The sequence below is a fragment of the Alosa pseudoharengus genome, unplaced genomic scaffold (assembly GCF_046254945.1).
Source record: "Alosa pseudoharengus isolate Yale_2024_CS ecotype anadromous, Long Island Sound unplaced genomic scaffold, YU_APseudo_1.1 YU_APseudo_1.1_scf_1, whole genome shotgun sequence".
NCBI classification, from domain to species: domain Eukaryota; kingdom Metazoa; phylum Chordata; class Actinopteri; order Clupeiformes; family Clupeidae; genus Alosa; species Alosa pseudoharengus.
The window spans coordinates 3,718,579-3,790,667 of NW_027468564.1; the positions used below are offsets into that span (position 1 = coordinate 3,718,579).

The window sequence follows — 72,089 nt, forward strand, 5'->3', positions numbered from 1 at the left end:
CATGTTATAAGGATTCCATTTCACCCCCCTTTTACATATGCACAACTTATTGTTTTCACAGCCACACAGTTTTAATTATATTGGTGTAGAAAAAATATAGCATTCTAATGTGTATTTTCGATTTAAATGTCTTATTTAATTATTTTCTAAATTTACTTTCCCTTTGGTAACACAATACAGTTTTAAATGAATAATTTTTAAACTTTTTTATTGAAAAAGTAATGAATATGTTCTGACTTTTATTTTGAATGATTCGCGAATGGCGGCCATATTGGAATTTTCTTTACTGTCGCTAGTTTCACACTACTCAAGCCACAGATATTTTCTGATATATAAGTGTTGTTAGCGATGTTGGTTCAAGAATGCTCAGTTTTGTGAAGATAAACACGGTTTCACATCTTATTCGACATAACATCAGACCAACTACCTCCGTGTGTGGAGCAGCGGACTTGCTTTAGGTAGGTTCGTTTAATGTCTAACTAACTTGGCGACATTGTTAGACCCAATAACAGTTGTCGTTACTCGAAGTGATTGATTCAAGTAGCCTAAGCCAAGTAGCCATAAGCAATACGAAACAGGTAATGTTGTTTTCGTGTATTTTATGTAAAGCGAAACATTATCTTTAATGGAAACCTTTTTTACTGTCTTACCGTTTTTGTGGTGTTCTGACTATAGAAAACTTTGAATAGGATCCTTTGGTCCGTTGGGAACATGGATTTCGGACTTTCGTTTAGTTCTGGCTGTAACGTTACTGACACGCGGCAGCTTGAGCAACTGGGCGTGATGGTGAAAGAAGAAGATATAAAAGAGGAGGAATATGGTCATATGATTTTATGTCCAGATGAAGATGAAAAGCCCTTTGCAGAAGTTCACTGTAAAACTGAAACGGACGTCACAGAGTCCAACGTTACTTACAATGAAACACAACAGACAACAGCGGAGATCGAAGTGAAGATTGAAGATGATGAACAAGAACACGATTATCTGCTGGGAAGTAAGTCCTTTCAGATCCTCCTTCTGGATGTGAATCCCTTGTAACCATGTTTATAAAAACAGTATATTAATGATGACCATAGCAACCACAGGAAAGATTGTTGTGTAACCTGAATCAAAGTTTCATTTCTCAATATCAGCTCATTAGTAAAAGGCAGTCGTGGGTTCAAAGACCTCAACCAATTAGTAGGCTATGCTGTTAAAGGAAAATTCCTGCTTTTCCCCCCTTCACACCGTAAAATCCTCAAATTATGGCTTCATTTTTCAGTTTGGGATTTAATTTATTTTTGGGTCATTCTGTGTGAAATCACCCAATTTCAGCAAAATGTGGCAGGTGACCCTCTCTGAAAAAATTCACAGGTGTTTGTAGGCCAAATCTATGCATAGATCTTAAATAGTATATCTGCATCACTAATCGTTGAAAAACTATAGCCCTTTGAAACTTCAAGTCATTTTAAGCATTGTGGTGAACAATCCTTTTTGTTCAACTTCCAACATTATAGGCTCTTTTGGCATTTCACACACATTAGTGAAAAGTAGAAGAACATTTTCCTGTTGAATTAAAAAATCCAATCGGATCAGACGTATCTTGTGTAATTTTCCCTCTGCAAAGCTCTGAAAATGGCTATAAATTAATTATGTGAAAAGACATCACCTTTGAGGTGATGTGACACAAATTCATCAGATTCCCCCCCCCCCCCCCCCACTTATATATGGATCATAAGGTCATGTCCATGCATTAACTTTGGTTGTTATCATTATCACATTGTCAGAGCATTTTTGTTTTTAATTGGGCTTGATTTCCAAAAAGCCCGTTTTTATTTTCTCATTACACCACGTGGACAGCTGATTTGTAAAAACATTTTTTTTTACTATATATCATTCTGTATGTGAGGATCATCTGTCCAAAATGTGGGCTTGTTGAGTGTCTTTATCGAGAAGATTTTTAAAAAATATTGTCTATAAGGGACTGTTCAGTATTTTTGGAATGGACCACCGGAGGAAAATAGGGGAGGGTCATGTCTTTTTATTCTTTGTTGGGGGGAGGGTCACCCAACTTTTTTTTAGTCTAGGAGGGAGGGTCACCCAACTTTTGTTTTCATGAAAACAGCAAAATTTGGCCCAGGGCCATGGCCTCGCGTCTGATGGACCTCGGACCTGGCCAAAGATGACAATAAGCGTGTATTCTTCATTAACGCCTATATCCTAAGCAAAAAGCTTAATGTAGCTTAATGTCCTAAAACAACGATCAGTGATCACCCAATTTCTCTCATATTGTTCCTCATAATCACTAAGAACCTTCAAAAAATTTAGCATGAAATCATATTAGGCCTATGAACTTTCTAGCTGACGTGACGGCATGTTTCTTCAATCTCACTCACTCATTCACGGACGCCAATAGAAAAGGCTTAACGTCCCAAAACAACGATCAATGATCAAATTTCTCTCTCATATTGCTCCTCATAACCATCTATAAAAATCTAGCAAGTTTTTTTTTCTTTTTGAGCACGTCCGAAAACATAGCCTATGCACTGGACCTCATAATAATTCCAAAGGAGATGGGCTACTGCACTTAAATAACTTTCAGTGTCCCGCCGGCGGGACGGTTACCCCCCTCCCCCACCTCCCCCCAACATTCTAAATCAATTGTATGCACCATATTGCTATGTAGCATAGTAATGTTATACACCATTTCAAAGCTTTGACTCTTGGGAATCCAAAAATGACAACTTTTTTCATGTACAATCTGTATAGTGCTTTACATTCTCAGATTAATCTTATTATGTCTCAATTAAATTTGATCCAAAATGCCCCCCTCCGCTTTTGGTGCTACCCTGACTTCTGGCTGCAGTGTAGCTGCAGCACAATAAGTAGATGCAACATATTGGGTACTGAAATATTCACAAGAATCCATAGAAATGGAATCTTCATGTTGTGTTATCCAATATTAGTTGTACAGATGTATAGTCTATCTTATACACACTCATTGAACCAACAAAGTAAATGCAAAAATAGAGACATTTTTGTAATCATTCCATATTTAGTGTAGTCATTCCATATCAGAACCCCTGAAGTATAATCCAAATACAAGCATGAAACCTCAAAGTGTTACCTTTCATTTGAGACCAGGATTATGCTTCTACACAAAGGGGTTCATGTGCAGTAAGCATTTGATTGTCAGTATGCATTTTGGATAACAAAAAGTCCTATGGGGAGTATCCATAGGCATTTTACAAAACGCATGGGCATACCTTGGCAAATAATAGTCTAAAGCACTCATATTTTCATTCTATATTGATCTACTTTTGCGCACAACTTCACAAGACCTGGTGCTAGGGCTCAGTTGTGTTTCTAAGGGATATCAAGAGACCTAGAGGGCTGAAATGTCAGGGGTCCAGACTAACATTTTGCATTGGTTGCACTGGTGCGCCTAACTTTTTTATTTAGGTGCACCAGCACAAAATTTAGGTGCACCCAAATTTTTCATCGCGACACATTAACGTCACAATTTCAAGGTCCCCTTTTTATTGCTCTCCATATACATTCCGTGTCTGAGCTGTTGTCAGAGCATGGACCAGGAATGACAGTATTCATTTGATTTGGAGCCTCCACCACTTTGACGACATCAGTAATATTGAATACTGTGATCAGTGGCGATCCTAGTCTCTGCTCGACCCTCCACACACACATGGAAAATGATGGCTTGTCATATGTTTCTATTTCATATTTTGGAATTCATAAACATTTTATATTTTGTTAATAATGTATTATATTGTATGATCTGCATAATTACTAAAAGCTAAAAATATTTAGTAATTTGAATACTTCATATTGATTTTTTTAAACTATTACAGTTGTCTTCAATGTTATTATAGTGGTGGTGTGTAGGTCTAATTGAGTGCCTGTCACTTTAAAAAGAACGTCAAAGTAATTAGCTTTCATTCTCATGGTTTTAGGCTAGAGGAAAATAGTCGCACATCGTCCAAGGATATATGGATGCAATTCATTATGTTTTTTGAAAATATTTATGGGATCATAAAAGAGATAAGTGTCTTGCAATGTTAATATCTATGATTTTGTTGAAATCATCACTACATTAATGATGACATGACACGTGAGCTAACAGTTACCTAGAAGGAACTCTCTCAAGATGTAAAAGTTTGCCAATAGGTTGTGTAGCTTATTTCGGAAAACTCTGACAGTAGGCCTAAATGAAAATTCCATAGTCTAGGTAGGTTAGCAACACAAACTTGAGAGGGGCAAGTCAGCAAATCAACATCACTACTCGCTCGGATCACGACAGCTGCATAGCTGCGTGCGTGTGAGGAGAAAAGACACATAGGCTACGGGAAGCGCACGACTGTCATTCTTAAAAGTAGGCTATATCGATATAATACAATTAGGTATTGTGAGGTTTCTAATATCAGGGTAGTGCGATACCTTTGCAGTATTGGTACACCACTAGTCAAAGGAGAACAAACGCTTAGTTCATGGAGAGACAGCAGATACGAGGAAAGTCTAGGCGCTCAACCTTATGACATTAGGTGCACCAGTGCGACACATGAAAAATTTTAGTCGCACCCTTAACAATTTTGGTCGCATTTGCGACCAAATTGGTCGCACTCTGGAGCCCTGAACGTGGTCAGTTCAGAGATGCTTGTAATCCGGCAGAAAGAAAAAACTATATTCTAGCCTCTGTAACTCTTAGTGAGTACATAACACATTTATTTTGACTGTTTCCTACAAAAACTAGAGGTTCTCAGCTTTCTATAGAGGTCCAACATTTGATGGAGGCCCCAGAAGAGGTGGGAACAATGCCCTTGTAAATAGGCACAGTGTAATTTCAGGCAAAAACTTGAAATTCTTTTTGAGAGTTAAGCAGTTCAAACTTAAAAAGATTGAACGAACTTTCCCGAACTTTGAAATTGCGATCAGTAACTGGTGAACGAAGTCGAATAGGCTATTTGCGCACCTCCATGTCACAGGTGCGCAAATGTGGGCTCGCCCTTCTATGAAATCAAAAAGACGTAGGCTACCTGCAAGCTGGCCTATGATTTCATTGCTGAGTTTGCGGTCTGAGTCAGGATATGGCGAGTCAATGTCATTTATTTGTCCAATGTTAGCCTACAGACCAGTTTCCATAGTGCACATCTTATCAATAGTTTGAATGTCGTGTGTGTTTCTGCTCATTGACAAGTAGCGTTCAGCACAATTATTCATGCCCAGTTAATTCCCCCTGTTAAAGTGTTCGCCTTTGTTACACTAGTTTGGTTTCGTGATGTAGCCTATGATAAACGGCTTATGACCAAATTAGTCTAGGTCAATTTTGAAAATAAATTAACCCTGAAGGCAAATCATGTTAATTTTTGGCATACAACACTTTTAGGGGTTTTGAAGGGTGCTGAATTCAAATCTTCTGTATGCCAGGCTCAAAAATGTCCCATAATGCCTCAAAAAGGAGAAATCCAATATGGCCGCCACCGCCAGGTCAAAATCTAATTAATCACTTATCTTTAGGACTGTACAAGGTAAAAACCTGAATGTAATGTGCTTTTATAGGTTTTCACATATAGGGAATTCAATGCCATGCTCAGATTTAAGATCAAGACTAGAGAAAATGCTTGAAATTAATGTACATGGTTAAAATTGTTGTCTAGGATAACGAATAATTCATGAAAAAAGAGGACAATGAAACAGGTTGATGGCTTTCTGAAGAATTTACTTGAAACATGTTTTTTATTTTTATATTTTAACTATCTATTTATATTATTTATCTGTATTTTAACTATTTATTTAGTATTTGAAGAAAATGCTTGAAACTCTTAAGCTATTACTACTAGATTTGCCTACTATTGAAATATTGTACCTGAGCCTATTGTTTTGATGTCAGTGTGCTATGATGACATGTTTGCCCATCCCACCCCTACCCGTACCCCTACACACACAAATACCCATATGTAACCCTGAATGAGGCCACACCCTCTACCTATACACTGACGAGGCACTTTTTAGCAATTATGTCGCTCCTCTCACATGATGCTCAGCAGTAACAGGTAAACTATAACATAATATCACAACAATTTGTTTAGGACCATGTAATACATCTATAATAGCATGTGAATATTGTTATGTGAGGATTATGTATAGGCTAACTGAATAATTAATATATCGGAAGAAACTAAAAAAACGTTAGCTAGTTAGCCTTTGTGAATAGGAAGAAGCTAACTAGAGCCTCGACTCTCCGGTATGTGGGCCTCCTCGACAAGATGTTGGCCGCAGCATACAAGGCCCCCGGCACATGAACTGCTCTGAGAGAGCTGAACAGGGGATGAGCCCAGAGCCACAGGTCTGTCGACAGGCTGCAAAGACCTGGAGACCCCAAGCCCCCCTGTCTGTTGATGTAGGCCGCAGTCACCGTGCTGTCGGTCCTCACCATCACATCTTAGCCACGGTAGATAGTGTCGGAGGGCGAGGAGAGCAGCCCTCAGCTCCAGGACATTGATGTGCTGGGATAGCCAAGGGTCCGTCCAGAGACCATTGATGCCCTGACCATCGAGAACGGCGCCCCAGCCTACTGGGGATGCGTCTGTAAATACGACCCAGTCACGAATCTCTGGTTCCATGGCACTCTCCTTCTCGGTGTTGGCGGGATCTCTCCACCAGTATAAGGCCCTGTGAAGCCTGCGGGACACAGTCACCTTGGCCTGGGAGGGCCTTTGGGGGCACAGACCAAGGCTCAACAGGCACCTCTGGACTGGGCGCATGTGAAGGGCCATAAGGCCCAAGAGGCGAAGGCAGAGTTTCCACTCCACCTGGGCGTGCAACGTGAAGCAACATTGAGACGGTTGCCCTCCTGGAGTCCAGGACCATGCCCAGGAAGGTGGTGACCTGGGAAGGCTGGAGCCTGCTTTCCTTGGGATTGGGGCGCAAGCCAAAGTCCTGAATGTGCTTCAACAGCAAGGCCACGTGTAGGCGGCATTGCACTTCTGAGGTTGCACAGATGAGCCAGTCGTCTAGATAGTTTAATATCCTCAGCCCCCTCTGCCTCCATGCACCTGGTGAAGGTTCGGGGGGCCAGAGAGATTCCAAATGGGGGGACTTGGAACTCGAAGACCTGACCCTCGAACGCAAACCTCAGGAACTGCCAATGCCCTGGCCATGGGTATCTGAAAATAAGCATCCTGTAGGTCGATGGTAGCAAACCAGTCCCCTGCATTGATGGCCTGCCGCACCCTCGGAACTGTGATGAACCTGCACCTCAGAGACCGGTGTACGTTGAGAGCCCTGAGGTCTAAAATAGGACGAAGGTCCTCTGTGTGCTTGGGTACAGGAAAATAACGGGAGAAGAACCCCGCTTGGGGGTCTGAACTCCTCACTTCCCTTATCGCCCTTTTGTCCAGGAGGGTGGACAGCTCTGCACATAAGGTCTAAACGTGGGTCATGGTGGAGAGCACCCATGGATCTGCTCCAGCCAAGCCTTAATGCATCGAGCTGAGAGGTGAGGCTGGCTGGCCCGGAGATTGTCAGGAATGACGAGAGCACCTGGAGAGGCCACGGCTAGTAGCACGCTGGCCCCCTGGCCAGCTTGTGGGCGACCACCCCGCCCCTGGGATGCCTGAAGCCGCTGCCTGAGATCAGTCGGCCCCCAAGACGGATGCCGCAAGGTAGGTGTTGGCTGAGGCGTGAATGCTCTAGGGCGCCTAGCACCCCTGGTACGCCTGCCAAGAGACCCTCTCACCTCTTCTGCACAGGGCCAGCTGTCACACGCCTGCTGTGGGCCGAACATGGACCCAGGCTCCACCAGCACTCTCAAAAGACGTTCTCTGTCTGCCTGCTGGAGCTGAGATTAAGGCAGCCAGAGATGGCGTCTAGCTACTTAGAACTGAGGCAAGGAGCGGCCCGATGCCACTGCCTGCTCGTTAGACACTGCAGTGAGGTACACAGAGGCTGACTGGAGCTCTATCAAAAGAGTGGGATCACCGGCACTGCTTTGCAAGAGACCAGAGAGGTGTCGAACATACAGGGACAGAATGGCCGCTGTGTTAGCCAGGCGGCCTTGCATCACTATGGGCCTATGCAGCTTACCCAGCAGAGCCTCCATAGTCCTGCCATTGGCACTGAGGAAGGAGGGACCACCAAAGAGGGAGTTGGGGGAGTTGAAGAGGGGCTCCAAAGCTTGATCCACTGGGGGGAGCGAGCCACAACCTATCAGCCCTTCACCGTGCATGTTGGAAAGCACCTTAGCCTGGCCAGACCACCTATGAAAAGTAGTTGGGGAGGAAATCTGGCGACAGACCAATCGCTAAAGTCTGGTAGGAGGGGAATAAGCGCCGCCACTGGGCGCACAGTCATGTCTGTGTGGAACCTAGACGCAGAGGCAAGAGGCTTCTCTGGAAGGGGAATATCAAGAGCCCTGGATGCCCTGCCAAGGACCTCCTCAAACAGACGGGCCAGCTCGCCTCCCACGGGGCTGGCTACACAGGGCAGTGCACAAGGTAGCTCCTCTCCCTCAGACGCAAGAACCGTCTCAACGTCCACAATGGCCTCCTCATCTTCCTCCTCCAGCTCATGCGGACTGGTAGAAGGAGCAGGTTGGGGAACTGCAGGCCTTGTGCTACACTCTAAGAAATGGAAGTACCAGTGTGTACCTAAGTCGGTACAAATGCTTGTCGCTGGGGCAGTACCCTTTTGAGGTACAATACTGTACCTATGAATGCAGGTACATTTGTGTACCCTAGCCATCTGTACCCATCAAGGTACACTTTTGTACCTGCAATGACTAAAATGTACCTGTATATATCATTATCACATAGTACCCTTAAAAGGTACTATTCTGTACTTCAAGGGTACAACCCCAGTGAAAATTTAAGGTGGTATAACTAAAATATATGCACAACCAGTAAGTACATTTAAATGTTTATTCTGGGGGGATATTACACACAATACTTCACATGAATACAGGTACAATAAATGTTAACATGTTCATATTAAAAACACATTCATATCAAAACATCAAAATATCTTATATCCATATCAATATACATATTCACGTAAAACATGTTATGACTCTTAATGTAAGTGTAAATAATAAAACACTTTGGTTTACAATATTTTGCCTGAATAGCCACATTGTGTTTATACGCAGAAGGAAAAAAATATATTAATTTGCACGATAGCACTAATAACACCTTTATATGATCTATAAAATACCAATATTTGAGCTAGTAATTACTCCAACAAACCTTGTATGCTTTCAAGTTCATGTTAATACTCGTGTATGTGACAGTGATGAAAATACAGTATCTGCTTGCCATAACCATTACACGTTGCAAAATTAACAAAGTCCTTGCAGTAACTTAGTAGCTATGATCTTAGATCTCATTCACAGTGCATACACCATAGAATTGAGTGAACGATATGTGTGATGTAATGAGTCATATAGCGACATTTTAGAGTAGTATCTCAGAAAACAATGTGCAAGCCTTTGGGAAATATTAGCAAGCCTGTAAAAATGTACAATATATTGTTACAATGTTCATTACCTCACCAATAAATCAATCAATCAGAAAACACACTCCAATCCTTCCAATCATGAGGCGAGCCACTAAAAAGGCAAGAGTCTCAAAAGGCACCAAAGTTCAATTTCAAAAACTGGCAGAAATCCAACATATTCTTCAGGAGAGTGTGCTAAGTAAAGGTCAACAGCAGTAGAGGCTGCTGTTTTCCCCCTCTTCAACTTCTGTTCCTCTGCATATATCCACTTTGACTTACTGGAACCTTACTTGATCTACAGGAAGTTCACATATTTTCAATAGCAGTGGTAGCCTCACCAATGACAGCAGAGGTTTTACATCTGTTGGAAGCAAAATGCAAACACAAACCTCAGAATAAGATTTTTTTCAACCACACAAATAAATAGCCTCAGACAGATTGTGTAAAATACCTTGTCTAATACATGTATGTAACTATATGAATCTGCTCACCTGGCATAGATCAGCGTTGATTCATTACAAGTTCCATGGACCGGCTGACTCTCCCAAACTTCTCCTTACTCCTTTTCACCGTATCTTCATGAACAAAAGCTGCCTGCTCCACTATGTGTTTGAGAGACAAATGCCATGCAATAGAATAATATAATTAAACAAAATGACACAACAATGAAATAGCACAAAGATAATCTTAACCAATATATAAATTGCTATTGGACAAAAAAAAAATCAAAAAGTTGTCTGTATTATTATAATTTGCATAATTTATTATGCAATACTTTTCTATATGTATTTAACATCAATAAGAAAAATACCATTACAAAAAAAACACCAAGTTGGGTAACTTACGTAGCCATTAGATCCTTTAGGAAAGGTAAGCTTACTTCCAAGTGGCCATGTTCTGCCTTGGTGGGTATCTGTGAGAAGGATTAACGTTAGATTTACTTTAGACCATTATCAAGCTCTGAGTAACTTTATAACATTATAGAATGGTTCTGAGTTGCTCCCTCTAGCTTCTAACTAGATAAGCAATGACAACCAGGATGTTCTGGTGAACATAGGCAACTCAACTAATTAATTTTCACCTAAACAAAATGACAGTGTTGAGAGTGATCATGCTTACTGCATGTATGCACTTACCAGGCTTCTTTCACCTGCACTACCGTTGATATTAAACCAGCCTTTCAGGGAAGTTAGCAAGTATGTATGGCTAACAGTGCTAGGATATGCTCATATATCTATGGGCTAAGCTAGTTAGGATAATGATTGCTAGTGAAAGTTGGCTTTAATGGCTTCCACAAAAACTTAACATTGACATGGGAAATAGTAGATAAAACACACACACAAATCATTTCCTTACCATTTATCACGATAGTCATGCATTATTGAAGGAGTTTGAACTCCATTTAAAAATATCTGAATTCATAGCTAACCTAGGCTAAGTTGCTAGCGAATGCTAATGTTAGCCTTTAAGCCAACAATCTGACTCCATTACTGTAACAGTAGGCTATTTACAATGTACAAACCAAATTTCGATAAATTGCAACTACACCTTACCTCTGAATAGCTTTGCCTCCTCTTCCACAAAGATTATTCCATCCTGCACATGTGTTTTCTCACACCAAGCTCCTCACTGAAAGTTGCTCCATTTCTTGGTGAGTGAGATGAACAAAGTTGAGGGGGAAAATAACGGTTGCTCCCGTCCCGAATCTCCTCCCCCAACAACTTTTGAGTGACAGGCCATGTACTTTTTGTACCCTTAGGTACAAATATGGTCCCTTTGCGAAAAGGTACATTAATGATCCAGGAACGGTACATATTAGTACTTTAGGGGCTCAATTTTGTTCCCTTTAAGGTACAGGGTTAAAAGTTGTACCTAAAAGAACAAAAATGTACCCCAACCGTACCCCAATTTTTGAGAGTGTAAGAGAAAAAAGTGAGGCTTGTAAGGCTGCAGAGGACTCCCCAAGCGCCCTGGCTACTCTTGCCATCTTCCTTAACGGAACCTCGGAAACAGGAGAACCCGCACGTTTACCAGAGAAAAAACGACAAAGGGCTTCCCTTGTGTGCGTAGGCATAATTAAACAATTCATGCACGACTGGGGGGCGTCCCTTGCCAAGAAAGCATGTTGGTGGCCCAAACACAACACACACTTATCAGGCCATCCAAATGTGCATTATCAGTTAGTGCCACAGCTACTATCTCTCACCAATTCCAAAAGCTTGTAAGGAGATCACCACCTGTGGTTGCGTCAAGGGATGTCTAAGCCAGCGCTACAGTTGCAGGAAAAGTTGCATGTTATGCATGGAGTCATGCAGTTGCAGCAGCACCTGTCAGAACACTGCTGGAGAGGAGGAGGATGAGGATGATTAGGATAGCCTAAGTGTGTAGCCTACCTCTTCATACCAAGAAGTTTAAAGAATTGATTAGAACAGAATGGATTAATTACTATCTAAATAGGTAAATATGCATTATTAAATAAATAGTTAAAATACAGATAAATAGATAAATACAGATAAATAATATAAATATATAATTGAAATATGGTAATCAACCTTGCTTCTAAACATGTTTCAAGTAAATTCTTCAGAAAGCCATCAACCTGTTTCATGGTCCTCTTTTTTCATGAATTATTCATTATCCGAGACAACAATTTTAACCATGTACATTAATTTCAAGCATTTTCTCTAGTATTGATCTTAAATCTGAGCATGACATTGAATTCCCTATATGTGAAAACCTATAAAAGCACATTACATTCAGGTTTTTACCCTGTACAGTCTAAAAGATAAGTGATTAATTAGATTTTGACCTGGCGGCGGCGGCCATATTGGATTTCTCCATTTTGAGGCATTATGGGACATTTTTGAGCCTGGCATACAGAAGATTTGAATTCAGCACCCTTCAAAACCCCTAAAAATGTTGTATGCCAAAAATTAACATGATTTGCCTTCGGGACTTTAAATAAGCACATTTTCCAAAATCCTGCCTAGTCTAAATGACTCAGCTAATGTTATAAGCTATACAATTTCCCCTCTTAAAGACAAGCTGGTGTAGCCTTTAGCCTACTATTAAAATGCACCGTCAGTAGGCTACCGCATGATTTCATGCAAGTAAGTGAAAAGGGCCTCGCACAGGGCCTCGCACCCCCTTGCAACGGCCCTGCAGCTCCTCCTAAGACGGGGGAAAAAAGTTAAAATACAGTATGTGAAAAGGTAGGCTATGTTTCGGTCCAGTTGATTATTTATGAAATTGTGCAAACGACAGCCTTTTCAAGGCATTTTAAGGAAAGAGTGGAAGCATGCAAGCTCCCAAATTGACCCAGTACAGAAGGCATCAATAAATTGAAGGGGAGGGTCATGCGTTTTTTCTCAATCACTTTGGAGGGTCACAGAAAAATTTCTTGCTGGTGAGGGAGGTTCACGTCTTTTTTGACTAATGCTCCCAAAACTCCTCCGGTAACCCCTTAAATAAATAACGAACAGTCCCTAAATCCACTGAATTTGTACTGGATCTGCAGTACCACTTTGCACCACATGTGGTGCTCTTTTAATACAATGGAAGCAGTGTTTCCCATACATTGACTTATTTGTGGCAGCCCACCACAATATCAACACTGACCACCACACAATGATTTTCCAGGTTGTACTACATTGTGCTTAAATCTGGTTAGCATCATAACCACGCTGCGCTAATTTGTTAAAAAACTGTTGCATTCAAGTTAATTCTGCAAACCTACCACCACAAATAGAATTCAATTCTGTGGGAAACACTGGGAAGTCAATGTAAGAGTTAGGGCTGTCACTTTACGTTCGAAAATCGACTGCACAATCGATTGGACCAAACAACACAAGTTTCGAAAACTAAAATAGGGAATCGATTTTAACCAAATATGTACACTATTAATTTTAAACGAATTGAACAAATAAAAAAATAGATGTAACAAAATTCACAAACAAGAATATAAGAATATAAAAGAATTCCGAAGTGCAGTAAGCATTGCGAAAACTAAAAAGAAAATTCCCACCAATTTTACGCACCGGAAACAGCTGTTTCAATCAGCTGCTGTGTTGCTCTTGTTTTGCCAAAAATGGAGGACAACGCGATCAACCTGTGTGACATGAGAGAGACTAGTGATAGGCCTAATAACTTGAGGAGTTCGATGTGGAAGTACTTCGGATTTTTGGTATATCAAACTATGGAGAAGAACAAAGCGGTAGGCTATGCAAACTGTGCAATCGACATTTCTAATCGTAAACACAGCTACGTTGAAGCCTGCAGTAATGTTTGTCACTGATGTAATGGCAGTATACTCGGCTTATTGTTTTTCGAGAATGTTGCACTCCTGTTTGTCATTGTGCACGAAACTTCACGCCAATAAATCATCAGAAATATTGCTGGCTTGCGTCTACAAGCGCCCTCTTTACATTCGTCCTAATGCCTGTTATTTTTTGTGGATATTTGCCGTTGAAAATGGAAACGTCTTTAGACATGAAAAATCGATTTTACAATCGATTCAATGAACACTTATGTCTCAAAAATCGAACAGGATTTTTTCACAAAAGTGACAGCCCTAGTAAGAGTGAAAGAGTCACTTGTTTTCTGCACATATCCAAGTAAATATATATATATATATATATATATATATATATGTGTGTATATATATATGTATAATCCGAGGCCCGGCTATGAATAGAATCCTTGAGAGCGACATGTTGGATACCTATGGTGTAGGGCCAGGGGCGCCTTAATACCACCCGAGGCCCCTGGGCTATATGTTTTGTAAGCCCCCCCCCCCAACCGCAAATATAAATTATGATTAAATGATACCCGGCCCGCGATCTGCCCCGCCTATTTACATAGCGTGCGCTTTTGGTTAATAACATGCAGTGTAGCCTATCATTATTGAGCCTATGTAAAACCTTTACATAAACAGGAACAGAAAGTCCTCGAATCATGTCAGCCAACCCATGACATCGCTTATCAAAAAGCTAGCCTACTGCACGAAAACAAGCGTTGAACTTTTACAACACTGGCTGTAGGCTTAAAAGTTAAGGCTTAAACACATATGGACGTTTAAAAGCTTTTCAAAAGTGCATGTGTTTGTCGTGTTGGGGGGTTCCCCAGGAGTTTTTTTTTAATTCTGTCTACTAAACACACCAGTTTAACGCAGTTTGGGAGGGACAGAAATACTAGCCTACAGAACAAGCTGGCTCATGTGACGTGAACATGAATTATCACTACAGTACATGACATATCTCCCGTTAACAATGGAGAAAACATAACATACAAACTTGGTGAACGGAGATGCAGATCACTAATTCATTTCTTTGCGCCACACCCCATGTTCTGTGTTCACTCCAATGAGACACGTGAAATACATGTTTTTAAAGCCGTTTCATTTCCAGGCTATTTGCTACGATATTTAGGCTACCTGCTATGCCTTCTGTTTTCATGGACAGTTACAGGAATCCACGTCATTCATTTGTCGTTGCTTCAATCCTACCCACGTTATCTCCAGAGTTTGTATTATAAGTTTGTCAGTCTGTTTCAGACTCTCCTCTAGCTCCTCTACACCCGTTGGGATTTATTGCGTTTTGTTACATGTTGTTACACTTTAGAATTGGAGAAGACAAAGGGGGCCTCTGCATGGATGTAGCCTAATTGTAGAGCAGTACGATAGAGCAGCTCAATTATTTAGGCTAGCTCCAGAGTAGGCTAATGACGCCGCGAATACAGACACGCCGTTTATTATTGATTATCATTATTATTATTAGGAGGCCCCTCATTGGTCGAGGCCCCTGGGCTGAAGCCCAGGTAAGCCCCTGCATTAAGGCGCCAGTGTGTAGGGCAATTACTTTTTATTGGCAACAGTATTAAACCAACCAACAACATAAAATATTAAGAAGAGCTCTTTTATTTCCGGCTTGTATTTTTGGGACCAGCCCTTATTTGTCCGAATCGACCACGCCCCTGACTATGAATAGAATCCCAGCCGTAATTTGAGGATTTACGGTAGACACTGAGCAGTTAGTGTTTTTTAAAAAAAATTTTTAGTATAAATAGACTTACTTAGCACTCTCTCGTAAGATCATTTTGACTTAATTTAATAAGAGAGTTTTGAGGAGCCCTGTCAAGACTAATTTGCTCAATGTGCTGGCAGACAAATTTCCTTATGTTCATGATGAAATGTCTGAAGTTTGACTCATTTTAAGTCAAATGATCTCATGAGAAAGGTAAGTCTCTTTATACTGAAAACAATACTAAATATAGCTGCAAGCAGCAATGTGGGGGCCAAGCAGTTGAGCAGGAGTTGTCATGGCAACCCAATGTTGCTACATTATACACACACCCAATTAACCACCCGTCCCACACACACACATATACAAAGATAAACTTCCTCTCCCACACACCCCAATAACCCCCCATACATATGCATACCTCAAACATCACCAAATGTATTGTGCATAGTCAGGTTGTAGTCACAAGTCCACATACCAAGTTTGGTGTCGATACGAGAAAGTGTTGATAATTATAGCACCCCTAGTGGTCAAAAGTCACCACATTTATTGTGCGTCCTCAGGTTGTAGTCACGAGTCCATATACCAAGTTTGGTGTTGATACGAGAAAGTGTTGCAAATTATAGCACCCCTAGTGGTCAAAGGTCGCTAAAATTATTGTATGTCCTCAGGATGTGGTCCCGAGTCAATGAGCCAAGTTTGGTTTCGATACGTGAAAGCATTGCAGAAATATGAGCCCACTTCCTGTGATTATAGCGCCACATAGTGGTCAAAATTTACCACATTTCTTGAGTGTCCTCCTGATTGAGTCCTGAACCTATATACCTAGTTTGGTTTTGATATGTGAAAGCATTGCTGAGATATCACTTCACTTCCTGTTTGGCGGCTTCGCCGCCAAACTTGATTGGTTGTCACGGGCAACAGGTTTTGAATATGGTTCCAGAAAGCAATGCATTTATGAGACATGGTCTGACGATCATCTGCGTCAAGTGTCGTGAAAATCGGAGAAACTTTGTGACCTTTGATGCCTTTTAAGTGTTTTTGATGACATCCAATATGGCGGTTGGATCATTTATGTTGACGTCACATGTTGGCATGTGGCGGCCTAAGGACCTCTCAAGGTATTAACAGATATCACTAATATGCTTTAATTCCAAACACATGACCCGTTACAGGCTAAAACGTAATTTTGGTAATTATAGCGCCACCTATAGGTCAAAAGTCACCAAATTTATTGAGCCTCCTCCTAATTGGGTCCTGAGACCCTGTACTGAGTTTGGTGTTGATACGCGAAAGCCTTGCTGAGATCACTTCAATTCCTGTTTGGCGGCTTCGCCGCCAAACTTGATTGGTCACGACGGGCGATGGGTTTTGAATATGGCTCCGAAAAGCAATAACATTTGTGAGTCATAGTCTGAAGATCATCTGCGTCAAGTTTCGTGAAAATCGGACAAACTTTGCGAACTTTGATGCCTTTTAGGTGTTTTTGATTAAATCCAATATGGCAGCCTGATCAATTACGTTTACCCCATAAATTGACATCTGCGTTGAGTTCGGTCTCATCCAAGGATTCCAAATATACCTTAATGTTCAAAATGTGGTGTACCATTCAAACGTTATGTGCATAGATGTAATAAAAAATTTGAAATGTTGGTGGCGCTAGAGCACTCAAAGTGCAGACTTGAAACTTTGATAAATTAAAGATATGACTGAACCGAATCAATGTGCCGAATATCCCAACTTTTTACTGTATGGTTTAATGGCAAATTAGCGTTTCGTTATAATAATAATAATAATAAGAATACGTAGAATCACTATGGGTTGCCTCGCAGCTTCGCTGCTTGGCCCCCAACTAGATTTTTTTAGATAAGCAGTTTTCACAGTGTGTACCAGATAATTGAATCACTAGGTGTAGAGCATATTAGGGCTGCACGATATATCTAAAATCTATCTAACCGCAAAGATTACTTAATTTTCGATAAATTTCGATACATTTTCTGCACCGTGCGCATTGCTGTCTATGGTGTATTCACATTCTGAATGTCAACATATTTTACCAAACCAATGCTGTCATGCTGCCCGAGAAGCCCGTCGATCCCCTACCAGTTTAGGTGCGTGTGTTTTTAGGTGTTGAGGTGGGAGCTAAGTCCTGATGGCTGAAGATAGTGAGTCGAGCGAGGTAGGCGAAGAGGAATTGGTGACTAAAAGGAAAAGCACGTCTGTTATATGGAAATATTTTGGTTTTATGAAGGATGACGTGTTACAAACACAACACCAAATGAGTCCTTCTCCACCGTGTTAAAATAAACAATTTCTTTCGTTATCGTTATAGGATCAGAATATATCTGTCCTTCACTGTAAGGCTTGTATTTCATGATTTGCATTTAGCAAAAGCCCCAGACAGCAGCAGAGAGCTAATCAGGATTTGTTATTTGTAAAAGTTGTTTAACCTATTTCGTTGGACTGTGTGATCGCAACCCCTTACTTTCATTTCCCACTGCTGCCCTCGTAGTTGGCATGCCGGTAGCCTAATAACGTGGGATGCACAGCGTATGAGGTTACAGGCTGGGCTACTTAAGATTTTAGATGAGTGACCGCCGCGATATAGGTTTAAGTAGCTTTTTTGCTAGGCCCAGCGAAGGCTGGCAATGTGGAATATTCCGCTGGTTGGTGCACAAGTGTTCAGATTGGCTGTCTATCCGTCTTTTAGGAGGATTTTCTTGGAGCAGATCTTCCACACAACTTCGATAGCCTAGTCAGTAGGTCTCTTAGCTGTCCACTTTCATCAGGCCATATATAGCCCAGGCTACATAATATTTAATATTTTTTATGTAGAAAATTACACATTTATTTCTGGTTTCCCGTTTACCAACACGACTAGATGCGTGCGCAGCCATGGGGCAGAAGACGCTTGGTGGCCATCCACAACGTTATAAACTTGGTGCCTAAATAGTCGGCTGCTGTAAGCTACAATCGTAATTTTTTGTATACCCCTGTTGTCTCAATGATAATAACATCTCATTTCAGGCTATATTTCAGAGTTTGCCTTTCATTTGCATTATTAAAGGGACACCAGGCCACGTTTTCGTGTTAATGAATCATCTTTGTAATTCAGTATATGGTTAAATGACTCATTACGGGGCGAATGAAGGCTCTCTCGCCCGCCCCTACTGCCTGTAGGAAGAATATCCCACTTGCAAGTTTGGTGTATCCTACCCGCCGACCGAAGCAGGATCAGTTTACAGCACAGAGGCAGGCTAACGAAACACTAGAGATTGTTGCAAACATGTGTATAATGGCAGAGCCGGCGAAGAAGCAGTGAAAACCCTTGACGGAAGACGCAAAGAAAAGGAAAAGAGCTTCAGACCGAGCGAGGGGAAGTTTCGTAGAGAAAAACCATCAGGCTTGCCTGGTGTCCCTAAATATAACATCGTATTTTGTCATTTTTGGCGAAGACATGCATTCGTTAGGGATATTGAACATGTTGAACATTCTCTAACCATCGTGATTTCGAATTGGTGCAGTTTTCAGCATAAAAACTTTCTTTTCAATGAGAGCACTGCTCTATGCTGTTCTATGGTGCTTTCTGCCTCTTAGTTGCGCAGGCATGTTTTCGTGACGTTGCATAGAAATCCATGTATACATTTACCCCCCCAACCCTACAGTCTATGCTAGCAGCAAGTAGAATAGAGAAAAACATTAAAGGAACCATATGTAAGAAATGTATTTCAATTAATCATAAAATGGCCCTGATATTTCACAAGATATTAAGAAATCATGTTCATTTCAAATAATTATATCACTGACAACAGTAGTCCAGCCAGGATATTGGCATTTAAAGTGAAGTTGCAGCCCTCAACTGATGTTGTTGTTGTGTTTTGTCATGGCATGTTGTGTTTTGGCCTGATGCGCCACCCTCTACCTATCTACTAATCACATAGTTGGCAACCTTGGAGGGGGAGGGGATACACCGTTCTACAGTAATTTGAAAGTGATTGCAGTACCAGTTTTGGCCACAATCTTACATATCGTTCCTTTAAATATTTAAATATCGCAAGTTATATCGTTATCGCAGTACTCAATTATGTTATCGCATGTTTTCCTAATATCGTGCAGCCCTAGAGCATATGCCATTCTAAATCCATATTGTATCTCTTCCAGGTGTGTCTGAACACCCAGATGCAGCGCAACAGAAGATCCAGGGACAGAACGATGAACTCAACCTGCAACTCAAAGGAAGGCTGCACCAATGCATGGTCTGCAGGAAGAGTTTCACAACCCTGAGAGAACTCAAGAAACACCAGCAAACACACTCTGTTAGTGTGAATGAAAATCAGAACACTGGTAGCAAAAGGCGACATGAATGTGCCCAGTGTGGGAAAGCATTCTTAAAGGATTCTACTCTTAAAACCCATATTTTAACACACACGGGACAGAAGCTTCATCAATGCATCCAGTGTGGAAAATCGTATTCCCATGCTTGGCGTCTTAAAACCCACATGCTCACACACTCTGGAGAAAAGCCTCATAAATGTGACCAATGTGGAAAAAGTTTTACACTCAGATCAAATCTTAATGTCCATATGAAGACGCACACTGGAGAGAAGCCTCACATATGTGCCCAGTGTGGAAAAGGTTTTGCACTAATTCATCATCTCAAAACCCATATGTTATTACACACTGGAGAGAAACCCCATGTATGTATCCAGTGTGGAAAAGCGTTTTCACAAATTGCACATCTTAAAGCCCACATGCTAAAACACACTGGTGAGAAGCCTTATAAATGTGCCCAATGTGGAAAAGCTTTTACATCATCCAGAAATCTTAGACTGCACGTGCTCACACACTCTGAAATAAAGCCTCATAAATGTGACCAATGTGGAAAAAGTTTTACACTCAGATCAAATCTTAATTCCCATATGAAGACGCACACTGGAGAGAAGCTTCACGTATGTGGTCATTGTGGAAAAGGTTTTGCACTAATTCCATATCTCAAATCCCATATGCTAGTACACACTGGAGAGAAACCCCATGTATGTGTCCAGTGTGGAAAAGCGTTTTCACAAATTGCACATCTTAAAACCCACATGCTAAAACACACTGGTGAGGAGCCTTATAAATGTGCCCAATGTGGAAAAGCTTTTACATCATCCAGAAATCTTAGACTGCACGTGATCACACACTCTGGAATAAAGCCTCATAAATGTGACCAATGTGGAAAAAGTTTTACACTCAGATCAAATCTTAATACCCATATGACGACTCACACTGGAGAGAAGCCTCATAAATGTGACCAATGTGGAAGAACGTTTTCAAAGAGATCAAATCTTAATATCCATATGAAGACGCACACTGGAGAGAAGCCTCACATATGTGCCCAGTGTGGAAAAGGTTTTGCACTAATTCATCATCTCAAAACCCATATGTTATTACACACTGGAGAGAAACCCCATGTCTGTGTCCAGTGTGGAAAAGCGTTTTCACAAATTGCACATCTTATAACCCACATGCTAAAACACACTGGTGAGAAGCCTTATAAATGTGTCCAGTGTGGAAAAGCGTTTCCACAAAGTTCACATCTTAAAACCCACATGCTAATACACACTAGAGAGAAGCCTTATAAATGTTCCCAGTGTGGAAAAGCATTTACAACAGCCACACACCTGAAACGTCACATGCGTATACACACTAGAGAGAAAACCCATACAGTACCCTCCAGAATTACATTTGGTAAAGTTGACTAAAACATGTATAAAAAAAATATCTTTTGATGATTCATTGTACTCTCACATGATTCAATGAAAACAATCAGGAAAAATTCACCCTTGAAGCAAGTTTATTCTAAGACAAAGGAAAAGCTCCTCTAGAAAAAATGGCACCTCTAGAAAAAATCTTACATACAAAAACAATTTAGTTAAGTTAATCAGAGTGTCTGTGAACTTTCAGAAGACTTCAGACTTTCTTGCCATCTCAGTCCCCTGATCTAAACTTCATAGAAAAACCATGGGGTGAGTCAAAGAGGACAATGTGGACCTAGGAATCTGGACAATCTGGGGAGATTTTGTAAGGACTTTAATCTTAAGTGTTAAAACCCTTGCTTTGTATTCTCCGACTTTATAGGATGTCACAGGAGAATTTACAAGCTGTTTTATTGGCAAAAGGGAGGCTTAAGAAGGTATTACAGGTAGGGGTAGTGAGAATAGGCGCGCTCAGCTTCAAATCTCACAACAATTTCGGGTGCGAGTTATAAAGTGACAACTTGGAGTAGAAAAACCGTACTCCCAAGTATTTTCTCTTTACTTATTTATTAATGCCATGCCTACAGACGCGTTTCGCTAGGCATTAATAAATAAGTAAAGAGAAAATACTTGAGATTACAGGTAGGGGTGCCAATAATTGTGAGTGACGTTTTATTTTTCTCAAAATGAATTTGTTTCCCTTCAAGGTTGGATTTTTTTTTCATTGTGAGATTACAATAAGTCAACAACAGATTTTTTTATACTGGTTTTTAGTCAACTTTATTTTGGTTTTTAGTCAACTTTGCTGTGGCACCACAGCAACCCCCCCCCCCCCCCCCAAATTCTGCATCTTAAAGCACAAATGATGATAACACTGGAGAGAAGCCTAATAAATGTAAAAAGCTTGCAGGAATTATGGATTGAACACCATTGTTATTTGAAATATCCCCTGGATCCAAACAAACAAGGCAAGAAATGATTAACAGAGAACAATATAAACACTTTAGAGTGGCCCAGTCAGTCCTGACCTGAATCCTTTAAAATAAGGAGCACAAGACCAGAGTATTAAGTATATATACTACTGCTGTCAGTTAAACACGTTATTACCGGCGTTAACGTAAACCTATTTTAACGGCGTCAATTTTTTTAACGCGATATTAACGTTCTTTTGGGTTAAACAAACTTTGTAGTTTTTTCACATGCTGTTGCAACAACTAGTAACGTTAGAACAACTACAACACCACACTGGATTTAGCTAGACCGGAAACTAAACAATACACACTGACGAATGGAATGGAACGTTGTATTTACTGCACGTACACGCCCCCTTTTAGGGAAAAGATGACTGATATAATGGAAACCTATGCTGCATCTAAGTGGGGGGCGAAAAGGGCTTATACTTACTAAATCTTGAAACAAACGTGAATAAAAGGCACAAAATAAGGTTGGTGTAAGAGTTATCTGTGTGTTTATGGGATTAATGTGACCATGTTCCTATGGTTTGCTCTTTCTAGTTTACAGGAGTGTCACGAATGTATCGATAGGCACAGTCAAACTGCCCGTGGCTGACTATAACTAAGTTCAGCAAGCTTAACTTTACATGTCATAACATCAACTAAACATAAGTCACACATTCATTCTATCACTTGTAATAAGAACGTAGCCTATTTCCTACAACTACAGTAGGTGAGAATTGACTATGCTGAAGTTCCACAATTAGCTAGTTAGCAAGCTAACCGTTTTGCATGGGAAATTATGGTAAGTGTACATGCTAAATTTGTTCTCAACATGGGGTATTGCAAACGAAGTAGGTTGGTAATGTACATAGTTTCGACATGAGTAAGTTACATAAAGATAATTCTTCATAACTGCCGTTTTAGTAGAATGATTGAATGTCAACGTGTGATTACTAGCTGTCTTTCCCATTGGAATCAATTATATAATATTAACTTGTTTTCCTCTAAAATGGGGCGTGATGCAGATTAAATGTATCTTTATGATGATGCGCCGTTAGTAGGCTACGTAAAGGCATGCTGCACACACTTGTTTGGGCTTACGAGCCGGCCAAAGAGTAGTAGCCTAGGCTGACGCATTAGTTGTGTGCCGCCAAAGATTCTTTCACCGTCACTTGGTCTGTTATCAACATTCCTCTTTGGCTGCTACTATTTGCGATGCACTCTGCTTTTGACATTCATTTACATTAGATTCCATTCTTTTCAATACAACTCCGCAAACCAGCATCGCACTTTGGCGCCGTGTAAATCACGATTCAGTTATATTTGATCGACGCTGCTCCATGAAATCCATTGTTCATCCAGTGTTTGCCTGTTAAAAACTTCGCCGCTGATGTGTGTGGCAAGTGACAGTGCACCATAGACTGTAGGCCTTTAAAATGGCAATGCACTCATGTTGAAAACTTCCTTATTTTCAACTGAACTCAAAGATAATGAATATAGTATGAATATAATAAGTTTGTTATGCCCTTTGTAATGTGTGTAGGCCTACATTTTGTTCACGCACTTCTGCGGTAGCATTTATTTCCGTTTATATCAGCTAAATTTCTGAAGAATATTGTGTTGCCTCAGGTCTGCTGCACATCTTTTGAAATTTGATATGAAATAATCAAATAGACCTATGTCTTAAAGTTCAGTTAATAAAGTAACTTGCTTTGCTTTCATTTGAATCCCAATCAAGATACACAATAATTGCTTTATTGTTAATATGGACTCCTGGAAAGTTCAGAAATGGAAAATAATAGAATTTTAACCATATGATAAAATATGTGATTAATCGTGATTAAAGAAGAAGATGATTTCACAAGAAAGCGCTAGGTAAGTCTCTTTATACTGAAAACAATACCATCTAGTTTTTTTTTAGCTTGATATAAGATTAATAACACTTGGTTAGATTTTGATAGATAAGCAGTTTTTGCAGTGTGGATGTGTTCGGACCGCGACCAGAAAGTTGCATATTCGGTTTTTCCGCGGAGAAGCACTAGGGGGAGACGAAGCACCCACCAAACGACCCAAAAAGTGTTGTAGAACCAACACAACGACTCTCAATCTGCATAATTAAGGTAATTTTTGCTAAAATTGTTGCATAGGGCCTCTTTAACTATAGGAATTCAGCGATTAATCGCGATTAAAATTTTGAATCGTTTGACAGCACTAATATATACTCTTTTGATCCCGTGAGGGAAATTTGGTCTTTGCATTTATCCCAATCCGTGAAACACACTCAGCACACAGTGAGGTAAAGCACACACTAATCCTGGCGCAGTGAGCTGCCTGCAACAACAGCGGCGCTCGGGGAGCAGTGAGGGGTTAGGTGCCTTGCTCAAGGGCACTTCAGCCGTGCCTACTGTTTGGGGTTCGAACTGGCAACCCTCCGGTTACAAGTCCGAAGCGCTAACCAGTAGGCCACGGCCCTAGAGTGATGGCTAAGAACCATTCCTGCCTCAAAACCTGGATTGCTGCTAGAAAGGTGCATTCCAGAATCATTGTGGAGACTTGGAGAGGCTTGGTAGCTATAGGAACCATGTTGAGTGTTGTGCAGATACAGATGTTTCCATTGATTATTTAAAATGGTACAAAACATTGTGGATATGCCATTGTATTTCCATTAAATTGTTGAAAAAGATTGAAATGTGTCTTGTTTTTGGTTGCATGTTTCTACCACATTGTCTTACATCCTTTAGGCATGTGGCAGTTTCATTTTCATTCACAAAAAAACATTGGTCAATTCAATTCAACACATTCAATTGATACTTTCCAGGGGTATGAATATTTTGGGATTAACTATTACAGATTTATTTACAACCCCAAAACAGAAAAAGTTGGGATGATGTGTAAAATGCAAATAAAAACAGAATGTCAGAATACAAGTCTCGTAAACCCATATTTAGCAGCAAGAAGGACATACAGTAGACAACATATCACATGTTGAAAATGAAAATTTGGACTATGTTATGGAAAGCATTAACCTGACTCTTGCCAGATGAATTTTGTGCCGCCTAGCTCCACTCATCCATCTGGGATCCATTGGACTGGTGCTTCAGAAGGCTGGGCCTTATTTAAAAATCCTTGCATAAGATTGGATAAGCCACTTGTCCGTCATCTATTGACGTGCTACTTCAACCACTCACATCGAAGCCAACTCGTGACGCTGATAACAGCCCGACAAACACGGGACGTCCCCCGGACCTTATGCCGACATTCACGACGTCCCCGATTGGTCCCGAACGTCATGTTCTCTAGCGGACGTTCCGGTGACCTTATTGACGTCCGGAGCAAGTTATCGTTTGGTTATTGCATGACGTCCGGTGCAGGACTTTCTGGGGACGTCACCGTCAGGTCCCTCGGATGACATTTGCATTTGGTCATTTCAAATACCTCCTAAGGACCCGACAATAACGTTATACCGGGGACATGGGGGGGACGTTTGTTTATTCACACATGGCAGCGGAGTTGAGAGCGCTCTGGCTACCGCCTGCAGGATGGAGACATCACATCCATGCACGACTTCACGTTACACGTCTGGGGATTACTAAGTAGGCCTATCTATCTATCTATAGTCTCTAGCAGTAGCTACATTAGCCTACCGTAGTCTAAGGCAACATATCATACAGTTTATGAAGTTGTGCGTCTATGAGCAAAGTAGAACCTCTACTTTGCTCATAGACGCACAACTTCATAAACTGAGAAAAGGGTTGTTAACGTTAAACTCAAATTCAGCATGTCTGCATATGTAGACATGCTGAATTATGTAGCACACACATTTTGAGTTTAACGTTAATAACGTTACAAACTAGGGAAGGGATTTTATCAAATTCATGTTAGCTGATGTGATGCTTGGTGTAACGTTAGCAAAGTCGCTGTTCTTAGCTTCTAACTTAGCCTACAATGCGCATTTCTTCAGATAACTGTACGTGATGCATGTAACATGCTCTAAATAGGCAGTGGTTTATTTAACGTAGTCACATACTTATATCTGTTTTATTTTCAGAAACACACACACGGCCGAATTGGGACTGAACCGACTTTTGTAGCTGAATACGATGCAATGAAACTAGAGAAATGTTAAAAACAGACCACGTAGGCTAGCATTTGTTTATGAGCATAGATAAACAGTAAAATGTAGCTGGGACGGTAGAGGGGTTAGAAACCCATGAATGAAAATAGCCTATTTATTTCAGGTAGCCTATTTTTTCACCAAAAATATGTGAAGACCATGAAAGTTTAAAATAAAAAAAAATAAAAAAACTCTCACGTTCCCAGCGCCCCCCTAGGTTGTATGAACGCCCCCCAGAAACCCTACACTAGAGAGAAGCCTTATAAATGTGCCCAGTGTGAAAATGCCTTTTGAACAGCCGCACAACTGAAACGTCACATGCGTATACACACTGGAGAGAAAACCCTCCCGAATTACATTTGGTAAAGTTGACTAAAAACATGTAGCCTGGCTAACGTCAGACCTCATCTCATTGAGATGGGGTCTGGGAACTAGACATTCATTTTCTCGTATTTGAAACGTGGTTTACGAATGCCCAGAGCCTATCAAATCAAATGCGTCTGTACGTAGCTCATAACGGCTTCGTTGTGTAGTCATCGTCTTGCTGCCCTCCCTCCGTTCTGTGATTGGTCCCCTGAGGCGAAAATTTGCTCCATGGAATCCAGGCTGCCTAGCAGCGTGAATAAAATTGAGCGCGTAAGGCAGCATGGGAAAACCCAGGTATAAAAAATTGTCTTTTGATGATTCATTGTACTCTCACAATGCAAACAATTAGGAAAAAGCGGCGGCGATTGGCTCAATGTATTCACAACACACCTCATTATTGGCTCAATGTATTCACAACACACCTCATTATTGGCTCAATGTATTCACAACACACCTCATTATTGGCTCAATGTATTCACAACACACCTCATTATTGGCTCAATGTATTCACAACACACCTCATTATTGGCTCAATGTATTCACAACACACCTCATTATTGGCTCAATGTATTCACAACACAGCACATGATTGGCTCAATGTATTCACAACACACCTCATTATTGGCTCAATGTATTCACAACACAGCACATGATTGGCTCAATGTATTCACAACACACCTCATTATTGGCTCAATGTATTCACAACACACCTCATGATTGGCTCAATGTATTCACAACACACCTCATTATTGGCTCAATGTATTCACAACACACCTCATTGTTGGCTCAATGTATTCACAACACAGCACATGATTGGCTCAATATATTCACATGTCGACATTTTGCCGCGGAAGGGGTGTGATATGTGAAGACAACTGCCATGTTGATGCTACAAACTAACCCCATGCATTTCTATGGAGGATTTTTGAGTGCTGTGTCTCCTCATTAGAAAGACTCTGTCTAAACTTGAGTCACAGAGGAGAATGTGGACCTAGGAATTTCGACTATCTGGGGAGATTTTGTGAAGACTTAATTTTATGTGTTAAATCCCTTGCTTTGTATTTTCAAACTTTATAGGTTGTCACAGGAGAATTTGCTGTTTTATTGGCAAAGGGAGGCTTAAGAAGGTATTACAGGTAGGAGTGCCAATAATTGTGAGTGACGTTTTATTTTTCTCAAAATAAATTTGCTTCTCTTCAAGGTTGTAGTACGGTATGTTGTGTAATCCCACTGGATTTTCTTGTAAACATTTTTTTTTGTGTGTGCATATTTTGCTAGTATAGAGTCTATGAAACAATATATTTTTTTCACATACATTTTCACACTTACATGACATCATCATTTATATAATGCATAATTAAGACTGGGACAACTATCACTTGGGGGTCAAATGTGAGAAAACACTGATAAAGAGGGTATTTTGCCTAATTTTTACTGAATATCATATTCACTTAGCTGATTTTTTTTTTGTTTTAAACCTGCTAATTAGCATTTGCGGCCTAAAACTGGCTTCCATAGGCAACATAGAACGGGTGAATAGGGTAAAAAATGTAACTCCTTGATATTCTTATGAAACTTTACTAGTTCATTATTTATGTAGAGACAATATTTTTTTGCATTACAAGTTTTCTGAAAATATATGTTTATGGATGTAATTTAACAATATCTCATTAATTATGCACATACATTTTAATTACAGACATCTGAATATTGGATAGTTAATATTGAATGTAGTCAGGTTCAGATTTGCCTTCAGAACTTTTTCTGAATTCAGAGCCTTAAAAGAATGGCTTGTTGAAGCGTCAGTCCTAGGTTATGCCGATTTCATTTGGATGCAAGCCATGTAGGATTAGGGGCAGTTCTGTCACAGGAGAAGGATGGGTAACAGCGACCAATAGCCTTTGCTAGCCGGGGCTTGCGGCCAAGTGAGAGGAACATGTCAAATTATGAAACTCAAACTCCTTGCAGTCAAGTGGGCAATCACAAAAATGGCAAGTATCTCCTGGCAACAAGTTCATTGTGACAACAATCCCCTCCTGCAGTCAGCGAAACTGGGCGCTCTGGAACGAGGGGCAATTAGGTTTACAGCCTACCCATCCATGAAAAGGGTTAAAAGTGAAAAAGTGCATTAGCATACACTGTATAAAATGTATCCAATGTTAAGAATAATAAATAAACAAATAGATAAGTAAGTACTACAGCAGTCATACATCACCTGTCTACAGCCACACACACACACACACAATCACACTTCACTTGCCAGTGGCGGAACAGAGCAGAGTCTTGCAGAGTGCAAGAACCAGTATTGTTGTAGTTATGTGCATTCTTTTAACAGTCTAATATGATGTTCATTTAACAGTCTTATAGGGAATGAATGAGTTGGCATAGCGGTTAGTTTTACGTATTGGCACATAGTACTGCCGACCTGACTGCATGATAACCAATTCATTACTGAGTACATGATGTGGTTGGCACGATATTCTCTCTGCTTTCTTAACCACCCGTGTTTTCCAGAGAGAACAGAGATCTGCTAACTAGTTCCTGTTTCTGGCTCTTCCCATCCTTCATCAGCCATTAGTCTACTGAGCACATCCTGGTCTGTGTGTGCGTGTGTGTGTGTATACAAGTGTGTCCAGGCCTTGTAGGCCATTTAAGTCGGTGCCTTAGTAGCAGAAGTTCTGACTGTCTGGAGAGAACCAACTCCATGTACATTTTTAATGAATGTAAATAAAGACAGAGTTTATTTTTGGTAACACGCCTCTGGTTTTCTGTAACCACAAACCTGTGTTGCCTGGTTGAGCTTCACGTAACATTAAATAGTCCAAGTGATTGAATATTCTGAGGGGCAGGGCCTCAGATGGCGTAGTCGACATGTTACAATATAGAGCTAACCTCCCACTTGCTACACATATTTTTATTTGTTAGTCTCCAGTTTTCATCAGAAAGTGACAAATCTGCAAGCGGCCACATCTGTCAAAGCATAATCTGATGACATGTCATCAACGCAGCCAGTTGCCATTTAACACCATGCATCAGCATGAAAATGTGCCGATTGTCTTACATCCTTTTGGCATTTGTCAGTATCCTTCTCATTCACAAAAATATATTGGTCAAGAGAAAATTCAACATTCAATCAATATTTTCTAGGGGTATAAATATAAGACTTATTGGAATTAACTGTATGTTATAGTTGGTTTATGGTATTAAGGATTTATCTATGATGAATTATTTCTAGTTTGCAAATTAAAATGCTTTGGACAATCAAATAGATTATTAAAAATAATATGAATATTTGCTTACTTGTGTTGAAATTAGGCTTCTCTAAAAACATCAATGAAATAATTTATTTGATAGCTCTGAGAAACAGTGTCATCTAGCAAACCCCTGGCACACAGAGAGACAGAGATCTTGTGACGTGTGTTCACTAACCCCAGATTGGTCACGTGCATGAAACGATTTCCATCAAGACAAATAACAGCATCCATCCATTCCTTCACCCAAACCGAAAAAGATCCAAATCAAAATGCCTGCAGTAACACTCCATTCCAGGTGGTGGAAGTATTGCATAGTTGTCTGCCAATATTTGGCAACCACGGTCCACGAGGCAGAAATTTCCATAAGCCACAAATATTTTCTGATATCTAAGTGTTCTCATATCTAAGTGCTAAGGGTTCAAGAATGCTCAGTTTTTTGAAGATAAACACGGTTTCACATCTTATTCAACATAACATCAGATCACCTACCTCCGTGTGTGGAGCAGCGGACTTGCTTAGGTAGGCTCGTTTAATGTCTAACTAACTTGGCGACATTGTTAGACCCAATAACAGTTGTCGTTACTCAAAGTGATTGATTCAAGTAGCCTAAGCCAAGTAGCCATAAGCAATACGAAACAGGTAATGTTGTTGTCGTGTATTTTATTTAAAGCGAAACATGATCTTTAATGGCAACCTTTTGTTTTTGTGGTGTTCTGACTAGAAAACTTTGGATGGGATCACCTTTGGTCCGTTGGGAACATGGATCTCGGACTTTCGTTTAGGTCTGGCTGTAACGTTACTGACACGCGGCAGCTTGACCAACTGAGCATGATGGTGAAAGAAGAAGATATAAAACAGGGGGAATATGGTCATATGATTTCATGTCCAGATGAAGATGAAAAGCCCTTTGCAGAACTTCACTGTAAAACTGAAACGGACGTCACAGAGTCCAACGTTACTTGCAATGAAACAAAACAGACAACCGCGGAGATCGAAGTGAAGATTGAAGAAGATGAACAAGAGCACGATTATCTGCTGGGAAGTAAGTCCTTTCAGATCCTCCTTCTAGATGTGAATCCCTTGTAACCATGTTTATAAAAACAGTATATTAATGATGACCATAGCAACCACAGGAAAGATTGTTGTTGTGTAACCTGAATCAAAGTTTCTTTTCTCAATATCAGCTCATTAGTAAAAGGCAGTCGTGGGTTCAAAGACCTCAACCAATTAGTAGGCTATGCTGTTAAAGGAAAATTCCTGCTCTTTTCCCTTAACTCCGTAAAATCCTCAAATTATGGCTTTATTTACTTGGGGCCCGCCCGTGTAGTTGGTAGCAGATTTTGAAGTTTTTCTACAGTAAATGTATTCCCTACGGCCTACATGTCATTTTGCATCGGACTTTTCAACACATTCTGAAACTACACTCTCTCCTCTTTCCAATGACACCCCACTTGTGAAATTCTATGGTTGAAAATGCCCTTTTTTGCCCCTCTGAAAATATAATATGTATTTGTGAAATTGCAGAATCTCAACACTAGAACAGGGACAGATAGCCCATGAAGGATTTTGCAAGGGATGTTTCACCACATTCTAAAACTACACCTCCTCCCCTTTCCAATGACACCCCACTTGTGAAATTCTATGGTGGAAAATTGGATATTTAGCCCCTCTAAAAACAGTATATATTTTGTGAAATTGCAGAATTTCAACACTAGAACAGCGACTGATGTCCCATGAAGGATTTTGCAAGGGATCTTTCACCACATTCTGAAACTACACTCTCTCCTCTTTCCGATGACACCCCACTTGTGAAATTCTATGGTGAAAAATGGGATATTTAGCCCCTCTGAAAATACAGTATATGTTGGTGAAATTGCAGAATTTCAACACTTGAACAGGGACAGATAGCCTATGAAGGATTTTGCAAGGGATGTTTCATCACATTCTAAAACTACACCTCCTCCCCTTTCCAATGACACCCCACTTGTGAAATTCTATGGTGGAAAATTGGATATTTAGCCCCTCTAAAAACAGTATATATTTTGTGAAATTGCAGAATTTCAGCACTTGAACAGGGACAGATAGCCCATGAAGGATTTTGCAAGGGATGTTTCACCACATTCTGAAACTACACCTCCTCCCCTTTCCAATGACACCCCACTTGTGAAATTCTATGGTGAAAAATGCCCTTTTTTGCCCCTCTGAAAATACAGTATATATTGGTGAAATTGCAGAATTTCAACACTAGAACAGCAACTGATGTCCCCTGAAGGATTTTGCAAGGGATGTTTCACCACATTCTGAAACTACACCTCCTCCTCTTTCCAATAACACCCCACTTGTGAAATTCTATGGTGAAAAATTGCATATTTAGCCCCTCTGAAAATACAGTATATATTTTGTGAAATTGCATAATTTCAACACTTGAACAGGGACAAGCATCCCATAATGCATTTTGCAAGGGATGTTTCACCACATTCTGAAACTACACTCTCTCCTCTTTCCAATGACACCCCTCTTGTGAAATTCTATGGTGAAAAATGGGATATTTAGCCCCTCTGAAAATACAGTATATATTTTTGTAATTGCAGATTTTCAGCACTTGAACAGCAACGCTCATCCCATGAAGGATTTTGCAAGGGGTCTTTCACCACATTCTACAAGTACCCTCTCTCCTCTTTCCAATGACACCCCACTTGTGAAATTCTATGGTGGAAAATTGCTTTTTTTGCCCTTTGAAAATATAGTATATAAATTGTATTTGGAAAATTTCAGCACTAGAACAGCGATAAACATCCCATACTACATTTTGCATCGGATGTTTCACCACATTCTGAAACTACACCCTCTCCTCTTCCCAATGACACCCCCTATGTGAAATTCTGTCGTGAAAAATGGCCCTTGAAAATAAAATGTATTTGGGAAATTTAAGATTTTCAGCGCTAGATTTGGTTTAGACTTCCCATAATGCATTTGTCATGGGAAATTTATTTTGGCCTATTTTTCTGATTATACATTTTCAGCACTACATTTGGTCCCTATCACTTAAAAGTCATTTGCCACATTTCTGTCATTTTTGGGGCCATTAGTTTTTCTACCTTGTCTTATTGGGGGCCAAGCATTGAAGCTGCGTAGGGACCCTATAGGGCTAGTAGGATTTGTTATTATGCTTCTGTCTAGTGCCATAGGAGTCCATGGCAGCACATACAAATGTACATAGTAAAATGCTCAAACTTTGCACACTTATTCTACTCAGGCCACTGACCAATTTCACCAAGTTACTGCCCCCAAAACCTCAAATATCTAGGACCACCAACTGGTCAAAATCCATCAATCTTTTAACAGCATTAATGCAAATAGCTCTGCAATGCTTTGATCTATGAAGCTCAAACTTTATCAGTGGATTAAGGCAAAAGGTAAGGCCCCACCCATCAATTTACTTTATCATGTGCACTGTAGCGCCACCAACAGACCAAGGTGAAAACTTTCCGAAAGCTTCACAGCTCTTGAATTTTGTCCATTTCTCTCTAAATTTGCAGCTCTGCAGCTATATTTGGGGGCCAAGCAGTTGAGCAGGAGCTGTCATGGCAACTCGGTTTTGTTACATTAGATGCATACACATCTTTCCACCATCAGGACAGTGAACTGTCATACTCTTCCTTCCTTTTGGCATTTGCATTTGCACACACCCTATTACCTGCTACCCCTCTCATCACACTTACCCCAACCCCCGCCCCCCCCCCACACACACACACACACACACACACACACACACACACACACCCACACTGATAAACCCCCTCCCCCTTACACCACATAACCTCTCATACCTAGTTTAGTTTTGATATGTTAAAAATTTGCTGAGATATGAGCTCATTTCCATAACTCTAGCACCCCCATAGTGGTAACAAGTCAACATAATATTGTATGTACATCCTCAGGATTTGGTCCCTAGCTCTTACACCAAATATGCGTTAGCATACACAGCCCCATTCTCATCAATGGGACTGAGGTGGAGTGTGACACCAGCTTCGAGTATGATTCTATGTCTGCGTCTCGACCCTGTATAACATCTGTGCTGTTCTTCTGAACATGGATAATGTAAGGCGCCAGTGTTGATATCACTTGTTGTTGTCTGTTTTGCGTCAACAGCCATTTGTGTCATAGATTAAGGTAGCCTGGATGATTCCTGACTTTGCCACTGTTACTGTATGAATATCTATGCTTTGCTGTACTTAAACCCTGTATGATTCTCATGGATTTCATGTTTCACTTTGGTATGTAATATTTTACCAACAGCATCCCGGTGACAACCAACCAACTAAGCCAGCAAAGACCAGCTAAAATCAGCTTCCAGCATAAGCTGGTTTATAGCTGGGGTTTTTTTTCAACAAAGTAACAGAGTACGGAAAGACCACACACGGATTAGCAATACATATATTTGATTTTTAATAAATGAATAGAACTTAACAAAATGGAGTGGAGTTGGATTTGGAAAATAAAAGTGTAAGCAATCAGTATAATGTGGTGCAGTGAATAATTTCAATTTCAATTTCAACTTATATTTAATGTCACTTATAGAGCGCCAAAACATTACTCATGTCTCATGGCACTTAACACACACACACACACAACGAGTGTTCAGAGTGTGCCTATAAGTAACAGGGACGAGGAAAAACTCCCTAGAATTGGAGATACATATAGGAAGAAACCTCGAGTGGATACAAGACTCAAGGGCCTGACCCATCTGCCTAGGGTCAGTTACAGGGCAGTAAGGTCTGTACTGTATACATAATAAATTAATAGGTTAGTTAGGTGTACAGAATAGAACACAACAACCTGAGGTATGTTACAAAGAGGTAGGATGGTTATATAACCAGTATGATGTATGCATGAATCCTATTTAGTGTCAGAAAATTCAAATAGTCCAATGTAGGGCATGTGTTGTCCATAGGGATTAGGAATTGTCATACAGTATGTCAAGTACTGGGTAGCTAGGCTGCACGGGCCAGGAATCCAGACAAGGGGACTGCAATGGTAGGTGTTAGGGCCAGCTCGTTCCCAGACCGAAACATAAAGAGACGGACAACAAGGTTAAAACCAAATATATTAATTTATTAAAGTAAAGCACAAGGTTACCAATAGCAAAATGTCTAGGGGGAAATTAATGGGAGTGGTGGCGTGCGTGTATGAGTGTATGGATGCAAAGAAGCTAGTGAAGTGGGCCTAAAGACAAAGAAAGAGAAAGAGAGGTAGAGTTACAAATGAGGGGAGAGAGCAAAGTGCAAGTGTGAGAGAATCAAAGTGAGTGCCTGCAAGAAGTAAGAAAAATGCCTAATCCGAAAGATAGGGAACCCCTTATATAGCCCCACCCTAACCATAGGTGTAATCAATGAGGGTATTAGCCCAACCAGGCCCAGCCCTTCCCATGCACTGACAGGAGAAGGCCTGAAGGGGCACAGGGTCATCACATAGGGCAGTCCTGATATATGAGCCTACATCCTGTGATTATAGCGCCCCCACAGTGGTAAAAAGACTCCACATTATTGTGTGTTCTTAGGATGGGAAAACATATAAACACAGTGGGTGCCTTGCAGCTTCGATGCTTGGCCCCCAATAATAGGAAAATGTACAAACACAATGGGTGCCTACATTGCATGGTCCTGAATAATAGGAAAGTGTAAATATACAATTGGGCTTTGCTACTGGCCCAAATAAGAAAAGGTAGAAACAGTAATGATGCTTCGCAGCTTCACTGCTTGGCCCCCCCCCCATCAGAATAATAGCTTGTGGATTTTTTAATTAAAAAAGCCTATTTTCTTGGATGGAATTGCTCATGGGGGATGTCATTGGAAGAGGACACACTCAACTATTCATCTAGGGTGGAATTGTTTGCAACAAATCAGTCTTGACCAATAGGGACCAATTTTAGTGTATAAAAACTGCAAAAATGTTTTTTATACACTAAAAATGAGAGAAATAGGCCATGGGAGTTCTAATCGAAAAAAAAAAAAGACATTTTATGCGATGGGGGTATAACTTGGGGGTTGTCATTGGAATGTGTGTAGCTGTTCAAGTCCTGAAAATCTGCAATTTCATAAAATACATACTATATTTTCAGAGGGCCAAAAAGGCAGTTTTCCACCATAGAATTTCACAAGTGAGGTGTCATTGGAAAGGGGAGGAAGTGTAGTTATAGAATGTGGTGAAATATCCCTTGCAAAATCCTTCATGGGACATCAGTCGCTGTTCTAGTGCTGAAAATCTGCAATTTCACAAAATATATACTGTATTTTCAGAGGGGCTAAATATCCAATTTTTCACCATAGAATTTCACAAGTGGGGTGTCATTGGAAAGAGGAGAGAGTGTAGATATAGAATGTGGTGAAATATCCCTTGCAAAATCCTTCATGGGCTATCTGTCCCTGTTCAAGTGTTGAAATTCTGCAATTTCACAAATACATATTATATTTTCAGAGGGGCAAAAAAGGGCATTTTTCACCATAGAATTTCACAAGTGGGGTGTCATTGGAAAGGGGAGGAGGTGTAGTTTCAGGATGTGGTGAAAGATCCCTTGCAAAATCCTTCATGGGCTATCTGTCCCTGTTCAAGTGCTGAGATTCTGCAATTTCACAAATACATATTATATTTTCAGAGGGGCTAAATATCCAATTTTCCACCATAGAATTTCACAAGTGGGGTGTCATTGGAAAGAGGAGAGAGTGTAGTTTCAGAATGTGGTGAAATATCCCTTGCAAAATCCTTCATGGGCTATCTGTCCCTGTTCAAGTGCTGAAATTCTGCAATTTCACAAATACATATTATATTTTCAGAGGGGCTACATATACCATTTTTCACCATAGAATTTCACAAGTGGGGTGTCATTGGAAAGAGGAGAGAGTGTAGTTTCAGAATGTGGTGAAAGATCCCTTGCAAAATCCTTCATGGGACATCAGTCGCTGTTCTAGTGTTGAAATTCTGCAATTTCACAAAATATATACTGTTTTTAGAGGGGCTAAATATCCAATTTTCCACCATAGAATTTCACAAGTGGGGTGTCATTGGAAAGAGGAGAGAGTGTAGTTTTAGAATGTGGTGAAATATCCCTTGCAAAATCCTTCATGGGACATCAGTCGCTGTTCTAGTGTTGAAATTCTGCAATTTCACAAAATATATACTGTTTTTAGAGGGGCTAAATATCCAATTTTCCACCATAGAATTTCACAAGTGGGGTGTCATTGCAAAGGGGAGGAGGTGTAGTTTCAGAATGTGGTGAAATATCCCTTGCAAAATCCTTCATGGGCTATCTGTCCCTGTTCAAGTGTTGAAATTCTGCAATTTCACCAATATATACTGTATTTTCAGAGGGGCTAAATATCCCATTTTTCACCATAGAATTTCACAAGTGGGGTGTCATTGGAAAGGGGAGGAGGTGTAGATTCAGAATGTGGTGAAAGATCCCTTGCAAAATCCTTCATGGGACATCAGTCGCTGTTCTAGTGTTGAAATTCTGCAATTTCATAAAATATATACTGTTTTTAGAGGGGCTAAATATCCAATTTTCCACCATAGAATTTCAGAAGTGGGGTGTCATTGCAAAGGGGAGGAGGTGTAGTTTCAGAATGTGGTGAAATATCCCTTGCAAAATCCTTCATGGGCTATCTGTCCCTGTTCAAGTGCTGAGTTTCTGCAATTTCACAAATACATATTATATTTTCAGAGGGGCTAAATATCCAAATTTCCACCATAGAATTTCACAAGTGGGGTGTCATTGGAAAGGGGAGGAAGTGTAGATATAGAATGTGGTGAAATATCCCTTGCAAAATCCTTCATGGGCTATCTGTCCCTGTTCAAGTGTTGAAATTCTGCAATTTCACCAATATATACTGTATTTTCAGAGGGGCAAAAAAGGGAATTTTTCACCATAGAATTTCACAAGTGGGGTGTCATTGGAAAGGGGAGGAGGTGTAGTTTCAGAATGTGGTGAAACATCCCTTGCAAAATCCTTCATGGGCTATCTGTCCCTGTTCTAGTGTTGAAATTCTGCAATTTCACCAATATATACTGTATTTTCAGAGGGGCAAAAAAGGGCATTTTCAACCATAGAATTTCACAAGTGGGGTGTCATTGGAAAGGGGAGGAAGTGTAGATTACATTACATTACATTACATTTGGCTGACGCATTTTTAGCCAAAGCGACTAACAACATGGTAAACAGTTTAAGTTTAGAGCAATTCTCAACAATATTAGGACAATTTAAAAAAAACATTAGAGTACAGTAAGAATAAGTGCATCAGTGAGTGCTGTTTTTAACAGTTACGTGTCAGTTTAAGACGGCTGGTGAGTGCTAGGATCAGCAAGACTTGTTGTAAGTGTTGCTATGAGAGGAGATGTTCTCTAAAGAGCTGGGTCTTCAGGAGTTTTTTGAAAATGGAGAGGGATGTCCCTGCCCTTGTAGGAACTGGCAGTGTGTTCCACCAGCGAGGAACAACAGATGAGAAAAGTTTGGATTGGCCTGAGCGTACCGGAGGTAGAGCTAGACGTCGTTCGTCTGAGGAGCGCAGCGGTCTGGAGGTAGCGTATGTCTGTATGAAGGCATTCAAGTAGGTGGGAGCAGAACCGGAGACTACTTTGTAGGCAAGCGTTAGAGCCTTGAATTTGATGCGGGCCGCCATAGGTAGCCAATGTAGCTGGATGAGTAGCGGGGTAACATGTGCCCTCTTGGGTTGGTTGTAGACCAGGCGCGCTGCCGCGTTCTGGATCATCTGAAGTGGTTTCACTGCGCAGGCTGGGAGACCTGTCAGGAGGGCGTTGCAGTAGTCGAGTCGTGAGATGACTATTGCCTGAACCAGAAGTTGGGTGGCATCTTGAGTTAAGTAAGTCCTGATTTTCCGTATATTGTAGAGTGCGAAACGGCATGACCGGGCGACTGAGGCAACATGATCTGAGAAGTTTAGTTGGTTGTCGAGAACAACTCCTAGATTTCTTGCAGTCCTGGTAGGTGAAACAGACAGAGAGTCAAATTTGATGTTGATGTCGTGGTGTATGGTAGGTTTAGCTGGGAGGACCAGCAGTTCAGTCTTTGAGAGGTTCAGCTGGAGGTGGTGTGCCTTCATCCATGTAGCTATGTCTGAGAGGCAATCCGAGATCCGTGCTGAAACCAAGGGGTCATCAGGTGGAAAGGACAGATAGAGCTGTGTGTCGTCTGCATAGCAGTGGTATGAGAAGCCATGCGAACGGATAATCTGTCCCAAGGAGGTGGTGTAGATAGCAAAGAGAAGGGGGCCCAGTACTGAGCCCTGGGGGACCCCTGTGGTGAGATGGTGAGGTGCAGATAGCTGACCAAGCCATGATACGTTAAACGAGCGTCCTGTGAGGTAGGATTCAAACCAGGAGAGAGCAGAACCGGAGATTCCCATGTTAGCGAGTATAGAGAGAAGGATGCGGTGATTAACCGTGTCAAAGGCAGCCGATAAGTCAAGCAGAATGAGTACTGATGACCGAGCGGTCGCCCTGGCTTCTTTTAAGGCTTCTGTTACAGACAGCAGAGCCGTTTCGGTAGAGTGGCCGCTTTTGAACCCAGACTGATTTGGATCCAGAAGGTTGTTCTGTGAAAGGAAGTCAGAGACCTGTTTGGAGACTGCTCGTTCAATGCCTTTGGATAAGAAAGGCAGGAGTGAGACAGGGCGGTAGTTCTCGACTTGAGCAGGATTGAGAGAAGCTTTCTTAAGTAACGGTGTTACCCGGGCCGTTTTGAACGCTGTTGGAAATGTGCCGGAGATTAGCGATGCATTGATCACGTGTGTGATAGCTGGTGCGATGGTCGGGCTGATGGACTGAAGTAGGCTTGTAGGTATAGGGTCCAGCGAGCATGTGGTAGGACGGCTGCATGTCAGGAGTCTAGATACTTCATTCTCGGAGAGAGGCGTGAATGCTGAAAAAGATGATCTAGCAGTCCCTAGAGGTTGTAGGAGTGCGGTATCTGAGTCCGATGCGTTGAGTGGGCATGTAGAGAATTGACCGCTGATTGCCGCCACTTTGTTTGTAAAAAATGAGGCGAGGGTATCTGCAGTAAGGCTGGATGGAGGAGGAGGCATCTGAGGGTTGAGTAGCGATTTGAAGGTTGAAAAAAGTTTTCGAGTGTCTGTAGCACTGTTGATTTTGTCATTGTAGAAAGCCGTCTTAGCAGCAGTGATGCTGGCTGAGAAGGAGGCCAGGAGTGTCTGGTAGTTTTTGAGGTCATCAGTTAGTTTGGATTTGTGCCATTTCCTCTCCGCAGCTCTGAGTCTGGTGCGCTGCGATCGGAGGGTATCATTTAGCCATGGATGAGAGTGTTTGGATCGAGCTGGCCTTGTGGTAAGAGGGCACAGCTCGTCTAGACACGAGCTCAGTGTGGAGCAGAGCGAGTCTGTGGCCTCATTAACCTCCAGAGAGGAGAAGGTGTTGAGTGGAGGTAGGCCGGAGGCAACCACAGAGGAAAAGTGCGTTGGAGACAGGTTCCGGATGTTGCGGCGGAACGTGACCATCGGCTGAGGAGCCGGAGGCTGTTCTGTCAGGCTGACGTTGAACCGGATGAAGAAGTGGTCAGAAAGATGGAGAGGCGTCACCGTGAGGGTGTCTGTGCTGCAGTTCCGAGTGAAGATTAAGTCAAGCTCTTTGCCAGCTTTGTGTGTCGGTGGGCTTTGAACCAGTTTGAGGTCAAAGGAGTGGATCAGGGCCAGAAAGTCCGCTGAGCCTGGGGCATCTAAGTGGATGTTGATATCGCCGAGAAGAAGAAGCGGACAGTCATGCTCAGGGATGGAGGACAGCAGAGTGTCAAGTTCATCCAAAAAGTCGCCTAGTTGGCCTGGAGGGCGGTAGATGACCAGCACGTAGAGTTTTGCTGGGGCGATCACTGTGATGGCATGGAATTCGAATGAGACATATTTGTTTGAAGGCAGTAGCGGGGTGAATTTCCATTTGTTGGAGATCAGCAGGCCCGTCCCACCTCCTCGTCCAGATGGACGAGGGGTGTGGGATAGTGTAAGGTTAGTGGAGAGTGCAGCCGGGGTGGCTGTGTTCTCTGGTTTGATCCAAGTCTCAGTGAGAGCAAGGAGTTCCAACGAAAGATGGTTGGCATAGCCAGCTATGAAGTCCGTTTTGTTGACTGCGGATTGACAGTTCCACAAGCCCATGGAGAAAGAGGTTTCTGTAGGTGAGGACCGTTTAAGTTGCTGTAGGTTAAGGCGATTTCTGCCCCTTTTGGCATGATGCCGTTTTCTGCGATGGCCGGTGATAACAGATATGGTGGAATGGCACATTTTTGCCTTTGTCGGCGCCTGTGCTCGGTGAACTTGCACAGGTAAACTTGCTTGTCTTGACCGCGTCCGTCTTGCACAGGTAAACTTGCTTGTCTTGACCGCGTCCGTCTTGCACAGGTAAACTTGCTTGTCTTGACCGCGTCCGTCTTGCACAGGTAAACTTGCTTGTCTTGACCGCGTCCGTCTTGCACAGGTAAACTTGCTTGTCTTGACCGCGTCCGTCTTAAACGAGGACGCCTGAAACGAGGGCTGACGCTTACGCTGACGCTTCAGCAACAGCCTCTATTGTTATGCTGACAGGAATTGCCTGCAGCTGTCCTCGTGTCTCACTAATGATGAATCAGCGTAGACCGCCCTCTGACGTTCGCACAGCTTAGATTGTTCAAAAGGGTGTTAATTACTGTCAACTGAAAGTCCGCTCGCTCACACCGACCGAAACTCGCAGTTTCAAGTAGCCTCCTCCCTCAGCTGTTTCCAAACGCCCAGAGTCCAATTGTAAACAATTGGAGAGGATTTGCCAGTAGTAGCCTATGTGTTCTTCCTTTCTCTCTCCCAACTATAGATATAGCATGTGGTGAAATATCCCTTGCAAAATCCTTCATGGGCTATCTGTCCCTGTTCAAGTGTTGAAATTCTGCAATTTCACAAATACATATTATATTTTCAGAGGGGCTAAATATCCCATTTTTCACCATAGAATTTCACAAGTGGGGTGTCATTGGAAAGAGGAGAGAGTGTAGTTTCAGAATGTGGTGAAATATCCCTTGCAAAATCCTTCATGGTCTATTTGTCCCTATTCAAGTGCTGAAATTCTGCAATTTCACAAAATATATACTGTTTTTAGAGGGGCTAAATATCCAATTTTCCACCATAGAATTTCACAAGTGGGGTGTCATTGGAAAGGGGAGGAGGTGTAGTTTTAGAATGTGGTGAAACATCCCTTGCAAAATCCTTCATGGGCTATCTGTCCCTGTTCTAGTGTTGAGATTCTGCAATTTCACAAATACATATTATATTTTCAGAGGGGCAAAAAAGGGCATTTTCAACCATAGAATTTCACAAGTGGGGTGTCATTGGACAGAGGAGAGAGTGTAGTTTCAGAATGTGTTGAAAAGTCCGATGCAAAATGACATGTAGGCCGTAGGGAATACATTTACTGTAGAAAAACTACATAATCTGCCACCCTCTACATAACCCCCCCCCCCCCCCCCCTCTAAATTACCAAATTATGTAATAGAACACAAAAGGCAACATTTCTCAAAACATTCGGCAGTAGAGTTAACAGAAAAAAGATATACAGGCTTTTGAACGTCTGTGAACAATGCCTGTTCATCTGCAACAGGCACATGCCTGTGTTATCGCGGATTTGCGGTCAACACTGGCCCCTTGTGGACGAGGTAGAAAATTGCATTATTTATGGTGGAACGGAAACTTAACTCCCCCGCGATCTGAAAGTGGTCTTCCCCCGCGGAAATGAATCTGGTGCCAAGTTCAGCCTCGTCGATTACACTCCGTAGGATAAATATCACAACTGGTGCTGCGCAGCGCCGATAGCTTATGACTTGGTGGACTGAACACTGTTTTTCCTGGTGTTTTTTTTTATGCATTCTAGCTACTGTCAGTGACGCGAGAGAACTTAAGTTATTAGGGAAGTGCGGTGTAAGTTTACATTAATTTGTGCGTAGTGCCGGTGTCATTCATTTATCTTACAACATAAATAAATGCATTCATAGTGAAGTCAGATATGAGTATACAAAGACGCTTAGAACTCATGTTAAGCCGGTGGTAGCGCACTAAATGCGAATGCGCGATTTGATGCAGGCAAAAGTATTGACTGTTACTAACGAAGGTATTATAGCAATATTATAAATGTGGTGACGGAATAGCCTAGAACTTGGGTAGGCCTTGCGTTTAGTAGCCTAATTGGGTGATAGCCAAAACTAATGTGAATTGCGGACTATCCTACAACCAAAGAAAGTAAAGGAGATTATTTGTACCTGCGTTAGCCAAATAAAGGACAGGACTGCACCCTTCACAAACCGTGAAAATGAAGTTTATTAGTTTTACAGTTGACAGTTCACCATCAGTCCACACAAACAATTCTGGTTTCCTTGCCATTTCGTCGTAGCCTATTCTGTCTGTTTGTATAGCCTACAGCGAGCACGTTTTGGTCAATTTCTGTAAAGAAACAGTGCCACCTATAGGCCTGGGATATGAAGTAATGTGTTGAGTCGTGTTGAGATGGATCCGTTTGGACGCAAATATTCTTGATTCTTGGTTCCAGGGAAGACGGAGGAAAAAAAGATTGGTTTGGTACGTGTGGACTAGGCCTTAGCAAAGCACAGGCCTTTTATTTGGGGCAGGCTTCGAGGCAGGCCTTTATTTTTTATTAGGCTTCTGTTGTAGAATTTTATTCTTAGAAATAGATAGATAGATAGATAGATAGATAGATACTTTATTGATCTAGGGGATATTCAAAGGTCTCGGTAGCATACAGACATCACACACAACATGCACTTACAGTAGAAATGGTAAGTATAAGTATAAACATATAACCAAACTCTACTGTACAATAGAGACAGTAGAAGATAAGAAAAATAACAAAACTAAATACTAAATATACTATATAAATTAAATTATATAGAAAATATAATAATATAAAAAAAATCCACAGTGTGCTTGGGGTGATCAAGCATGAGATGCTTGTAGTGACAGGGCCGGGACTGGCCTGTAGTTCTGTGTGCATGGTGAGGTGCTCAAGAGAGTGAGTGTCATAGTGAAGGTGCAAAAAGTAGTCCAACAGTAGAATTGTAGAATTGCGATAGAAGTTGCGGTGTTTTTAGCTGTTTGTTGCGAAGAAATTGCGAGAGGAACTTATAATCGCAAAAATAGTTGCGATTTTTGAAAAATATATTTTTTAATTGAGGGTAATTAAGGTTAGTAAGACCAAAATGACACTGATCATCTTGATGCTTATTAAAAAGGATAAGTAAAGGTAAATAGTAAGGGTTACAGAAAATCAAAGTAGGCCTACTTTTTTTGTCTAAATACTTTGACTGGGGTAATTCACAAAGCAGTATAACCTTTCGTAGAACTGTCCAAAAAAGACAGCCCCCTAAAGAGATGGCATCATGTCATATGTTTCAATACATTCATATGTTGTAATTCATGTTAAGTTCATATCTTTTTAATAATTCATATTCTGTGACTTGCATAATTACAAATAGCCAACTAAGTATCTAGTAATTTCATATTGATTTAAACTATTAGACTACACTTTTCTTTAATGTTATTACATTGGTGGTGTGTAAGTCTAATTGACTGCCTGCCACTTTAAGGACGTGAGAGTAGTGTAATAACATTTCTAAGTGGATTGGAACGCTTGCATCTCACTGTGTTCGGCTACAACTGGAAATAACTTTTTGCATAGTGCATTACGATATGTGGATGGAATTCGGGATGTTTTCTATGTCATTAGTTAAAATAAATGTTAAAAAATAACTTGTATGAAATCATTCTTGGATCAAGAAGAGGTAAATGTCTTACAATGTTATTAATTTCTATGATTTTGGTAGCACTACACAAACTGAGCCCACAAGCAAACATGACACGAGCTAAAAGGACATCTCCAGGTGTAAACGTTTGCCAATGGGTTGCATATTGTAGCCTACTCAAATGTCAGTAAACCGAGTATGCCTTAATTAACTTACTTTCATAGCCTAGGCAGGTTAGCAACACTAGGTTGAGATGACACTGATCAAGTGCGAGTAAAGCAGATCATTAACGTTAGCCTTCTATTTATTGTCATCAAAACTGCAGAGGAGTAGGGTTGCAAAATTCCGGGAATTTTCTAAGTTGGAAACTTTCCATGGGAATTAACGGGAATATATGGGAATTAACGGGAATAAACGGGAATTAATGGGAATTTTTAATATGGCAAGTTAGTCTACAACAGGGAACTTAAATGTAGTGGACAAAACCCCATCTAGCAGTCTAATATTAGTTAAAACAACCTGATTTAATGCAATTTCAGTCGAATTTCTACCCTGCACATATGTCAATCACATGCACACAGCAATCAGCATAGGCTGCTAGACATAAAGGAAACCTATGGTGCGTTTATATGCATGGGGGAAAAATGTTCCAACCAATCAGATTTTGTTGTTGAGTGGTGTGGTGTATCTTGGGCAGTTCAGTGTTGCTAGTTTAGCACGCTAGTAAACCATAGGCAGAGAATAGGATTCCCGCTAGCATGCTAGCTAGCTTTGTATGCTAAGCTAAGCAAAAATACGAACATACAAATCATACTGCTTATTACGAAACAAAATGTTAATGTTTGTATATGAAACAGTTTGTATGAATTACCCAAAATTCCCATTAAATTCCCGTAAATTCCCATTAATTCCCATAATTTCCTTTAATTCCATGATAGTTTTCAATTTTGAATATTTCCAAAATTCCCCAGCTTAACTTCTCATGGTAAGTTTTTCGGAATTTTACCGGAAATGTTCCGCCCCTTTGCAACCCTACAGAGGAGTGAACAAGTTATAGGGCAGTCTCTAGTGTCTGCAGAAGTGAGTGTGGCATCTGACTCAATATTCTGCGTGAGGGGCTGTTGTGGTAGGTGAATTTTCACGGGGAAACCATGATGATTGGTCAAATTTGCGAAAAAGTTGCAGTGTTTGGACAAAATTGCGAGGTCGCCCAGAATTCACGAGGATTTGCTAAATTTGCGTTTTGTTGCGAATTGTTGCGATCGCAACATCGCGAATTCCTGGAGGGACTGAGAGACCAGCATAAACTAGATGTACCGCATAGCGGTACAAAATATGACCGCCGCTCAGTCCTGTACATCCGTTCCGCGAAAATAAATCACACTTCAATTTGTCTCCATATCTTACTCCATCCCCCAGTCTTGAAACTTTTGTGTATGCTTGTTTGGCATGCCTGAGTGTGTGTGTGTGCAGCTGCACAGAAAGTAGCCTACTGGTGCTGAAAAGGTGAATAGATTGTAGAATAGCCAAAGAAGATGTAGCATTGTTATAAAACCTTTAAAATCTCTAAACAATCACAAGTAGGGCAGTTCATCACAGTTCATCCATTGCAACTGGATTGATGAAAGGTCACTTACACCTGTAGGCTACATTGTATTTGCGAAAAGCAAAAGGTATCAGCATAATGTTATTTATTTATTTATTTATTTATTTATTTATAAACAAAAACATCTGTCAGTTCCATGCCGTTTTCAACAGCAATCAAAAACAAAGGTCATTTTTGGATGGATGGATTTTTTGTGAATGTTTCTTCTTCTACATAAGATTTTAGTCATCTTTAGTTCATGTAATACTTTATTGTCAATGCACAAATTAAGTAACATCTGAAACGTTATTGTTAATGCACAAATTAAGTAACAGTAGTCTGAAACGAAATGCTGTTTTACAAATCTAACCAGTGGTGCAAATAAATGACATGTCCAAATGGGCCTTGATGAAATGCGTCACTAGACTGTTCATACACATTTTAATGGGCCAAAGTTGAAGAGCTGTTGTCCGTTATTGTTCGTGCAAATATAGGCTGAATTATGTTCCCTTGCATCGTGTAACTTAGGTCCATGGCTAGTCTGGCTTTCACCAGACCAAGCTCAATCTTTTAAGAAATCAAAAAATAAATAGCGGGCAGATCAGGCTGGGTCCACCCAGCCTAGTCCATAGGCACCCGATATTGTTTAATTTTCCGATTGAGATATCCACGCTCTGGCTATTCTAAATGCAAAAATGCATCAGGGAGTTATGACAAAACTGTAACTAACAAACTAGATCCTAATAGAAAGCTGTTAGCTTCCCTAAGCTACAGGTAGGCTTATAAGGTAGGCCTATTTACAACATAAATTGTCAATAGGCTATGCTGGTGACACAAATAAAATCTCCTTTGGAAACCAATGGCTTACGCCTTACAGTATCAAGCGGACTTAAACTGCCATAGTGGCGAAAAGTTGTAATAAAATTCACGCAGCTTCATGAGTCAAGAAAAGCGCGAATGAAGTAGCCACTTCTAAATGGGACCCACTACATAGTAGCTTAAGGTGTGTTGCTAAAGCAGCCATAATGAAATGAAGGTGTCATTGTTTGGATACTTCACACACACGTGCTTTTTAATTTCACAGACTACAACTACCAAGCTGGAATCAAAGCACATCAATTCCCCTCTCTCACCCTGCACGCACTTAAAACAAAATAAGCAGGCGTCTCAGTCTCACGCATGTATAGGCAAAACTGTATCAGACCGGTGTAACGTTGGTAATTGCACATTGCACAGAATGATTTTTGTAGCACGTGCAACAAATGACAGTCAAAAGATACAATTACAGTGCTGCTATCAATTTGCTTGGTATAACTGCATTTATAGTTTTCTACAAATGCAATCAATCAAATTGGCCTCCATCACTCAACCAACGCTAACGGTAACATTACCTAGGTCCTTATTAGGGTGACCAGACAATTCGGGACAGTCCCGAAATCTAAGCGTTTATTCCGAATCCCGAATCCGGCCCTAATTGTCCCGAAAATGATACTCAATCAGAATACTGAGTAGTTATTTTGTGATCAACATTAAAAACTGTCCGTAGAGAGGTTGAGTCGACTGCATGCAGCCCCCGACGGCAGCGAAGTGTCTGGATGCAGCCCCGGCTACTTTGTTTCTTTTTTGACGTTCTATAATTAGGCGCTAATATGCACTGAATATGCACTGATGCGCTAATTTTCACCTTGACATGGCTGATGTACTGGAACCCCAACACGCCGCTAAAAAGCAAAAGCGTCTATGCAGGTACCGGGAGGAGTGGGTGGGGAGGTAGCCTACCCGTGGATTGACTACCTTAAGCGACGAGATGGAAGCATTCTGTAAAGTGTGTAGAAGAGAGTTTGGTGTTTCTCACGTTTTTGCACTGTTTGAGTTCATGATTTCTCTGTTGTATTTTGAGGCAGACTTGATGTTTGAATAAAAATGTGTTTTGGTACAGGTTTGAAAATTCATTATCTTTTATAATAGTCTATGTAGGCCTACAACCCCCCCCCCCCCCCACCCCCCTACGCGAAAAAAAAAAGCGTCCCGAATTTTAGCCAATCTCAACTGGTCACCCTAGTCCTTATTGATATTATAAGATTAACGTACCTGCAGTAAAAACCAAGCATGTCCGATAAACATCCTCAGATTTATTTCGGCTTCAAGAAGAAATGGGAATTACATTTCATGTTAACATCGTCCTATCCTTATTAGACGTTCTCTGCGGTAAACTACAGTCCTGTAGGAAGCGTCCGTTGTTTTTCCAACCCACTTTTAACTTCCAAGAAAATTACGCCTCACTGCAACGATGCACCATCTAGTGGACAAACGACTACTTATCGCCAATACTGGAAATGCAGCCATGATGATTAATATTTGGCTTTCTTTTAATCCTACTGAATTTGTAATTATGTATCGGCCGTTCTAATACCGATAGTATGTGGGTGCCTGTGTGTGTGTGCATGTGTATATGTGTGCACCGCCATCTACAGGCCAATGAGTGTACAGTCACTAATGTACACATAACCTAATTTTTTTTAGACCCCCCTATGGATGAAATTCTACGAAACTTGGCATACCCCCAGAGAATGCCAGGTCAATCATACACATAACATTTGGTGCAGTTCTGAACATCTTAACTTAAGATAGGGGCGATTAAAGCAGAATAATATTGCATTTTCATTTTTTACCGGAGGGGGTGCAAATCACAAATGAGTGATTATGGGCCAGGTTGATGTGGGCCCTTGAGACCAACATACCATAAAAGATTCTTCATCCTCGGTCCCACGGTTCAGGTAGTTATTTAGGAAAAACTGCTTTTTTTGCGGTTCGGGGGGCCCAGCAGGGGGGGACAGTGGCCCCCGGGGACGAAACAATTTTTTTCCGTAAAAGTCTAGTGGGGCTACATACCCACCAAATTTCATGTGCCCCGGTGGTTCGGTGTCCCGGGTATCGTTGACCAAAAATTCAGGAAGTAGATGACGGGGGAAAAAAAAAAAAACTTTTGACAATCCCTATATGACCGCTTCGCTAGCGGCGGTCATAATAATATGGACAAATAGGAGAGTAAAGTATAATGTAGACAAGGTAATATATAAAAACTATGTCAGTGCAAGAACAGGTTGAGGTAATAGGGTTACAGCCATTCAGTATTCAGTATTGTAGCAGAAGTCATTGGTCATGTGTGCTAATATAGCATGAAACACAGTGTAGCAGTAAAACAGTAGTAAAAACATTAGGCTGTGGACATTAGTAAAACAGTAGTAAAACAGTAGTAAAGCAGTAGTGGGCAGTCAGTACTCAAACATGGAGAGGGTGGAGAGGCAGACAGACTAAGCAGAGAAGTCTATCTCTCCTTTTCCCTTTAGTGAAGCATTGAACAGTTCAATAGCCCTGGGGACAAATGACTTCCTCAGCCTTTCAGTTGTGCATGGCAGTGAGCGAAGTCTCCAGCACATCAAGCTCTTTTGCTTTTTAATAGTGCTGTAGAGTGCATGACATTCATTGTCCAAGATGTTGATCAGTCTGTTCAGGGTCCTTTTGTCAGATATTGAAGTGATGCACTCCAGTTCAGCTCCTACAGAGCCAGTTTTCCTTACCAGCTTGTCCAGTCGCCCAGCATCCTTCTTCTTTGTGCTTCCTCCCCAGCATACCACTGCATAGAGAAAATAAAGTAAAAGACTACTCTTAATGTGAGCCAACACTGTTCAACACTTCCTGTAACTGGCATACCGTTAGACTATCAAAAGCAGAAGATTTTCGGTTTGGGATTTAATTTACTTTTTATTTAAATGTGGCAGGTGACCACCTGCGAAAAAATTCACAGGTGTTTGTAGACCAAATCTATGCATAGATCTTAAATAGTATATCTGCATCACTAATCGTTGCAAAACTATAGCCCTTTGAAACTTCAAGTCATTTTAAGCATTGTAATGAACAATCCTTTTTGTTCAACTTCCAACATTATTGGCTCTTTTGGTATTTCACACACATTAGTAAAACTATGTCAATAGAAGAACATTTTCCTGTTGAATTAAAAAATCCAGTCGGATCAGACGTATCTTGTGTAATTTCCCCTCTGCAAAGCTCTGAAAATGGCTATAAATTTCATTATGTGAAAAGACATCACCTTTGAGGGCTTCTCATTCAAAAAGTATGTGACACAAATTCATCAGATTTCTTTCCCACTTATATGGATTATAAGGTAATGTCCATGCATTAACTTTGGTTGTTATCATTATCATATTGTCAGAGCATTTCACCACGGGGATAGTTAACCCTTAGAACCCTAAGCTGTTTTTAGGGCATTTTCACTACCCTTATTCATAAGGATTTATTCTGGTCATTGTAAGTGCCACACACACATATTTGGGGGCCAAGCAGCGAAGCTGCGTGGCAACCCATAGTGATTCTACCTTTTTGGGGGCCAAGCAGCGAAGCTGCGAAGGCACCCATTGTGTTTCTAGCTTTTCCTATTATTATTGGGGGCCAAGCAGGGAAGCTGCAAAGGCACCCATTGTGTTTCTAGCTTTTCCTACTATTATTATTGGGGGCCAAGCAGCGAAGCTGCGAAGGCACCCATTGTGTTTCTAGCTTTTCCTATTATTATTATTATTTAACATCTTTCCTCTGCCATTGAAGTCTATGGCAGCCCATAGAACCGTCTGGTGAAAAGTTGTGAAATTTGGCACACTTATTCTACTCATAGCACTCATCACTTTCACCAATGTACAGACCCCAGACACCAAAACTCTAGCGCCACCAACAGGTCAAAACTCATACATTTTTTAACAGCATTAATGCAAGTAGCTCTGCAATACTTGGACCTATGAAGCTGAAACTTCCAGAGTTGATTAAGGCAAAAGGTACAGCCCCACCCACCAATTTCCAAGACTTTATCATGCTTGCTGTAGCGCCACCAACAGGCCAAGGTGCAAACTTTCCAAAAGTTTCACGGGTCTCAAATTTTGTCTGTTTCTCACGAAACTTGACACACATGATCTTCAGCTAAGCCTCACAAAAAGCCTCACCAAGGCTCACAAAAATCAGGAGACAGATTGTTCAATTTCAAAAGTATCGGCAGGTGAGAGCCAATCAAATATGGCGGCGAAGCCGCCACATAGGAAGTCAGCTCATATCTCTTCAGTGCCTTGACTTATAAATTCCAAACTTGGTACATACCATCAAGGCATGGCCCTGACCACGCACACCAACTTACACGCCACTAAGTCTTACCCTCTAGCGCCACCAACAGTTCAAATTTTTGAAAGCAAGAAAACCTTAAGAGACAACAAACTTTAACTGATCTTGACAAGAATTGGCACATATGATCTTTAGACAAAGCCCAACAAAAGTTAGAAAATATTTCTGACCACTAGGGCTGCGCTAGAGAAACAGAAAGTGAAGTCGCATGTCAGCAACCCTTTCACAAATCCAAACCAAATTTGGTACGAGGCGTCAGGGCATGGCAATGAACACGCACACCAATTTCCACACCTTTAGGTCTAAGCCTCTAGCGCCACCAACAGGTCAAAATTCATCATTTTCATCAGAGTAACAGGAAATGAGCTCATATCTCAGCAACCCTTTCACATATCGAAACCAATCTTGGTACATGGACTTGAGACCACATCCTGAGGACGCACAATAAATTAAGTGACCGATGACCACAAGGGGCGCTATAATTAGCAACACTTTCTTTTATTGACACCAAACTTGGTACATGACCATGGGACACCATCCTGAGGACACAAAAAACTTTTCGACTTTCGACCACTAGGGGGGCACTAAAGTTACAGGAAATGAGCTAATATCTTGGCAAGGCTTTCAGATATCGGAAGCAAACTTGGTTCATGGACTCGGGACCACATCCTAAGGAAGCACAATAAATTTAGTCACCGTTGACCACAATGGGCGCTATAATTAGCAACACTTTCTCGTATCGACACCAAACTTGGTACGTGGACTCGGGACCACATCCTGAGGACGCACAATACATTTAGTGACCGTTGACGACAAGGGGCGCTATAATTAGCAACACTTTCTCATATTGACACCAAACTTGGTCCGTAGCCTCGGGACCACATCTTGAGGACGCACAATAAATTTAGTCACCGTTGCCCACAAGGGGCGCTATAATTAGCAACACTTTCTTTTATTGACACCAAACTTGGTACGTAGACTCGGGACCACATCCCGAGGACGCACAATAAATTTAGTCACCGTTGACCACAAGGGGCGCTATAATTAGCAACAGTTTCTCGTTTCGACACCAAACTTGGTAAGTAGACTTAGAACCACATCCTGAGGACGCACATTAAATTTAGTCACCATTGACCACAAGGGGCACTATAATTAACAACACTTTCTCATATCGACACCAAACTTGGTACATAGACTCGGGACCAACTCCTGAGGACGCACAATAAATCGTCACCGTTGACCACAAGGGGCGCTATAACTGCCCACACTTTCTCGTATCGACACCAAACTTGGTACGTAGACTCGGGACCACATCCTGAGGACGCACAATAAATTTAGTCACCGTTGACCACAAGGGGCGCTATAATTGGCAACACTTTCTCGTATCGACACCAAACTTAGTACGTAGACTCGGGACCAAATCCTGAGGACGAACAATAAATTGTCACCATTGACCACAAGGGGCGCTATAACTAGCCACACTTTCTCGTATCGACACCAAACTTGGTACGTAGACTCGGGACCACATCCTGTGGACGCACAATAAATTTAGTCATCGTTGACCACAAGGGGCGCTATAATTGGCAACACTTTCTCGTATCGACACCAAACTTAGTACGCAGACTCAGGACCACATTCTGAGGATGCACAATAAATTTAGTCACCGTTGACCTCAAGGGGCGCTATAATTAGCCACACATTCTCGTATCGACACCAAACTTGGTACGTAGACTCGGGACCACATCCTGAAGACGCACAGTACATTTAGTAATGTTTGACCACCAGGGCGGCGTTAGAGGAACAGGAAGTGCTGATGCATGTCAGTTGCAGTGCAGTGCAGTTGAGAGACCCTGGGCAATGGGCAAGTGGTGCGGTAGAGACCTTTAGGCAATTGGCAGGTCGAAGCAGTAGAGACCTTGGCAATGTCAAATTTATCTGCTGTCTCGGCAGCTCAAGTATCTGCAACCAGCTTGGCCCCCTCATTGCTGTTTTGCAGCTATATTATATATTGTTTTTTTTTTCAGCAGAGTCTAGGCTATCCAGATCTACAATCATTTCATGTATTAGTACTAGAATTGATTTAAAAAAATTAAAATATAAAAAGCGTAAAATTCTTATATTTTGACATGTATCTCACCACAGCAAGCTCATAGCTCTACATGCATTTCATGCGTGTGTAGGGCAGACTGTCTTGAATTCGGCAATATCATTGCCATGGTGGAGGTGTTCTCTGGGGCTGAGCAATTTACAGACATATGTGGTGTGCGCCTTAAAGAAATAAATGCCATTTTTATATTTAGTGATTATAAATGACCTTTCTGCGCTCCATATCTATGACACAAACTGATCTGACCTGACTTGCTTAGCACTCTCTCGTAAGATCATTTTGACTTAATTTAATAAGATAGTTTTGAGGAGCCCTGTCAAGACAAATTTGCTCAATGCGCTAGCAGACAAATTTCCTTGTTTTCATGATGGAAATGTCTTAAGTTTGACTCATTTTAAGTCAAATGATCTCATGAGAAAGGTAAGTCTCTTTATACTGAAAACAATACTAACTAGATTTTTTTAGATAAGCAGTTTTCACAGTGTACCAGATAATTGAATCACTAGATGTAGGACAAATGCCATTCTAAATCCATATTGTAACCAATTCTAATTCTCTGTCTCTATGGTAACTCTTCCAGGTGTGTCTGAACACCCAGATGCAGCGCAGCAGAAGATCCATGGACAGAATGATGAACTCAACCTGCAACTCAAAGGAACGCTGCACCACTGCACAGTCTGCAGGAAGAGTTTCACAGCCCTGAGAGAACTTGACAAACACCAGCAAACACACTCTGTTAGTGTGAATGAAAATCAGAACACTGGTAGTAAATGGCGACATGAATGTGCCCAGTGTGGGAAAGCATTCTTAAATGATTCAACTCTTAAAACCCATATTTTAACACACACGGGACAGAAGCCTCATCAATGCATCCAGTGTGGAAAATCTTATTCACGCGTTTGGTGTCTTAAAACCCACATGCTAAAACACACTGGTGAGAAGCCTTATAAATGTGACCAATGTGGAAAAGCGTTTACAACATCCACAGATCTTAGAGTGCACATGCTCACACACTCTGTAGAAAAGCCTCATAAATGTGACCAATGTGGAAGAAGTTTTTTAAAGAGATCACATCTTAATATCCACATGATGACGCACACTGGAGAGAAGCCTTATAAATGTGACCAATGTGGAAAAGGTTTTACAACATCCACATGTCTTACACGGCACGTGCTCACACACTCTGGAATAAAGTCTCATAAATGTGACCAATGTGGAAGAAGTTTTGCACTCAGATCAAATCTTAATGCCCATATGAAGACGCACACTGGAGAGAAGCCTCATATACGTGGTCATTGTGGAAAAGGTTTTACAACATCCACAGATCTTGGACTGCACATGCTCACACACTCTGGAGAAAATCCTCATAAATGTGACCAATGTGGAAGAAGTTTTTCAAAGAGATCAAATCTGAATGTCCATATGAAGACGCACACTGGAGAGAAGCCTCACATATGTGGTCATTGTGGAAAAGGTTTTGCACTAATTCCATATCTCAAATCCCATATGCGAGTACACACTGGAGAAAAACCCCATGTATGTGTCCAGTGTGGAAAAGCGTTTTCACAATTTGCACATCTTAAAGCCCACATGCTAAAACACACTGGTGAGGAGCCTTATAAATGTGCCCAATGTGGAAAAGCTTTTGCATCATCCAGAAATCTTAGAGTGCACGTGCTCACACACTCTGGAATAAAGCCTCATAAATGTGACCAATGTGGAAGAAGTTTTTCACTCAGATCAAATCTTAATATCCATATAACGACTCACACTGGAGAGAAGCCTCATATATGTGACCAATGTGGAAGAACTTTTTCAAACAGCTCAAATCTTAATGCCCATATGATGACGCACACTGGAGAGAAGCCTCACAAATGTGTCCAATGTGGAAAAGGTTTTGCACTAATTCATTATCTCAAAACCCATATGTTGGTACACACTGGAGAGAAACCCCATGTATGTGTCCAGTGTGGAAAAGCGTTTTCACAAATGTCAACTCTTAAAACCCACATGCTAATACACACTGGTGAGAAGCCTTATAAATGTGTCCAGTGTGGAAAAGCGTTTTCACAAAGTTCACAACTTAAAACCCACATGCTAATTCACACTGGAGAGAAGCCTTATAAATGTGCCCAGTGTGGAAAAGCCTTTACAACAGCCACACACCTGAAACGTCACATGCGTATACACACTAGAGAGAAAACCCATACAGTACCCTCCAGAATTACATTTGGTAAAGTTGTCTAAAAACATGTATAAAAAAATACATGATGATTCATTGTACTCTCACAATGAAAATAATTAGGAAAAATTCACCCTTGAAGGGAAGGAAGTTTATTCTAAGGAAAAGGAAAATCTCATGAAGAAATAAATATTTTTAACGAAAACATGTTGCTCACAATTATTGGCACCCCTAGAAAAAATCTTATAGGATGTCACAGGAGAATTTACAAGCTATTTTATTGGCAAATGGGAGGCTTAAGAAGGTATTACAGGTAGGGGTAGTGCAGCTGGTGAGTTTCTCCATCTCAAAGTACCTGCTGTAGTAGTCTACAATGATGATGGAGTCTTGCAAATTCCATGTGAACAGGTCAGTTCCCACAACCTGCCTTGGTCTTTCTGGTATCTGTGCGATAGGAGTGGCTCTTTGGCGTTGGAGCCGCGTTGTTCCTGGCATATGTCACACTTTGCCACAGATGCTTCTATTTGTTTTCCCCATGCCGGGCCAGAAGAGGATGTCGCGAGCACGACTCCTGCTTTTCTCTGTGCCCATATGCCCGGTGTATATACTGATGATCATATCAGCTCTGAGGGTGTGAGGGATGATGATTGTCTCACCTTTAAACAGTATGCCGTCGATGTCAGCGATCAGATTCCAAAAATAATTCAGTGGAAATGCATGGATTCCAGTTTCTTCCAGTAGCAGCAACTGGAATCCATGCATTTCCACAAATTATTTTTGGAATCTGATCCCTTATCATACCTGTTCATTCTTACTCGTCGCTTGACTTATCGTGACTAAATTCAAGATGGGTGCAAACGCTAAACTTCATGAAGATACTGTCTGTATAAATCGTCTTGTAACTAAACTACCAGTGCTTTTTCAAAGTTCTCAATGTCTCGTTTTAAATGTCAGGGCCCTTAGAAGTCTACCAATGAAGTGTGGAGCCTCGTAAATGGTGTAAAACAGTGATTTATTTGCATGGCTAGCCCGATGCCGAAGCACCACCGTTGAAAAAGCTGTTGGTAGCATCGGTTAACTAGCGCCAGATTTTGGAGTGCAGGGGACAAGCCAAGGTGGGCTATGAGACATACGTTCACACTTGGTATCATGTTTCAACACACTTTAGGTCAATATCACACCGGAATTCTCCTTTAAGGGTGTGAGAAATGTGTGAACCCAATGAAAATGTGTGAACACATTCGCAAGAGATGACTTCTGCTTAGAGGGTGACACGGGAAGCAATTTTCACTCCCGTCCCATCCCGAGCCCGCACAAATACTCCCGTCATATCCCGATCACGTGACAGCCCCCCCCAAAAAATTCTGTCCCGCAAAATCCCGAGAGAAAGACTCCCGAATCCCGTCCCGCTCCCTATGTTGATGTCTAAAGTTATCCGACTGTTAGGCTACAGTAGCGTGCGGTGACCATACATTTTGGTAGGGCAGAAAGCCTTGTCTAACTTTTCTTTAATAGCCGATCATTTTGGGCTATATTAAAATTACATACTTTACAGTACTTTGCTGTAGGCTATGCTTAAATCATTTCATAGTTAGATCTCATCCCATCAGTTAAGTTTGCACCGTTCTCATCACGTTAAACCAGCGAAGCATAGCAACGTTGCTATGAGTAAACAAAACAATTTTTTGTGTTCCGCCAGGGTTATGCGATAAATATATTGAGGAATGCGATCGTCAAGGTGTCATGCCCCAACATTGCATGACACATTAAACTCAACGAGAATCGCTTTCCCGGACAGCTCGTGCAATTGAATAGAGTTGTCCTTTGCTGATACTTTCGCCTGTAACTGTTTCTTTGCATCCATTTTGCCTTAGGGCCTATCGCTGAAGCTGATTGATTGTGAACAGGGCAGCTGCTTGTCTTGCTCTGATAGGCTACCAATCAACAACAAACGTATTGTGGGTTGTAATTGGTTCTCTTTTCTAAAACGAAATGCCTCACGTCTTTGGGCGCACTCACTGCATTGCAGCGTCATTTTTTAAGTTAATAATCTCTGGCTTCCCGCCAGCTCCCGTTTATTATTTCCTGTCCCGTCCCAATCACGTTACCAACAGTGAAATTTACTCCCGTACTGCGGGAAACCCGCGGGAATACCGTGACCCGCGGGAGTCCCGAAAAATTGTCACCCTCTACTTCTGCTGTGCAAAGAAAGTAGTCATGAAGACCAAGTGGATTCTAGTTTACTTAAGCAGGTAAAAGCAATCGAGAAAAACTGTAATTTGCCCTACTTCTTGACTGCAATTGACTCCTTGACATGTCATTTTTATTTTTCTGTACAATAAACAAATACATCTGCTTTATGCCGCAGAATTACATTCATATTTGGGACTTACATAGTCCAATGCATCGTTACACTACGTTAGTGTTTCCCAAAACCATAGAAGCAACGAACGTTCGCAACTACTATCGTAAAGTTGTGTAGTTACAACTAGGCTAGATAGATAGATAGATAGATACTTTATTGATCCCCAGGGGAAATTCAAGGTCTCAGCAGCATACATAACACACAACCACATTCTTTAACATCAGAAAGAGTAATAAAGTATATAATATAAAAACACAACTAAGCAATAAGGACATTAGAAGATAAAGAATGCTAAATATACTAAAATACAAATTATAAACTAACACTTAATGCAATATATAAAAATATACTAAAATACAAATTACAAAAATACAAATTATACCAACTGACACTTAATCTAAGTCATTCTAGAAACAGTATCCACATAGTGGTGACTAATCAATCAGAGGCGCTTGCAATGACTGAGGCAGGGACTGAGCCTGTGATTCTCTGTGCATAGTTAAGATATGGTAAGGTGCTCTAAGGTGCTCTGTGCGAATGAGTGTCATGGTGGTAGTGCAATGGTGATAGTGGTAGTGGTCATGGTGATAGTGCAAATGAGTAAGTCCAACAGTGCAGCAGTGCAGAAGTAAAGTAAGGTAAATCTATATATCTATATGTTTAACTATTTAAGAAAATGTATAAGTGTGGCCACAGTTCGGCTGTGGCATAGAGGGGGGGGGGGGTTATGCATATGTGCTAATGTGCTAATATAGCACGCAAACAGTGCGGCATAAAGCCAGTGATACAAGTGGCTAGTGGACAGACAGTACCAAACATGGAGGGGGTGAAGAGGCAGACAGACTATGCAGAGAAGTCTATCTCTCCTCTTCCCTTAAGTGAGGCATTAAACAGTTCAATGGCCCTGGGGACAAATGACTTTCTCAGTCTGTCCGTTGTGCAAGGCAGTGACCGAAGTCTCCAGATCAGGCTCTTCTGCTTTACAATGGTGCTGTGGAGTGGGTGACACTCATTGTCCAAGATGCTGGCTACACCTCTCGACCTGTGGTAGAATGCTAGTAGAAGCATAGTTCCGGGGATCTTCATGTCAAAGACGTCACTGACGCCAGTTATTTGTTTGGAAATTAATAATTATAAATATATTTAGGTTTCTAATTTATATTTACACTTCAAACCACCATACATCCATATTTTAAAATGCCCAAGGCAGAAAATACATAAATTAAAAGTCAATTTGCAGCCATGTGCACGTAAGTAAAAGTCACACACCTGCAGATAATAACTAGATGTACCGCATAGCGGTACAAAATATGACCGCCGCCCAGTCCAGCACGTTTTCCACAAAAATAAGTCACGCTGAAAGGCATATATGATTCTAACTGTCTCACTGAATTGCATTATGCACACTCAATTCTCACTGGTATCTGCTAGACAACAAGTACCAAAACATGATTAGTTCATAGATTTCACATGTAAAATACATTTTATACAACCCCACCCCCATTTTGCCTGTTCATAATTCTGAGAAATTCTTGAATTGTGTGCATGTGTGCGTGTACATGTTTATGTGTGTGTGGGTGGGTGGGTGTGTGTGTGTGCGTGCATGAGCATGCGCTTGTGTGTTTGCATGTTTATGTGCCTATGTGTGTGCATGTGCATGCATGCATATATATGTCTACTGTGTGAGTATGTGTCATACATAGGATTACTGTGAATGTATGTGTGTGCGTGTGTATCTGTTTATGCACATGTGTGCATATGGAATGGGTTTACATGACCCCTAGAGGCAAACATACGCAAAAAATTGGTCATCCTAGGCCCTACGGTTCTCAAGATATTTACAGAAAACTGTGTCTGCCCTACCCTCCTTTCGGGGGGTCCAGTCCAGCGGGGGGCTACAGATCAAAACGAAAAACAATGGTTCCATGCTATCCATGTGGGGTTACATGCCCACCAAGTTTCGTGTACCCTGGTCTTTCAGAGTCCCTGGAATCCTTGTTGGTGTACGGTCACTAAATGTACACATAAATTATTTTATTGTAAGGCCCCCCATGAACGAAAGTCCTCGAAACTTGGCATGCATTCGGAGGGTGTCATAATGATCCTACACATTTTTAATTTCGTGCAGTTTTGACCATGTCAGCCAGAGATATTGTGATGAAAACACCTAATGTTTTGCTTTTTAATTTTTAACTAGGTGGCGCTATACATGAAATAAGTGGTAATGGGATAGGTTGACATGCCCCCTTAAGACCAACATACAAAAAAAGGTGGACCTCCTAGGCCCTACGGTTCTCGAGATATTCACAGAAAACTGTCTCCAGCCACCTACAGGCCAGTTGGTGTATAGTAACATAAATTAATTTATTGTGTGGCCCCCCATGAACGGATTTCTACGGAGCCCTCCGGGTGACATGGGGAAAAACAACATGGGTTAGGAAAAAAAAAAAAAAAAGTAGTGGGGAAAAAAAAATATGAAGAAGAAAAAAAAAACGATGCACTTTTACGGGATGTCATTGCGGGATCTCGCAAAGTTTTGCGAGATCTCGCAAAACTTTTGCGAGATCCCGCAAAAGTTTTGCGAGATCCCGCAAAACTTTTGCGAGATCTCGCAAAACTTTTTTTCTACTTTTGGAACTTGCTGGGCTTCCTACTTGACCCCAATAGGCCCACAAACACTACCGCCAGATGGCAATCGTATCATGATACTCTGATTGCTCTATCACTGTTGCGTGTTGTGGGTTTTCTGGACACATTACATAGGCCTATGACAAGGGAGGGAGAGGGAGACACCTGCGTGCAGACACGCACACACAGCAGGCTACAATAAATTGCCTAACAGACAGCAGCCTAATTTCGAGGTATCCCAGGGTGCGATTTGTAGGGGGGGATGGTGCGGATTTCCCCAACTCTGGTTTTCCTATCCCTACCTCTGCTTAATTATTTTTATCTCCGGTGGGGACAAGGATTAAACCCCTTGATAGCGATGAATGCAACTTAACTGCTATCCTACTTAAACTCTTGAAATCTAGCGATCTTCAGTGTAAATACATCAGAGTAGGCTATTCTGTAGCCTTCTGGCAGACGGCGCATATTTCTGAACGTCATCGAACACAAAAACATTGTAACATTTTCAGTCCCTCTCAACATTTTAGTGCGGGAACTTCCGCAGGGAAAACAGCGCTGAACCAAACTTGAAACTAACCTGACTCCGCCAGATGGATTTGCTCCGCATATCCATCTGGGAACTTTTCATTGAAGAACTTTTGGGAAGGGGCGGAAATACTGGTTAGCTGATTGGATAAACCATCTGTCTATCACTACCTTTGTTGGTTATCGACGGGCCAAATCAACCAATTAGATGAACAAAGTGTTCTTCTAATGCCTTCGTTTAACATAGGCTACAAATAAGTTAGGTAACGTGACTAACGTTAAGATGTTTTAACTTACCATTTGTATGTGACATGAACCTAATCAACGACAATTCCCATCAAGTTTTCACGGTAGGCCCTACACGAAGAAAGTATATTCCTCCATTGTGAACTGGAATCAGCCGTGGAGGATGTCTGTGTCTTTCATTCCTCCCAGCTGCATGGCTGAGACTCATAGCTTCACAGCTTACCCAGGAATACTTTCTAATTTGAATAAAACTTGCGCGATAGCTATGCTCATCTCATCTGTGGATGCAGTCATGTTGTTCGTTGCGTCACACCTCAACCCGCCTCAAAGCCAACGCTGATTGGACGTTCGTTTTGTGAACTGCTCCAAATTCTCTTTAACGGAAAGTATCCAGACTGATCTGCGAGTGAAACCCTGCAGCTCGCTAGATCAGGATGGTCTCACGAGGCTAACTTGAAACGCGCTCAGAGCAGCATATCGTCTTACTTTAAACACCTAGTAGTTTGCGGAGGACGAACGAGAAAGCACTCGTTTGATAAATCAGCCAGTAGGCTAGGCCTAGTAGACAAATAACTTACAGAAATAATCTGTACAGCAAAAACAAATGTTGGTGGGTATTTAAACTATCTAGCGGGTGTTTTAACAGCTGCAAGAAATAGAAGCTTATGGCCCATATGTTCTGGTTCGTAAATTATTTTCATAAAACTTCAAGTTGCCCTATAACTTCTCTCCAAACTCTTCACTGCACTGTAGCCAATTAACTGACAGTATGATTGTTGACGACTCAAAGCTTTGGTCGTCGAGAGGCTGAGTAGGGGAGACTAACTTGCCCGATGCGCTGTTCAATAACTTCCAGTAGCGATAAGGTTAAGTTCCTTTATTGTAGAAAACAGTCATCTCCAAAGTATCCAACACAGTATCAATTCATGAACGTCAATAAATCCAGTTCTTAAAATCCACAAGTTTCATGTATTCCACAACAGCTTATTCCATTCAACAGTCATCAAAATGCGGTCAGCAAAAAGTAAGGCTTCCCCCATCACCCCCTCTCTCTTCATTCACAAAAACACCTAGCAGGTAATATTATGAAACTTGCCGCCACCAACACCACGTGACCCAATTATCGTGAGTAACCACAGGTGCATAACACAGACGTCATCTGACCCCAACATTCCGGCCCCTAATTATTACAGTTATTACACAGTAATAATTACAATACATCACAAATTTTGCATAAGACAATATAAGAAACATTCAATAGTTGGTTCTTCCTTTTGTTTGCATTTTATGTTTTTTTTTTTTTTTTTTTTTGTATTAGTCATTGGCCAGAGGTTACTAGCACATAGCCAAATATCAATGCATCAGTGCAGTCATCAGTCATTGGCCAGAGGTTACTAGCACATAGCCAAATATCAATGTGTCAGTACAGTCATCAGTCATTGGCCAGAGGTTACTAGCACATAGCCAAATATCAATGTGTCAGTACAGTCGTCAGTCATTGGCCAGAGGTTACTAGCACATAGCCAAATATCAACACGTCAGTAACGTCTCATAAGTCATAAGGACAGATCAGGTGATGTGGTCATCAAGGATCAGAAGCCTCCTGAATGAGGCATAGCTTTGTTACAGGCCTGTAAACAAGGCTGGTCGGGGTCTTGATTCGGACCTGGCGCACAAGCCCAGTCCTATCCGGAAACGTTTCAGTGACCCTGCCGATGATCCAGGAGCCACGGGGTGCAGAGTCGTCCACTATGAGGACTATGTCGCCAGGAATTAAGTTGCGCTTGACTCGTGTCCATTTCTGACGCTCCTGTAATTGCGGCAAGTATTCCTTAGTCCACCTTCTCCAGAACAGATCAGATATATATTGGACCTGTCTCCACCTCCTGCGTGCATAGAGATCTTCTTTCTGGAAAAGACCCGGTGGTAAGGATGGTTTGACCTTGAGGAGGAGGAGATGGTTCGGTGTTAATGCCTCCAAGTCATTTGGATCGGTACATTCCTTTGTAATGGGCCTGCTGTTAAGTATTGATTCCACTTCACATAGCACTGTCTGGAGTCCCTCTTCATCCAAACTCTGTGTCTGCAAGGTGGAATTGAGAACCTTTCGGATGGAACGTATCAACCTCTCCCACGACCCTCCATGATGCGATCCAGTTGGGGGGTTGAAAGTCCATCTAATTTCCTTCAAGGACAATGTATCACTGATTTTCTCCAAGTTCCATTCTTGTATGGCTTGTCTTATCTCACGCTCTGCGCCCACAAAGTTGGTGCCATTATCAGAACGTAGCTCTTGGACCTGTCCTCGTCTTGCAATAAAACGACGCAAGGCATGAATGAAAGAATCAGTGTCCAACGATGAGGCTACTTCAATATGCACGGCCCTAATGGCTAAGCAGGTAAAGATGACTCCATACCTCTTGACAAGACTCCTTCCACGCTTGACTTCGAATGGACCGAAATAGTCCACTCCGACGAAGCTGAAGGGAGGATGGTCAGGAGAAACTCTGCTTTCAGGTAAGTCTGCCATTTGCTGTTGGCCTATCGCTCCGTGCAATCGACGACAGACCACACATTTGGACACAATCTTCCTGATCAAGACACCAGCACCAGGAATCCAGTATTTCTGATGTAGTCTTGATAATATGTGGTTCCTGCCACCATGACCAACTTCATGGTGGATATGGCGTAGAATAAGATTGGAAATATGAAGATCTTTAGCTATTATCGCAGGATGTTTGGATTCTTCGGCCATAACAGCCTTGCTAAGTCGCCCTCCTACTCGCAACACATCGTCTTTCAATACAGGGTTCAACTTATATATGTGGCTGTTCCGTCTCACGCTCTCTCCCCTATGGAGACAAGAAAACTCCTCTGCATACCTTCTCTTCTGACAGATGTCAATTACTCGCATCTCAGCCTCTTCAATCTCTCCCAATGAGAGAATGCCTTGGCCGGATCCAGTTCCGTGATGAGTGCCATCATGCTGAGGTACATCGAACAGAGACTGAGAGGTTTGTTGAGAACTTTTACTGCTCTTTAGGAGACATAAAAGTCGTGTTTTGAACCTCAAGATCCAGCCCATCACCCTTCTGAGGCGTGTCCAGGATGAGATGCGATTGATCAGGCACCACACAGGATCATCCTCTGCTGACGAAACCGCAATGGCAGCTGACACCTTGATTTCAGGGTCTTCAAGAGGAAGTTCCTGAATGTTGTCTGGGCTAACCGGCCAATCTTCCTCTGGCTGCACGAGAAATGGAGGACCAGAAGCCCACATGTCACTGTTCAAGAAACGCTCTGCCTTCATACCTCTGGAGGCAAAGTCTGCAGGATTGTGTGTTGTACTCACGTATCTCCATTGGCGGGCATCAGAAGCCTTAAGAATCTCTGATACTCTGTTTGCTACAAAGACACGAAACCTTGATGTGTCGTTCTTGATGTATTTCAAAACAGAAGTACTGTCGGTCCAAAAAACTGAGTCTTGGAGATGTAACCTTAATTCTTTTTTCCACAGGATGTCCATGCGAGCCGCTACTACAGCCACCGTCAACTCCATACGAGGGATCGTGACAGGTTTTAAGGGTGCCACCCTGGATTTTCCCATTATGAAGGCACTGTGTGTCTGAGAGCGATTGTTATGCAGCAGCAGGTAGGTAACAGCACCATATCCCTTCTCGCTTGCATCTGCGAAATGGTGCAGCTGAGCGGAGGTCACCTTTCCAAAGCCAGGAGGTTTTAAACATCGCCTGACGCTAAAGCCATTCAACAGTTGCAACTCTTCCACCCAGTCTTTCCAAGCCTGAGCAGTCGATGTTGGTATAGCATCGTCCCATCCTATCCTCTTCTGACACAGGTCCTGAAGGATCCTCTTTGCTGTAAAGATCACAGGAGCTAGGAATCCGAGAGGGTCATAGAAGGAGCTGGTGATTGAGAGGAGCCCTCTACGGGTCAATGGCCGGTCCTGGATGGAGATGTAAAACTTAAAGGCATCCGACTGGACACACCACTGCACCCCTAGTGCTCGCTCGACAGGTAAGATGTCATGGTCCAGGTCCAGAACTTCTTTTGCCCTCTCTGCCTCAGGTATTACTACTAGCACGCTGCGACTATTACTTATCCACTTTGTTAAACGAAAGCCGCCCTTAGCGCAGATAGCTCCAAGGTCCTTATAGAGAGAGATGGCTTCTTCTTCTGAAGCTACTGAGGTAAGGCAATCATCAACATAAAAACTGTACAGAATGGTGTCAATTGCCTGCTGACTGAAGAGTCCCCTGTTGTCTTCTGCACACTTACGGAGAGCGTAGTTAGCGCAGCTTGGGGATGATGTTGCCCCGAACAAATGGACGGTCATCCTATATTCCTTCATCTGCTGACTGAAGTCTCCACTAGGCCACCAGAGGAATCTCAACAGGTCTGCGTCCCCCTCTGGCACACGAACCTGGTGAAACATAGCCTCTATGTCGGACATCAAAACAATAGGCTCTCTTCGGAACCTAGTCAATACTCCAACCAATGCATTGGTTAAGTCAGGGCCACTTAGGAGCTGTGCATTGAGAGATGCCCCATGAAAAGATGCAGCACAGTCAAAGACAACCCGGATCTTCTGCTTCTTGGGATGATATACCCCATGGTGCGGGATATACCAAACCTTACCATTGCTGCGCTGTAGATCTGTGGCCGGTACCCTTTGTGCATATCCTTTGGATACGAGGTCATTCATGAAACCAGTGTAATCTTTGTGGAAACCTTTGTCCCTGGTGAACCTCTTCTGCAGATTGATTGCACGTTGCTCTGCCAACTTACGATTATTAGGCAATCTCAAACCTCTGTTTTTTAATGGTAAAGCAATGCTGTAATGGCCATCCCTCAAGGTCACAGTCTTACTGGCCAACTCCAGGAACTTACAATCGTCCCTTGACAGCCCTGGTTGCTCATCCTGGCTGCTCTCAGGGAAGTCTATCCTTAACTGTAACTTAACGGCCCATTCACCGTCCAACCAAGCACAGTCTTGATGGCATATGGACCTTCATGAACACTTGGAACGACCTCCAAAGGCTCCAAGGCTCTGGGCATGTTCATACCGATCAAAATCTCTACCTCTGCTTCTATATTAGGCAGATGAACCTGCTTCAAGTGTGGCCAGTCATTCAGATCCTGCTGTCTTGGGATGTTACTTCTATTAACAGGCATTCTACTCTGTGTGAAAAGATTTGGCATTTCACAATACAAGTTGCCATCCAATCCGGCCACCTCCAAGTCTGAAACAATACAGCTGTCTACAACCTTTTCTTGTCCCATTGTACGCAAGAGAATCCTCGTTTTTCTCCCAGAGAGGTTCAACCTGTCCATGAGACCCACTGTGCAAAAGGACGCTGAACTCCCTTGGTCTAAAAAAGCATATGTTTCTATTATTTTTTGGCCTTTTCTTGACTTTACCTTTACTGGGACAATGGCGAGCTTACAATCTTGCTCACCGGCCCCAGTAAGACCACTTGTCTGGACTGTAACAAGAGCACTGTCTGCATCGCGGTTGAGGTTACCATCATTCCTTTCTCTACGGTGGATGTGGAGTATACTTGGGTGTCTTAAGTTACAGATTTTACATAAGAGGCGTTTTCTACATTCTTTACTGATGTGCCCAGGACACAAGCAGCCGAAACAGATACCATTCCTTTTAAGAAAGGCAATCTTCTCATCATGTGGCTTGTCATCCAGTAGAGTGCATAACTCAAGTAAGTGTCCACCTTCGCAGTAGCGGCATTTCCCTTCAAGTAAGTATCCATCTCTAGCCTTTTCCTCTATTTGACACTCTCTCTCCACTGAGGTGACAGTCGTGGCAAAGCTACTTCCTCTAGCCCTTGGCCGAGGTGAATGCCTTCTTCTGGCTCCATCCTTGGCAGTGGCTTGAGTAGGTGGAACGTCACATAAATTTCCAAAGACCGGATCTGTGGCAATTTTTACTTGATGCTCAAGAAAGACAACAACGTCAACAAATGCGGTTCTGCGGTGATGCCGTTCCTGAATATCACATGCTACTGTTCGCCACTTATCCTTTAATTTATAAGGCAATCGTTTGATCACAGCAAGCATATTGGAAGGTGTATTTAATTCATTAAGACCTTGAACCTCATCCATTGCATTGCAACATCCACGCAAGAAGAGACTATATGCCTGAAGAGCTTTTACATCCTCTGATCTAATTAATGGCCATGAATGCACTTTATCCAGGTAAGTAGATGCAATGACATGCTCATTTCCAAAATGTCCATATAACAAAGTCTTTGCCTTTGCATATCCAGCACCATCAGTCATATGTTGACAGCTTCTGACAAGTTCATTGGGTAGCCCCCTGGTGTACTGTGCTAGGTAATGCAGGCAGTCGTCAGAACTGTCAGCCTTTGCCTCAATGACCTTTTCAAATGATCTCATAAAGGTATGGAAGTGCAGAGGATCGCCGTCAAATGATTGAATTTCTCTTTTTGGGAGTTGTGAAAGACTTTGTTGACGCACCAACATACTAGTTATTTCATTTTGTTTCTCCATTACAGACAACATGTACTGGTTCTCGTTAAGTGTTTGAGCAGGTCTTGGTTGAAACCCCGGAGGTGGTATGGTATTTTGGATTATATTCCATGATCTTAATGCATCTGAGGGCCCCTTATGGAGATGCGTAAACTTATCCCTATTCATTGTTTCTTGCACTGTACTTAACTTCGGTGCTGTATTTCCAGTGATTGATTTTTCTTTTCCATGATGTTCATATGGCACGAAGGTATCAGCATCAACGTCAAGTGTTTTTCTTTTGGTTTGAAAATATGATTCCATTCCATTTGATCTCCTTGAAGCAGCACTTTGTGTAGTGGATCCAGTTCTTAGTACGTTCACCTTTGCAACAACCGCAGCTATATCCTCTTTAAGTTGAAGCTGTTCCTTCCTTCTCCTCAGTTGCTCTTCCTGTTTCTCGAGAGCGTGCTTGTCTTTGAGCATGCCTTGACGGACACGCAAGGCGGCCACTTCAGCCTCTGCTCGGAGCCGTGCAGATGAAGTTGTGGATATGTTTGATGTTGAACTGCTACCATGATTTGATATGCTGTCAGATGGCGATATTTCATCCTGGGTATCATTTTGAGGATTGAGAGCAGGTTGAGGTTCCTTTTCTATTTCATTTTGAACACCACTTTCTGCCTCTGGTGTTTTTTGGAGTAGCTCATGGGTTGGTTCTAATGGCCTGCTTGGATGTTTATCTAATTCTAAAAGCCATATTTTGACATCTTCAGTGAAATCCTGGTTGTATTTAGTGATACTGGAGAACCATGTATTTTGTTTATCCTTTTCGTCAGATGGAATTAGAGGAATCAAAGATGCATGTAATGAACTGGCATTTTCAGATAATTCCATTAATTTGTCAAGCTGTAATTTGACCTGTGTAGCATTTTCATTATCCTTCATGAGCTCTTTAAGCAAGGGTATTAAACTCTTCATTTTGTCTATATCCCTTTTACGTTCTTTCTGAATTACTCCAATTTTGTTTACAAGAGCCTTTTCGGTGAGAGTGATTGGTCTTTTATTTTTATCCTTTTCATTTTTGTCCACAATTGAACCAGCCTTTGATCCAGTCATTTTATACTAGCAAGAAAATGAACATTGATACAAAATGCCAACGTAAAACAGCAATGTAAATAGCCACAACAATCTCTTGTTATTCCGAGGTTATTCCGATCAACACACGGCAGCGAAACCACACACACGTCAGATATTCAATGCTTCTAAGGCAAGCGGCTCACACAACATCAAGCGGCAGCAGCCATAGGCCTATTCAACAGACGTCCTCTCGTGGCAGTAACCGATTCAAACTGCATTTCATTTAAGCCGTAAGCAGTATAAAAAAGCATAGATTACATACCACCGTCTTCCGTAGGCCTGCAGCGGTTCTGTCGAACTGGCCGCTCTTGTAGGTGAGCCGTAGTAGGCTGATCGTGTGTGGGCTCGTGATTTCTCAGCGTCTGGTTGTAGAAGGCTCTGTTGCCGATGATTCTATTTTTTGCTGACAAATGTTGACGACTCAAAGCTTTGGTCGTCGAGAGGCTGAGTAGGGGAGACTAACTTGCCCGACGCGCTGTTCAATAACTTCCAGTAGCGATAAGGTTAAGTTCCTTTATTGTAGAAAACAGTCATCTCCAAAGTATCCAACACAGTATCAATTCATGAACGTCAATAAATCCAGTTCTTAAAATCCACAAGTTTCATGTATTCCACAACAGCTTATTCCATTCAACAGTCATCAAAATGCGGTCAGCAAAAAGTAAGGCTTCCCCCATCACCCCCTCTCTCTTCATTCACAAAAACACCTAGCAGGTAATATTATGAAACTTGCCGCCACCAACACCACGTGACCCAATTATCGTGAGTAACCACAGGTGCATAACACAGACGTCATCTGACCCCAACAATGATAGTAAGCTATTTATTTTCTGTAGGCTTCAATAAACACATTTATTTTTTCAACTTTTACAATATTACGCACTTGGCTACTGAACGCAAATCTGCAGGAGAGAGAATGCACGCAGCCTACGCAGCGTGTAGCGCAATGTGTAGGCTATTTGTATACCAACTAACACTGCCAATTCACTAACTCAAGACTTCAGTGTCATCATATACAACATTTTACATAACAAATACAGAAAGGATGGAGGCAGCAAAGGTAGAGGAGTCATTTCAGATGGGTCAAGAACAAGGTGAATTTGTATGTTTCTCAAAACGTAGTCCAACCCTGCATTAGAGGAGCTGAGCACACTCGCTGTTTAAAGTCATACACAACGGTAAACTACTACTACTAGGCTATGAATCGTTCGTTCATTTTTTTTTTTTTTTTGGGGGGGGGGGGGTTACAAACATATTCAAAATCCCCCCCTCTGTTTTTTACACAAATCGCACCCTGGGTATCACTAATACCTATTAAATAAATGTAAAGGACACAGAACTGTAAGCTCAAATTCAAAAACGTTTGAAGTCTACCCAAACATATGCAAAGGGAATATATATAAATTGTGTTGCATATAGCCAGCTTAATTAATGTCAATTTAAAGATTATGATTAGCAGTTTCTATGCATTTTTCCATTGATAGTTACAGGAAGCCACGTTTTGTTTAAACTATTGTTGCTTCTAGCCCACGTTACCTCCAGTTTCACTTGCTGCAGGGACGCACACATTGCATGATCGATCATAAGCGTTCTATCTCCGATGTAGAACTCAAATGTGTCTTGACGCCGCCGTTTGTAAGATCAGATCAAATAAAACGTTCTAAATGGAACGCGATGTAATTAAGCTGTTCCTTTCCAAGCGTCTTGGAGACGTACTGTATGTGTGCTGACTGGGCTATGTCTATATAGTTGATGACACCAAATGAATAAGTATTGTAATTATGTTATTGGTAGTCGGAGGAGGACTTACACACACACACACAACTCGGGATTTACTTTTCACAGTTTATTCACAAGAATTAATTAATACACCACTACCTCCCACACACAACCACCCCGCATTCATACAACCCACTTAAACTAGCCCTCTCTATGGCCGAGTTAAACTAGGGGAAGGGACTGGCCATTAACCCCGGCCGGGGGCTAAACTCAAAGCGCGCAAACACACACACACACACCAGTGTTGTAGTACTCGAGTCCGAGACTCGAACTCGAGTCCGAGTCATTAGCTAAATTTAGAGACTCGTGACTTGACTTGGACTTGAGCACTGAATGACTCGAACTTGGACTCGGACTCGTGCATTCGCACTCGCGATGACTCGTCGAGGACTCGACTTTTTTTTGTAATATATCATAAGGCTATAATTGTAGTATGTCATTAGGCTATAATTTGTTATATGATTTTAATATCTAAATTATTCGTAATACTAATTTTAGTTCAAGGGAATGTTATGCTACTGCTTCGTGTCGTCCATCGCAAGTCACATCATGTTCACATGCAAAGCAAACTAACGTTAACTTGAACACCAAAATGCCTGGAGATATGGCCGCCGCTATTTCAATGTAGTAGGCTATTGCCAGGCAATATTAGTTCTCATACATGACATGACATTAACTAAGATTACACTCAGCCTAGGCTAAACAACACACACTGCTGCTGGATAGCTGATCATCGTGACTTGGTGAACAGTGTTTTCCCTGACTGACACGAGAAGCGAGGTTCCATTCATTCATTTTCATTCGGGGCGTGCCCTGCCGTGCTTCTGTCTGTTAATTTGCAGCAGGCTGTTATCGGATGAAATAAAAATAAAATAAACGTTTTCCCAATCAAGATATAGCATACTTCTTAATTTTGGTGTCATAAAATATAGAAGCATAACATTAAATTGCCTAGTAGAGTGTCCATGTAGCCTATGGCGATGGCAGCTTAAAAAACATTTATTTCACTCATCTCGCCGAAATGAACGTAGAATGTGGCCTGTTGCGCAAAGAAATTAATTAGGCAGATGATCTACATCTCCGTTAACCGAAAGCTAGTTTTCATCTCTATTGTTGACG

At 41.6% G+C, this 72,089-nt stretch overlaps 2 protein-coding genes and 1 long non-coding RNA gene across 3 annotated transcripts; 2 read left to right on the forward strand and 1 right to left on the reverse strand.

The window, feature by feature from the left end:
• The first annotated feature begins 309 nt into the window (after nt 1-309).
• Nucleotides 310-22,064, forward strand: LOC143135301 (uncharacterized). Its single transcript, XM_076296011.1, has 3 exons — nt 310-458; nt 676-994; nt 19,665-22,064. Exons 2-3 carry the CDS (start codon nt 712-714, stop codon nt 21,245-21,247), a joined length of 1,866 nt encoding a protein of 621 aa, XP_076152126.1. The 5' UTR covers nt 310-458; nt 676-711; the 3' UTR covers nt 21,248-22,064.
• Nucleotides 9,846-11,331, reverse strand: LOC143135367 (uncharacterized). Its single transcript, XR_012988917.1, has 3 exons — nt 11,040-11,331; nt 10,332-10,399; nt 9,846-10,088 (listed from the first exon to the last, which is right to left on the reverse strand). It is a non-coding gene; the product is annotated as an uncharacterized LOC143135367 (long non-coding RNA).
• Nucleotides 22,065-30,294: 8,230 nt separating the features above from the next.
• LOC143135293 (uncharacterized) lies at nt 30,295-56,046 on the forward strand. Its single transcript, XM_076296001.1, has 3 exons — nt 30,295-30,450; nt 30,653-30,973; nt 54,182-56,046. Exons 2-3 carry the CDS (start codon nt 30,691-30,693, stop codon nt 55,846-55,848), a joined length of 1,950 nt encoding a protein of 649 aa, XP_076152116.1. The 5' UTR covers nt 30,295-30,450; nt 30,653-30,690; the 3' UTR covers nt 55,849-56,046.
• Nucleotides 56,047-72,089: the final 16,043 nt, after the last annotated feature.

What these genes read in the sequence shown, in the direction of transcription:
- LOC143135301 (XM_076296011.1), top strand. Translation starts at nt 712, where the DNA reads ATGGATTTCGGACTTTCGTTTAGTTCTGGCTGTAACGTTACTGACACG. An exon ending in ACACGATTATCTGCTGGGAA is followed by an intron (nt 995 to 19,664) that starts GTAAGTCCTTTC and finishes TATCTCTTCCAG; the next exon opens with GTGTGTCTGAACACCCAGAT.
- LOC143135293 (XM_076296001.1), top strand. Translation starts at nt 30,691, where the DNA reads ATGGATCTCGGACTTTCGTTTAGGTCTGGCTGTAACGTTACTGACACG. An exon ending in GCACGATTATCTGCTGGGAA is followed by an intron (nt 30,974 to 54,181) that starts GTAAGTCCTTTC and finishes TAACTCTTCCAG; the next exon opens with GTGTGTCTGAACACCCAGAT.